Raw genomic sequence first — 70784 nt, 5'->3', positions numbered from 1 at the left:
GCTTTTGGCATGTTGAGATAGCTGTGCTTTTTGATGAAATCAGTGACTTTCTCCAATACTGCATTGCACTGATGTGTTTCCAGTTTGTGGAGTATGATGTCAAACACTTTATTCAAGGCTTCACAGGTTAAATACCTGGGAACCCTGCCAGTCAATCAGAATCAAAGAAGCCTCTTGGATAAGATTTGAAACATCCAGTTGCCCTACATTTTCTTCACAAACAGATGTATACTGTCTTCTGCAGCTCTGAAGGAGCTTTTTCAAGTCTGGGGAAAACCCTGGTGTTGTCAGATTTATATTGAGTTTCAGGTCATTGTTTAGCTGGAAATTATAACTTGTGATAGCTTAATTTGTAAAAATCAGTGGAATGCCCCTTTTATACACTAATGTGGCAATTATTGAGAGCAGTGTTACTGGGGTTTATATTGTCAAAATGAAAACAATACAATGGAACCAATTTTTACCATGTAATTTAAAAATGTACTACCAGTCTTGACAGATATGTGTAAATGAGGATCATAATATTATAATATTTTATCTTCTTTATGTAAAGATTGACAGTTTGACTAAGATAGTCAAGCAGTGCTCTCCCTCAACCTCCAGCTTATGCTGTGCAGCCCTGTAAAGTAATACAGTGTTCCTACTCACTGTTATGGGCTTTTAGTAATTTTCCGGGGGAGGAAACAAAAGCAATCACCAGCACTTGTGGGACTGTAGTGGAGACCTGGTGACTAATATAGCAGCTAATCTAGCTTCCTTGTAGACTGATGTGCTTTCTCTGGCTATTTTTAGCACAGACCAATGATTCATTTGTTGAAAAGAACTGTATTTCTCTGGCCTCACTCCTTCTTCACTTCTACTTCAGATTAATCACAGATGAGTGAGCCTAAAAGTTTCTTTAATTTAGAGGCGTTCTTACCTGTGTTCGTCATCTATCTCACGACCCTTCGCAACGACCAAATTGCAGCTCCACTGACCCTGCAAGGATTTCTCCACACCACAGACACAGAGTTTATTAATCTCACACTCGTGTCAGCCTGCTGGCAGTGATTTAATGAGCCAATTAATGTTAAACAGAGGAGTCACACAGATTAGGAGCAATTCATATGAAAAATTGTTCCTTAATTGTGGTGAACATGTAGATGTGTTCTACGCGCTCCTCTTTCTCACTGGAATTAATAGGGAGCAGTTACTTTAGATGAAGACCACACAGTATCCCAGTGATAAAAAGAACATTTATTGACTTGATGTAGTGACTACGTTCAAGGTTCAGCTTTACTGTCATTATACAATACAGGATTGGAAAATTAAATGAAATTATAGCCCTGTCCATGCTACATACAGAGGAAATTTATATAAAAGGACAACATTTTTTATTTTAAAATAAAATGTAAAATTGGCAATAAAACAGAATAAAGTGTTATTAATTATGTTATTATGGAGCTATTATGTTGTCGAACATACTGGCTATATACTGTTCACGTGTCCTTGGGACCAGTATGCTCGACAACATAGTTCGACTTACAGGTGGATTGGGGGGTCTGACCACCCTTAATTAAGGCTTGGACCCCCCAGAAAAGGCAAAAACAACAGTTCAGGGGGGTCGTTCTTACCTGTAATTATAAATATTACAATACATTTACCATATTCATGCCTCATATTCAAGAAACTTGAAATACGATTTCTGACACCCCTAAAATGGACCATACCGTTTCCTAACATTGAAGGTAGGTGAACGTCTTGTCTGCCCACATCACTCACAGCGGCAGCTGCTCCAGTCCAGCACACCACACGCTGGTGGAGACACTGTAAGTTAATGTCAGTAGTTAGCAATCTAGCTTATTTAATACATTTAACTTTCCTACCTTCAGCGTTTTGTAATTACCATTTCTTTTACTTAATATGTGCTATGTGATGTTATCTAGCTGATAGCATCATATCATATCATTTCATTACCACTATCCATATTTTAAAGGGACTATATGTAAGTTTTTCAATGAAATTAATCAAATTTTCATTGCCTGATTATCAGTGGCCTCAAAACTCACTTAGAAATGAAGCACACACCTGTTTTCTCTCTTTCTTGCATCAGCCAATATTCTGCTTTTAATGTGGGGTCTCTGGGTCGGATTCAGCCCTGTGCACGCTCCTGAGCCTCTCTTGTACTACAGCGACAACACGACAGCATGTCCACTAACACCATAAAACAACTGGCTCACAGCAAAACACAGGCTCCACGTAAGGATCCAAAACAACAATCAGGGTTTATGTGCTGAAGCCCATCAGACCAAACAGGTTCAGATGATATCGAGTAAGAAGTAAGTGAGTGAGTTAGTAAAGCTGGACAAACACATAGAAAGTCACATTAGCTCACCGTCTAACGCCGAGCAGTTGCTAATGTTATCCGGTGCAAAGTTATATAACGTTAGCTTTCCACATTACTTCACCAACTAACGCTGACACGACCTGCCGCTGTTTTCTTGGTAACATTCAGTTTATGTTTATTTTGCCAGCTTCTCAACCTCTCAGTCGCTGTAACTAACGTGACCCACATGACATAAAACAGTGCAACAAAACGGTCACAACAACCCAGAGGAAGGAAGAGCCGTCCACTAACAGTTATTTACTGCGGTCTAACTGTTATAAAGTGTGACACAATCTCGTTATGATATCCATTCCAGCTCACTAACCATTTCATTATCATCCAATACATGTAGCTGTGCTGACATTGCTGAGCCTCCGGTGACAGATTCACAGATAGTAAAGATGGTAAACGTTACTGAAAAGCAGCAGGTGAGCTAACGATGTAGCACGTCGGCTAAATGCAGTAAATGTAACGTGATCATGTAACCAGCATGGATTAGTTCAACCTACAGTTGCTAAAACTATTACTGTAACATTGCAGTGGGAGTTTACCTGAGTTTCTAGCACTGTTCTCTCTGTCTCTCTATAGCTGCTGCCAAATATGCGGCTGGCTGCGCTGAATGAAAGGTACGGCGCCGGTGTTGATCTGCCTCTGAGACGGGAACGTTGAAGAAACAGAGCCTGAACCTATGGCCTGAACATGTCTAGATAAAAGCCACAGCCCGCCTGCTGGTGTTCCTGCGTTTATTGTGGTATTTCTGTATGAAACTGGTTTCGGATTATGCTCACTCATGAGTTCAAGCGAGCACGCGTACGAGCACACACCTGGTTGCAATCTTAGAACCGCTCCGCTAGTGGCCGCTGGAAACTACATAATGCCCTTTTAATTGTTAGCTAACACTGGTGCTTAGGCATGAGCAGTGAATTATTATTATTGTAGAGATACAGTTTGACATAAATATGGAGTTCTTTATTTCATTTTAAGTCTTCTGTGAGTCTTTTTACAATAAGCAGCCATTTGTTTTCACTCTGGAATTCCGGAGTTTTACCTGCCCAGATAAATGTTAAAATCCAGGTTTGTTATTTCAAATGTATTCAGTTTCAGTGTTATTTATGTAGCGCCAATTCAAGAAAGTCATCTCATTCCCCTTTTTATATAGAGCAGGGAAGAGATACAGCAATTCCCAATTCCCCAACAATGTGTGACTACTGCTTTATTGAACCCAGATTATATTGCATTCACAGTCAACATGAGCAAGAGGAAAGAAGATATTTCCTAAAAAAAATAGTAAGTTGAAACATTGTATAATTCGCACCCTGGTGCTATATTTGACTTGAACACTGATCCACACCTGGAGGGAAAACACATCTTGTTGCTGATGGGCCCAAGGGTTGATGAAAGGGAAGCGGCTGGACTACAAATGAGCTGTTTTCAGGCAGTTCAGAACAGAGTTTTCTGTGGGAGATGAACTCTCTTTGGGCTGGACTTTGGGCTTTTTCACTTTGCAAACCTATTACATGCACAAAAAAGAGATATAACTTAATAAAGGAGACGGAAAAAGACAAAAAGCATAATACCACCTCTTAACATTTGTGTTTTAAAATATATATATATATATATATAAATATATGCAAATCTGTATAACCTTAAACCTATTTTAGTTGCCATACCACAATCTTTCTCCAGCCTTAACCAAACCAAACCACAGTTGCTATGTACCAACCCTGTATCCCAGACAGGGCATTTACTGTATATACAGGGCTCGACAATAACGATGGCCCGGGGCCAGTAAGAAGTAACGTTGGGACAGCAAAACATAAGTATTTAAAAATAAATTAATTAGAAACTCAACATTTATAGTTATGTGATGAGTGGTTGTCAAATGTTATTTCTCTAATCTCAGCGGCAACCTCTGGGTCTGAAAAGTGAAACCATGCAGACGGAGCTTAAAACTGCATTCTCTCTAACGGACAGCAGGGGGCGACTCTTCTGATTGCAAAAACAAGTCCGGCTCCATTAGAAATAATGGTAAAAAAGACCTACTTCTCAGCTGATTTATTACCTCAGTAAACACTTTCCTAATTGAGTTTATGGTCTCAATCTCTAGTTTCAAGTCTTCTTCAATACAACACGGTGTTCATTTAGAAAATTATGGTCCCATTTAGAGGAAAATAGACCATAAAGCAGAGTACGCTTCAGGGCGGGATTATCTGTCATTGACAAGTTGTTACCATGGCGACTTGTCAATCAGGCTAAAGAGACTTGTTCCTATAGCACTGTGTAGGTATAACCAGTGGTATAACCAGTGCCATTGAAAAAGCTTATTAGGAGTTGGCTGTTCACTTTCTCTGGTGAGTAAATTTAGTTTTAAGACTGACAGGGCTGACTAAATTGTCAGCCCTGTTAAAATGACAGTTAACGTGAATTACAGATGTACCTTGCTAAGCAAGCTAGCTAGCTCCATAAACGGCCGTTGGCTCCACCGTCTCGCCCAAATATGGTCACTTCTGGGCACTTCCTGGTTGCAAAAAATTAACATGGCGCATAACTCAAACGCCAAACTCAAGACTTCAAAACGGCAGTCCACAAACCAACAGGTGACGTCACGATGACTACATTGGTTTCCTAGAGCTGAAATAAAATACCCTTTAGTTGGAATGTCAAATTTCAAATATTGTTACTACTACTGCAAAAGTTAGTAGTGTGGCTAATCTACATTGGCTACAAAACCAACCAGACCCCATGAGCTCATGGGAGAATTCTATTACAGACTGAGAAACCAACCAATATTACTCTCCAATGCCTTTCTGATGCCTTACAATTCATCATCATTGAATCATGACTCGCTCAAGGTGTACACTCTATTAGTGTAATGGAATCCACATGTTCAATTTGAAATGGAATCAACAGGTGTCTCCGTTATATCTCTCCGTGACCTAGCATACTGCTGAGCAATCACAGCCTGTGGACATGCAGACAAGATTTCCCTTCTATTATCTTATCTCCTCTTAGCCTTTAAATCTGTCCAGTAAGACAAAGCACACTTCTCTTGGCCCGACAACAATCATTTTATAATATATTTTTTTCATCAGGAATGTCTGTAATGTGTCTATTAGACCATCTCAGCTGACAAGTCAGCCAGACTGACAAAGGTATGGTAACACAGACGCTCACGTTTGGCTTCCTGGTCTTATAAGTCATGTAAAACAAAAACAGAATGCTACTGACAGTGTTTATATTTTGGTATTTTTATTAAAATATTTTGTACTGTGCAAATAACACTCCTAGAAACCTGTGTTGCATTACACTTTGTTCCAAAATTGTACTTACTGCTGCTTTAATAAATGTATCCTTATTAGCTTCATAGTTATGTCTAAACATTATCATTGTTTTTTGGCTTGTTCTTTTATTGTTGGCGCAGCTATAGGCTAGCCTTTTCTCCCTGGTTCCACTCTGTGCTAAGCTAGGCTATGTCTGCTATTTCTTTAGGCTACATTGTAGCCTGATACTCAGACCAAAATGCAATTTTTCTATCAGTTTATCATTTCTGTCTGTTTGTTCTGTTTTGTCTTCACCAACTAGTAGTGGGTGATGTATCCGCCCAACCAACTTGAATCACTGAAACAAATGTGGGCAGTGACTGAGATGTCTGGAACCAGGCCAGGACATACAGAAAAAACATTAATATTGATCTTCTCATTGGCTGTGGCTTTAATTGCAAACTGTGTTTTCTCAATGTGGGTCCTTTAATTGTGGCATGTTAGAAACAACTATTGAAAAGAATATATTAAAATATTGAAAAGTTAGAGATATTTACAAGTTACATTCTATTCTAGACACATAACTTTTCTTTACTTTGCCTTCTCACAGTATGTGTTACTTGCGACCTGTATTTTCACTGATCTGGGAAACAAATGCGATACATGTGCAGTGCTCAGAGCATTACAGGGCCATGATGGGACCCAAGCCATCCTACTGTTCTGCGAGTCTGTGCGATTACACACTGGTCGACATAATAGAGGCCCATTATTTGAGGGCCAGAGAGGAATGACAGGGGTGGCGAAGTCAACCAGCAGATTAATGAGATTGCCATCCAGTTGGAGGACCAAGACAAAACATTTAGCAGAGAGCGACCTGTAAAAAGAGATGTCAGTAGACTGGAGGGAGACCTCAGAACAATATGTCAACACACTTAAACACAACATGATAGTACTTTTATCACATAGATAGAGGCAATATTGGGCACACATTTTTAGAAAACATCCCAAAAGTTTTTAAATTGATATAAAGCTATTTGCTTTCATTCTTATGTAAAGATCAACTTGCTGACATCTGAAATCATGCTTCAGATAAGTAGATAAGATCTATCACATAATCTGATCAGCTGTGGTAATGCATTCTAAGGGGCAAATTGATTTGACAAGTTTTCCAAGTGGGTGCGTTCAAGTGCCTGTGGGAAGCTCTGCTGTCTGAGATTTGAGAAATAATTTCTGAAAGGCACTGGAATCAAACCAGCAAGATAGGCAAGCAAGCATGGATCGCATGAAAAGATAATAAAGTAAAATAAAAATAATATTAAGGATTAACAGGCTTGTAGATGTAAATGGGCTATAGTGCTAAAAGATTTTATGATCCTCCCTGAGTGAAGGTGGGGAGCATGATGAAGGTCCAGTCACACATCATTTATAACTACAAAATTAATTAACTGCAATGGAATGCCAGAGATAAAGTAAATCGATGTTGAGCTTTGTGAGATTGAAGCCTTCGTTAACTTCGGAAGGTGAATTTTGAAGGTTGAACAATTGCAAACCATCTTGATATTGCTGATCTTTGAGGGAATGGAGTCAAAAATGGAGGAAGTTCTGTCATCTCCGTTTACTCCAATGGACCAGTTTTTCAATGGCGGATCATGGAGTGTCTAAATAGTTCCCGTAAGTCAGCAGCAAACGCTAGCAGCGGAGCGGAGCTGCAGTAGACAATGCTATTTGGGACTCACGTTTAAAAGGTAACACATGTAAAGAATGAGATTATATATTATTGAATCAAGTTAACGTGTATTAAATAATGTTAGTGGATTCATCCACTAAATTAGAAGATTTAGCGACATTAACAGTTAACAAATTAACAAACAAATTAGGATACTGGCAATGGACAAGGTTAGCAACACACAATATAAACAGAGGCAGCCTATTCATTTATTTTTACAATACGTTCCCATAAGGCCATTTCATCCAAACTTGTTGGATTTGAATAACATACTTCAAAACGTATTTTTGGGGGGTGGTATTTAATTTTATTTAAAATGTTAGTGATGCTTGTATGAATAAAAGACTTCAAAATGTAATTTATTTTTTGGAGGGGTAGGGGATTTTATTTTATTTAGACATGTTAATGGGGCTTATAGAATATCCATTTTGGAGTAAAGGGAACCAAATAGAGATTGAAACAAGTAGTTTATAAGGAAATTTAAATAGAAAGTGAAATAGGTTTCAATTTAGAGAAATAAATGGAGATTTACCCCTACCACGAAAAGTAGTATACTAACATATTATAAAAGCAATCTTCATAGTAAGCATGTATTATATTAGAGCAGTAGGTTCTGCATGGTGGAGGAACAGTGATGCTAAAGGTCAGGAGGGCTGAGTGGACCATGGTGAGATAGAAAACAACACAGGATTGTAAATGCCTATTATAATATACCATTTGTTATTAAATTATACGTAAAATGTTATATTATTTTCTTTCCATTCTTTCAGTATCTGCATCCCGTCTTTCTTCCCTTAGCCTCTACATTCCTTCTTTCCTCAATACTTGACACTGATGCAAGTAGAAGACATCCATCCATCGTCAAGTGCTTATCCTGCGTACAGAGAGGGGGCTGGAGCCAATCCCAGCTGACATCGGGCGAAAGGTGGCTAAACATAGACAAACAACCAGTCACACTCACACCTAAGGACAATTTAGGTCACCAATAAGCCGTATGGTGTGAGCGGGCCGGAGCACCCGGCGGGAACCCACACAGAAAAGGGGAGAACATGCAATACAGAAACAGACAGAAAGGCCGGGGAAACCAGGGTTTGAACCGGCGACCTTCATGCTGTGAGGCCACAGCGCTATCCACCACTTCAGAATAAGAAATAATACTGTTTCAGAGTTAATACTTATTATACCTGTCTCACTTTTAAAAGTATAGCTTCGATCAGCAGCTAGGACTTTAATACATCATAGTGGTTGAATGGACCATATTGGTGAACACTCAATATTTACTGGATATGTTTACACTAATTACATAATTACTATGTACAAATTCATAACACATCATCATCAAAGTTCCTGTGTTTGAGAAAATAAAAACAATCACTAACTAACAAACTATCTAGTAACTGATGCCAACATCAGCAGCAAAAGCTGTGACCTGGATGACTGAGGATCTTTACAGATGTGTTTGTCTAACCTTTTCTCTCTCTTCTCCCTCTCTCAGTGATTCAGTGAAGCCTGAATATTATCTGCAGTGATGTTTTAATAAACCAAGCATTTAGCCAGTAATGTGTTCTTTTTTTGTCGAAAAAGTACCTCACATAGTTATTGTTGATAGCCTCTTTAGGGCTCGTGTCCACCAATGCATTTTTTGCCAGCTGAAAACGCCACCTGCTCTTCTGAAAACGCCCAGTAGGGAGCGCTGGCGGGCGTTTTTGAGGCGCAGCATTTTTCCTCCGGCTTTGGTTGCTATGATATAAAATCCGTAGTTGCAAGTAGTTCTACCTAAGTTTACTGGATGTAAAAATGTCAAAACAGAGTACAGTACTTGCTCTGGCCCATGCTCTGTATGAAGAGAAGTCTGAAGCAGGTAGAGAGAGAGGACGGACTGGCAATATGTGGGTTTAAGATTTTGTAGGCTAGGAAACATCTCGGCGAGTGCCACCGTTTAGTCCAAGAGGACGAAGCCCGGTTCCAGAATAGTAACCGTTGCTACGGTGTGGTATTTGTCCCGGCCCTCCTCTACTGTGATTGGACGTCTGTGTAAAAAGTGACAGTGACGAGTGCAGCGTTTTTTCCCAAAGTTGAACATTTTTCAGCTGTCTGCGACCGAAAAAAAAATCAGCGCCTCGTCACGCTGCTGCCGTTTTTACCAGCTTGGAAAAACGCTGCGCTCCCATTGCAATGAATTGAAAATAGACGCTGTCGTCAAAAAAAACGCTTTAGTGGACACGGGCCTTTAAGCGCAATTTATACTTCCGTCAAATCGACAGCATAGCCTCTGTGTAGCCCCCTACCCTACACCGTCAACTACGGTGTAGCCTGACGTGCACCTCCTCAAAAATGTAACTACACGTCGAGTTGACGCGGACCTTAAGCTCCCGTGAGTGGTCGGCTGGGTAGCCTCGCAATGCCTCCGAGCCTACAGGAAGTGCCCATGCTTTGAAGTAACTTTTACTAGCGGCCAAAACTGCGGCTGTAATGGTGGAAAATATATTTGACCGTCACTACCCGAGCGAAATGACTCGTTTCACTATCAGAATGTGATCCATTCGGTCAATAACATTTGAAAAGGCTATACCGGCCGCACGTTTACAATTTTACCCCCATTCACGTTAGTGGAGGCCTAAACCGGAAGTTAGCCTGCTCGGCCGGCAAAAGTCAACACAGTGGACGCTGTAGCGCTACTGCTGACTAGCGTTTGGGGGTGTAATTGCAGATTGACGGACACACTGACGCACAAGTATAAATGCATGGCTACCCTACGCAGGAGTATAAATCAAGCTTAGTAATTGTAAGGTTGCTCCTGTTGACCTGAGTGAACCATTTTTTCGTCCTCTCCATGTCAGCTGGGAAACCATACATTTGTACTCCTTTTTCTGACCGACTGCAGCATCTCCACAAAGCACAATAAACCGTGCTGTAGACTATTGTAAGAGAGTACACAGGCACAAACCACTTAACATGCTGCTACATGACAATCATTGATAGTCACCTACCTGTTCTATCTGAAGTCATAAAGATCACATTAGTCACTAAAATCAATTAACCCTGTTATCATGGGATTACTAAAAGGAATGTTAGAAAGTTAAATCTGATCTGAATTTTGAAACGTTGTGTTTTCAATGTAAGGTTAGCCAAAAAATGTCAACAAGGTAGGTGATTGTAACTATTACTATCAAACATGTTTGTACAAATATTTCAAATCAATTGTATATTACCAAAAATCGCTTAATTTTGCCGTTTCTCTCGCACATTTTATTTTTTTGTCTTATTTTTTTTATTATTATTTATTTAATTATGTATTGATTTGTCACCGGGCCAGACAGGGGGGCAGACACGGGGATGGGGGGGCACAAACAGACAGCACAGAGAAAGGACAAGACCTGTAAGAGAAGGGGGATGGAAGGTGGGGACAACAGGAAAAAGTAGTGGGAAACACCAATTACAGAAAGCAACGAAACCTGCAATAGAACAGAGAGGGGGGCTTGGGGAGGAGAAAAACAACAACAAACAAAAACAAACAATAAAAATAATAATAATAGTAAAAGACAACCAGCCGAACAGCAGCAATAAACAGCTGACATAGTAAGAGAACAATGAAAACAAGAAACAGTCACGCACACAAAATAAGCAACACAGCACAGCCACGAGAGGTGGAATAATAACAATTAATTTAAATAAGTAACTGAAAGAAAAGCATCAGGAATAATTCTACCAGGGACAACCTAAATTTATTTGTGTCTTTGTGTGTCAGTGTGCGTGTGGGTGAATGTGTCTGTATGTGTGTGTGTACATGTGTGTGCGCATAAGCCTGTTAAAGAATGTAGTTGTTAGTGAGAGTGGGATGCCACGACTGTGCCACACCTACCCCAGCAACAGGCAGGCAAGAACCCCAGAAGCCAATAGGGGTGGGAGAAAGAAAAAAAATTAAAAATCAATCAAAAAAACAAAGACTCCCAGATGCACCGCGATGCAAACGTGGAAGACCCCGACCCAAATGCCAGTTGACAATGTAATGCCGACAGAACGCAAGAAGCGTAACCCGCGGAAGAGCAGTGCTCGGACCGATCGCGGCGCGCACACAACATAGACCAGTGCTACCGCCGCGCAGCGAACAACCAAAACGCCCAAATGCCACGCAATCATCAACACCAATGCACAAGTGACGAGCCCAATGCGCACACTGCGCGAGCATGGCGACACCCAATGACCAGCAGCCCCCGCGAATCCCGCGTGCGAGGTCGGGCAAACGAGAGAGAGCAAGCGGAATAACACGACAGCGAAAGCCAGCGGAGAGAAACACCAGCAGCAAGTCCCAGCATGGCAGCAAACGCACCGCACAGGTCACCGTGCACCCGGCAATAAAAGTCCGCCGTCCCCCAATCCGCGGGAAAAAAGGCGCCAGACGACATCCCCCATGTCCAGCACGCCCCCCGGCCACCGTGCAACACCAGCCAAACTAGCAATAAGGCAAAATCAACCCTCAGCTGCATGCACCACCAACCCACACACCGGTCAAGTGCCGAGAACTCCAGGCACAAGCCCAGAACAAACCGGAGCACAGCCCTGCCCCGCACCCACACTGCACATCCCGAAAACTAACTATATACCTCAGTATCCAGAGGGGTCCAACAACTGGCCGACAGAGAAATGGGGAAGCATGGATCCGAGGCCAACGAAGCAAAACAGGAACACAAACTGGTCCCTCCAAGTCAACGAGGAAATGCCTCCCCCGGACTCCAATGCACAAACTAAACGCCCAGCAGCCATTCAGAGACCCTGCCCAGGGAAAAAGCACAATGCATCAAGATGCATCGACATTCGCCTACAATCCCACCGCAGTCCTCCAAATCGCAACCGGATCAAGACCCCCACCCCAGAAGCCAGGGCACCCCGCGACCCCCCAAAGCGCAAATGACCCCAGACCGCATGTCCCGGGGGAAGCTGTACCCCGCCCCAAGGAAGAACAGCAGAAAGCCATGCCGGGAAGCTCCCTGCAGCCAGGGAGCAATAACGCAGGAGAACCAGGCCAACGGTCTCCCAGCCCAGCCAGAGGCATCCCTCCCCAGAGTGCAAGCAGTGCCAGAAGCCCCCGAGGCCGATCTCATCCCTGGACGGGGGCCCAGCCCCCCCAGTCAAGCACCCCCAAGGAGGAGCACCAAAACCTACCATGCGCCCCAGAGACTCCTGAATGCCCCCACTGTGAGAGAGCTGGCAGGGGGAAGCAGTGGGAGCCCCACCCCTGCTGAAGAGGGCCCAGGCAAGGAGAGGAGACAATGGGCCCCCAGGCCCAGGGACACACCACCCGCCCAGAAATGAGCAAAAGCCACAAGCCCGAGTCCCCAGACCCCTAGGTCGAGAGCGGGCCCCCATGCCAGGGGAGCCCTGATCAGGCAAGGCCGTCACCAACCCCACAGCACCCCCGACGCCCGCGGCTCCAGGGGCAGGACACGAGGCCAATGAGAATCTCCCCCACTCCTTCAACCCCTCTGCCTGCCTCTGTAAATGTATTGTTTTGTGTTGGATGCATGTCATGGATTGTGAAGTGTTGTATGGTGGAGTAAAGATAAGGTGTGTGGTAACTAAGGTGCAGTTAAAATTGGAGGGTAGTTGTGACACAGGCACCCCACAACTGTCAGGTAGTGGAGCCTCCCATCGTGCCCCTCCCACCCCTCAAACCATCTGTGTCTAATGTGTAATTAAAATTGAGGGGCAGCCAGTGGGGGAGGAAGAAGTGCGAGGCTACAATAAAGCAGCCCCACCCCCCAAACGCCCTGCAGCCTGCCCGCCCCCCAGAGTCCTAAGGGTGTATGTTGTGAGACATAACCAAAGGGGGAAAGGTGAAGGAGGTCAGGCTAGAATGGTCCTCCTCACTGGGACCAGATTCCTGACTGCTCCATCATTTATTCAGTCCCGTCCCCCACCCCCCTAAGCAGGAGGACGCCAGGTCCCTCCAGCCCAGGGCTTATAGCAAGAGCCCATTTTAAATTGCCCGCCTAGGACTTCCGGGAACTATCAGCGGTCTACATGAACCGTGACAATCAAGCATTTTGGACCCTCGCTGACGTGACTCTCTCTCTAAAGGGCTCTGGGTTATACTATCCATTTGTGTGCTGTGGAGGACCGAGTCTGCCACAATCAAAAATGAATACAGAAATTTAAAAAATGCTCAATAATAAATAGTGTTGTTTTCAAATAGAGTTGCGAAACACCTAAGTTCACTGATCACCTCACTGAATGAAGCCATCTCTGTTGTGACAGTAGGAGCAAGGCTTGTTGCAGTCTGACTGATCAACCAATAGGCAAGAAGTTCAGCCTGTTGAGACACAACACACCTCATTTGCATAATGAGGCAGAAATGCATATAGAAATATAAATAGAAACAAATACCTTTTGGGAAATAAAAAGACACAAAATAAAAGAGACATATCAATTTATGTCTCGTTGTATAATTTAATTATCCCCTATATTTATTTGTTAAATGTATTTTTGGTGCATTTAATGCATTTAAGGTTTAATTATTTTTTGAGCATTTTTTAATTTCTGTATTCATTTTTGATTGTGTCCAAACTGTAACTCGACCACTCAAACATTTCTGCCTCAGAGAAATATTTGTATCAATCTACCATTTTCTCTAGATTTGTCCTTCAGCTGAAAACAAGTGGAAACAGTCATGGAGTCTATATTGGTGTGCTCATCCATCATTGATTCAAAAAAAGGCACACTATTTGTGTGCAAATGACCCCTCAATCGGCTCTGAATTGGGCAGTTAATGGTGTTCTTTGGGCAATCTGTCACTCTGTGACCTTGATAAGGCTTTCTCATTCTCTGACATGTCTGTCCTGCACTGTCACATCCGTGTGGCTCGTCTTTCACAGAGAAGCGATCCTATGTTGAATAATAGATAGAATAGAATAGATAACTGTAAGAAGCTCACTCATAGATTCAGTGTTTCCCATTAATTAATGACACCATGGCGGCCCGCCATAGTTTCAAAATGAACCGAAAAATATTTTTACATCTCATAATATATTACAGACCTCTAACGTTGTGTTTTGTGGGCGCTGCTGTAAGTTTGCACGCTCTGGCCTCCGACTCGAGACAACCACTTTTCTTTTGAGGTAACTACGGTAACGTTAACGGCCTGTTTCTGTCACTTGTTTGTGAGAAGGCGATTAAGCTAGCTGTGTCTACATTCGGTGTGCACACTTATTACAGCCTTTATGGTAAATCCACTGTAACGGACCAGTGCAAGCTGACAGGCAGGTTAGAGACTTTATCCTGTCAGTTTCTCTCTTTACAAAGACACAAAGTGTTGCAGTATGAGAGTCCTACCTGAAGAGAGGCTGTGAAGTCTTACAACATTATTTATCCAGTTCGGACTCTGGTTGGACTTAATGAATTTAGCGCAATGACACATAGATACTAAATTAGGTTTCTATACAGCATGGAAATAAGAATCATTGGATTATATCTTAGACTGTATATAAAAAGGATTATATTATATAAAACATATTACATGTGTCCAATAAAAGTAAAAAAAACAACAATAAAATGTTAGGGAAATTACTTATTCTGTCTTCTATTCTTTGATTCAGGGTTTTTTTGGAAAATATTAAATGAATTTGTTGACTTTTGTTGGCGTTTTATCACCATTTATAGCTATACAATAGCTTTATGATCAAATAGCTTATTAGAGCACAACATTGTTTACAAGCATACCAAGTTCTTCATAGATAGCCTCTTAATTTAGCACCAAATTACAGCATTTAACTTCAAAATGTAAAAAATGTTCTTACAGGGGGGCATGCCTCCACACCCCCCGGTGAGAGGGTTCAAGGCCCACCCACCATAGTCTCTTAAAATCCTGTGGGAAACACTGTATATTCATACCCATTCACACATACTCCCCACCACTTCAACACTCAAAGTATAAGAGCATACAAAAGCAAACTGCCAGCAGCAGGTGTGAGTGGAAATCTGAGGTGTTAACTGTAATATTTGTATCCCTGTTATGTCATTGGTAGTGGATAAAATATTAGAAGCACCTTTCAGTATAATCCAACACTACAAACTACAACTTTAAAAATGACGCTAGAGTTGAACCAATGCCTCAATGGCACAGTGGATGCCACATGCCTTTGGTGTGAGAGACCCGGGTGTCCCTGAGCAAGACACTTAACCCCTAGTTGCTCCAGAGGCGTGCAACCTCTGACATGTATAGCAATGGTAAGTTGCTTTGGATAAAAGCGTCAGCTAAATGAATAAATGTAAATATACAGGATTTATATTTTTCTGAGCTGTAAGTGTATACGTTTTTTCTATTCTATTTCTAAGTTATTTTCTCACAACAACCATATGTAACCACCAGGGAACCACAAGTAACTGAACTGAAATCTAGTGTCACATCATCATTAAGAAGATTATCATAGTTTACTGAGTAGAGTACTGTTTAGTTTTGGCATTCATCAAAGTGAAAAAGTATTATTCTTAAAAACACCAAAGACCGCCCTAGCACAGAAACATACTGACTGGCCAACCTTTGGGAGTGAAATTGGCTTGGACCCTCACTTCCTCCCCTCACTGCCTCCCTAAACTCCTAAGCAGAGTGACTCCTCATCTGCCTGCTGTGCAGACTGACAGCAGTGATGGTCATTATGTAGCTGCAAGAGATGCTGAACTCTGCTCCTGCTTCTTCCATTATTTACCAAAAATTTAAAATGATCTGCTTTGGAGGCAGTACGGTGACGCAGTGGTTAGTGCTGTCGCCTCACTACAAAAGAGTTCCGGGTTCTGACCTTTCTGTGTGGAGTTTGCAAGTCCTCCCCCGGTTATTTTAAATTGGGGTCTAACTCGCCCGTAGGTGTGAACGTGACTGACTGGCCAGGGTCCCACGCACCTCTAAGGATAAGCCGTCATGAATGGACACATGGATCTGCTTTAGTAGGGAATCTAAAAAATATACAATCAATAATGTCAATAGACTGAAAACCTATTGCTGAAAAAATGCAGTCCGTCAAAAGTATCATTTCATGAAAGGATTATACCATGACTTTCTTGGTTCCAGGAAGTAACAAAGATTGGCCAAAGCTGTAAACTCCAGGCTTGAGAAAGTGTCTTCATAAATGTAAAGGTTAATGAAATCAGTTTAGATTTTCATCTAAACCTCTATTTACCCTTTGGGAAATAAAGATTATCCATAGCTGAGACCCTTGCCATGTTTGACCTTAACTAAGTCTGAAAACAAGCCAGTAGGTAGCACTAGCAGGAGTCAAACTTTTAACCTTGGCAGTGTTAGTGCCTTACTCCACTTACTCTACTCTAAGCTACACTTACCAAAAACCACCCACTCATTTGGTGTCATATTTTAAAAGATTTTTTTATGGAATTCAAATGAAAGTCGTCCCACGTCACAGCAGAAGTGTCTAAATAATGAGAGCGAGCTTTTGTTTGGAGTTACGTCATACACTCTTGAAGCTTTGTAAGGAAATAGTCATAAATAGTGCTGGCATACTTGGCTGCGTAGCCACGACTAAAAGAGGCAACCCACGCCAAGACATGAGGAACATCACTGAAAAGGGAATAATTCAAAAGATGCCAGTTATAGTTCATCAAGGGCTGTATGAAAGGAAGCCAGTGGCATTGGAGCTACATTGGACAAAGAGGCTTTGTACCCACTCACAATTTAACTTTTTCAGATTGAAACCATCACTTCACCTTTAAACGTCTGCTTTATGCTTACACTACTCGAAGACTCTCTCTTTCCTGCTCAGTCAACATCAACCAAAACACATCCCCCTACTCCATGGCCAACTGCAGACGCAATGTACATAAACCCATTAGGTTCTTCTCGTCTTCTATTCATTTTGTTTACTGTGGCTACTTCATGTTAAGCTTCATGTTCAGCTGTACCTAAGCAACCAGCCACACAAGCTGTTTCTCATTTCTGTAAGAAAAAAAACCTCACTCATTATCATATGCCTGTCCAAAATACAACAAGACACACTGTTAGGACTCAGAGAGGTCTAGGAGTAAGGGGAGCGACATAAAGCCGATGGGGCAGTGGATATGACATATACCTTCGGTGTGAGAGACCTGGGTTCAATTCCCCATTGTGACACATCCACCAATGTGTCCCTGAACAAGACACTTAACCCCTAGTTGCTCCAGAGGCGTGTGATTCCTCTAATATAGCAATAGTAAGTCGCTTTGGATAAAAGCGTCAGCTAAATGAATAAATGTAAAAGTTTATAAACAAATCAACTGAGGCAAGCAAAAAAAGGCAAGCCGAAATGGCTGCAGATGATGTGTAACGATTAAACACATACTCTACCTCTATAGAGCAAACTAGTTTAGAAGAACAAAGAAGCACATTATGGACTACTCAGGTTAAATCACCGCCCCGGCTGTCTGTTCCAGACAACTCATTATTTCTGTGCCTGGAGAAAACGGACTCTGGATTGGCGGACTAGGCTTGGGATGGACGAGAGGAGGAGGACGAGACCTGATTGGAGGCAGAGGTGGAGATGACAGTCTAATCCACAGCGAGGCAAACCAAGAATATATTACTTTATATACACAATAGATATCTGGCTAACGGCAAGGGCCATAACAACAGTAAACTCATATTTGTCATGTTTATATTTAGATTTTGTCAAAACAACTTCCACTGGAGAGTTATCTTTAATTCATCACGTAACCAGCAATGAGAGCAGTAATGAGGGTCATGTGAGGTCAAAGTGCTACAAAAAATGTTGTTTCTATTAAACACACTGTAGAACTGGCGGGCACGTCAGACTCTGGACATAATTGTCTTACACAGTCATTGACCCGTTGTTAATAGAAAAGTATTGATTATTGCAGGTCTAAGATTGGTAGCTCAACAAATGCTTGATACTGTATGCTGACATTTTTATACTTTTGTACTCTTTTGTTTTACTGATAGCCATTATTTTTTCCTGACAGCAGTGCCACACAATTCTGCCATACCGACAAACTGCATTATTTCATGTCTGAAAAAGAAGAGATGCACTATACACGTTACTATTATTTGAAGGATTTATCATTATTTCAGTTCTTTTATTAAGTGCTGTTATTGTCAGAAACTGTCCGTTTTACATTAATGTTTTTCTCTTCCTCTTATTTCTGGCCCTATGATCAATTTCATGCTTCGTTAGACTGTCACCTCCTTTGGGCTGCTGCATCACTACAATGCTTAATAGGACTATTTAAAAAAGAAGGTTTCATTTGTCTTGCATCTATAAGAACGTGCAATGACACAAAGGTTTGTTTGTCATTCCAACACAGAGATGCTCACAAGTCTCTGAGCAAGAGTCCAAGTCAAGTCTCAAGTCACTCGTGGTTGTAATGAATGTTGTATCACCTGCTGCGTTCAATGCAGCTGCTTATAAAACTGCATGGCTATAAGGAATTCTGTAACTGTAACCTGTTTTTCACTTACAGAGCACAACCATGTAATGTACAATGCAATTAATGACAGCTTAATGACGGAGTTAACCTTCGTAGGTCGTAGCTGAAGCAAGAAGAAAGCTCACGTTAGATGGCCAATGCTGAACTAAACATGTTCACTAACCTCAGGTTACTGACCTATTTTGTGTTCAGTGCTTCTTTGTTTGGGTTTTGTTGTGCGAAGTTTTAAAGCCAAAGTTTGCCGCCGTTTGTTGTTCTCTACCTGTGGCCACACGTAGCTGATACTACGTGTTACGTAGGCAGGTTATACAGTAGGTAACGGAGGGAGGGAATAACAGCAAGCTCATCAGAACTTTCCGAAAAAAAAAACATTGTTCACGAGTCCCGCACCTCGAGTCCGGGTCAAGTCAGAAGTCTTTTGAGGACGAGTCTCATGTTGAGTCCGAAGTCACTGTGTGTGCGACTTAAGTCGGACTCGAGTCTGAGTCTCGAGTCCCCATCTCTGGTCCAACACTATTGTCCAAACTGAAATATCTCAACCAATAAAGTGCAATGATTTTATCTAGATATTTCAGGGCCCCAGAAGATAACGGCTAACTATTTTGAGATCAAAGTTCCACTTGTCTGAGATTTGAGTGCATGAATGGAGTACCTCCTAAACATATGTGAGTTGATGCTTGAACAAAACTAGTTAATACGACATGCTTTCAAACCATGTTGGAAATTATCTCCAGCTGATCCAGAATGCTGCGGCACATGTAGCCTACTGACAAGAACCAGGAAAAAAGATCATATTTCTCCTGTCTTAGTTTCTCTGCACTGGCTCCCTGTAAAATCCAGAATAGAATTTAAAATCATTCTGCTCACCTACAAAAACCCTCAATGGTCAGGGACCATATTATCTTTAAAAGCTGATGGTCCCTTATTACCCCACCAGAGCACTGCCCTCCCAGAGTGCCGAGTTACTTGTGGTTCCTAGAGTCTCCAGAAGTAGAATGGGAGCCAGAGCGTTCATCAAGCTCCTCTAGAACCAGGTTCTAGTGTGGGTTCAGGAGCCAGACACCATCTGCACATTTAATACCGCTCTCCTCTTTGATAAAGCTTATAGTTAGGGCTGGCTCAGGTGAGTCCTGAACCATCCCTAGACTGCTGGGGGACTTCCCGTTGTGAAGCCCTCTCTCTTCCTCTCCCTCTCCATCTGTATGCATGCTTTTCCTATTAATGCATTATTAACTCAACTTCTTTCCTCTCCTGTAGTTTTGTGCTTTCTCTTCTCTCCTACTGTTGCTTTCTGCAGGTGTTTCTGACTCTGGAGCTGTGGTGTCTGGAAAGCAAACTACTGTTCCTGCTCCACAATGCTAAAATTATTATTATTAGTCCCATTATAATTAATATCATGATTATTGCTTATTAATACTACTGCTACTTTTGTTGATAGTTTTGTTGTTAACATTGTCATTGCTGTTATTTTACATCTCTGTGTGGAACTTGCATTGTACTACTGTGTGTTCTCTCTCCTCCACTGGATCCTAAATGGAACCAGCTTTTGGAACCCACTCCTAATGGCATTACCAGTTGGGATAATTTGGGTCAGGTCTTAAAGACCTGGGTACATTCTGCTTCCTTTGGTCTCTGTTACCATTTACAATGGGAAGCACCAACAACCAGCACTTGAGCTAACATTGCAATTGAAAGACCTTGATAAGAAGTTAAGTTGTGCATAAGCTGTGTGCAAAATGTTCCTCAATAACAATAAGAGGGGCATGACAAAGTCTTTGGACTAAAGTGATATCATCCCCAGAGCTGACATAAACGTGATCCATCGTCTCTTTTTTCCTCCCAGCTGGGTCACCTTTGTTTGGGTGAAAGTGATGAGTCACCGCCCGTTCTCAATAGTCCTCTGATGATGTTATCTAACTCACCTTTACTGCCGTTCTTCTGGCCACTTGCAGTAGTTGAGAAAACACATTACTATAAGAGAAAGACACACTGAAAACTGCACCTCTCTCTTCCGGAGTGTGGATCTAATTGCAATGGTGGCGTTCGTGCCTCTCTGTCAACATCTCCAAGATTAGAGCTGATGGGTCAGCAGGGGTGAGCCGATAAACTTAGATTGCATTTTACTTCTGCTTGTGTGATCATTAGAGGGAAAAAACACAGCTTCCTCGGATTTCCTGATTTGTGACATACCAGGCGGTGAGCCGTTCATCAATGACACAGCTCGATGACTGTGGACAGATCTCAAAACAGTGGATGCTCAAGGAGATGCGGCGTCTGTCAAAATAATGCTAATCTGCACACACTACAAAAAAAAAAAAACATTTTCTTTTCTTTTCTGGAGAAATACTTGTTGACAACCTTTCTGAATGCTGACATCATGCAGCAACTCAGCCCCTGTCCAAAGATACAAGTCTTTAAACCCTGGTCCTGTTTGATCCAATGAAAATAAGAAAAAGCGTGTTGTATCCAGGCAACAAGTTCGTTGCCAGGTGACAGATACAGAGGTCCTGAGACCAGAGACTGCATGCAACAATTCCACATGAATAAGACAAGGCAGAGCATCGGTCACCTCCTGTAACTCACACATTTCTTTGATAATCCTGCTTTGATCGCCTTTACCATTAAAGCAAACAACACATGTCTGTTTGCCATCATATGAACAGGGAACTCCCGTCTTCTTCAGCGCTAACGAATGCAATAAACCCTGCACATGAGCGGAAGAAGGTGACAGTAAAACTCAATTGCATGGAAACTGATCCCCGCACCTTGTGCTAACCTTAATAAGCTTGCCTAATTGCTGCATGGAATCACGATGTACACACTGACGGCTTATCAGAGAAGACATATCCGCCAGCAAATACGAAAACAGCCATAAGTGGTGGGATTATCAAACGTGTTTCTGCCACAGCGCTGGGCCTTTCATGTGGCAGCCATGAGCAGAGATAATGATCATTTCCAAGGCGCTTCAGCTGACAAATCTACCGCCACCATTAAAGGCTTTCATTCTCCCCCGGAGCTGTGTGGGGCGACTGTATACTTTTACTTTGATTTAGATACAGCTGCTTTGGGGGGGGGGATTTTATTTACTGAGGTCAGTTCAAGTAAGAATGGATGAATGGATGGTAAACTGTATGCCAGTTTGCTGTTCCTGATGTACATGGGACATTAAAGTTGCACTAATCAATATGTTTTATGTTGACAAAGGATTTCTTCAGTATGGGTAAATAGAAAGGTGTATCTCGTAATGACGGAACACCTGTCTCTGCAGTTCCCCTGTTTTAGCTCAGTCTTTTGGTTTTTAATAATGTTGCTCAATGTATTCTGTAAAGAGGCGACTGCTGGGTAACACATTAGCTTTAACAACCGTAGAAGTTCATGTGTTTTCAGCTTGTTCCTCTGCCCACAAGTGGCCAGAAATCAGTTGATGCAGCTTTAAATAACGGCAGTTAATTTATTATTCAGAAACAATTTATTTTACGGGTCTATAAATTCCTAACAATTTACTACAATGTTTGATAATAATGACCCGTATAGTTTCCCACACAGTAAGATAGACAATGTTCAATAGGTGCCCTTCCAATTATTTAATTCCAACTATAACCCACTGTAGTTTTAAGTTGGTTTAGAGCAAATGAAACACTGAACACTGGACATATGTTTCAGAATGTCCTCAAGGACAAAACGTTCATCCCATATCTCCATCCCTCAGCCACTGTTCATCCTCTCGCCATCACCATAATCAGACCTTGGCTGCCACCCACTTGTTGTGTGTGGTAAATACAAGAACAAATCCATCCATAAAAGATGGGATTATTAGTGTATGTCGACTAGTGTGACTGTGGTCCAAAAACTCCATTAGGAATTGATAAGATTTAATAAACGCAGGTGTGTTTGAGCAGTGAATGAGGATTGGTTCAAAACAGGGATGATATCTGTTCAAGGGTTGATTTAAATATATAAATCCTTACTTACCTCAGGCAGTATCTCTGTATAACTTTCATATTATCATTATATGGGTTGTTTTTGGTTTCATTTTCCAATTTTTGCATCTACTCTAATGCAATGACGTTGGATGGAATGTTATTTCTGGTGCTCACTGCACTGAAAAATTAAATAAATTCAACTGTAACTTCTCTTTCCAGACTACACGTCCCAGTTACACAGTTACACACTCAACAGTGTTCACAGGGCCTGTCTTTGGTGTGCGGATTATACAGAGTAACCGAGACACCGTGTCTTCCATCTCCTGCATTACCAGAACACTATCTGCTACCACCGATGCTATATTACGCTGCTATCTATTTTTAGATAAGTCAGAATGGATAGCATTCTTTCAAATGCAATATAACTGCACGTGCTGCTGTCTATACACTTTATTCCATTACCTCATCCCAATCTGTGCATGCATTTTAACTACTGTTTTTGTATTTCTTATTCAAGTTTATTAATTGGATGTTATTTTGTATTACAGTACACTTTTGTATATATTGTTTGTCACCTTACATAATGTATGGGAAACCTTTATCTTACTCTCTCTCTGTGTCTAGATAGATAGACATACAAATACATAAAGGGTCCTTGTGGGTCATTTTGTCCTTGTGGGAAATAGTGTGTGTCTGCCATGTAGTGGACAAACATCTGTACTACAACAGCTGTCCAAACTACTGTACCTATGTATTGAGGTTTTCTGCTTTTCTGGCAAAACAAATCTGATTCTCTGTGATTCTCAACCATCCTGGCCTGCTGAAAATACCTGGATATCAAGGACTGAATCTTTTTTTTTTTTAATGCATTCAATTAGCCTTACATGTTAGTAGTATTGAAAAAGTCCAGTTAAAAACCAACTACATTCTTAAGTAAATTACCTGAGTCACTTTTATTTATATTCCAGATACCGTCATACAGATGCATTTAATAAATCAAGACCTCATTATCTCAGACTGAAAATTATAACAAAGAAAGTTACCATAACTGAAAATCAATGAGTGTTCACTTTTACACCAATATGCTGCAAAATCTTACGTAATTCACACTTTTGGAATTTGAGAAACATTTGTAGCACAAATCAAGCTAACTTGCAGTTAATTCTTACTGTGTTTACATGTGCTGAAATCTACAAATACATGCTGTGCCAAACAAAACCCACATTTTTGTTAACATAAGTGCTCCTTTTATTGCTAAAGGTCAAAACAAAAAAAAAAAAAAAGGAGAAAAAAAAAACACTCAGGTGTGATTTTGCACTCAGTAGAGACAGTAGTCTACTTTTACAGTGCTTTAAGTGTTTCGTTTTCATTTGAATCTAAAATGTCATCACAGCGCGCAGCTCTTAGAAGACCTCCAGGTCAGCGGAGTTGTAGACCACCGGTGTCTCCTCAATGCCCACAGCAGATTCCTCCTGACCCTCCTCTTCCTCTTCCTCTTCCGGAGCCTCCTCCAATGACTCCAAGGCCTCATTGGTGTCACTGGCGAAAGTCTCCCTGGAGACGTCGTCGTGCTCCTGCAGGTTCAGTGTGCCAATGGCCTGCTTCATCTTCTTGGCCACCATGTGTCGCCTCCTCTTCTGGGCCGCCTTCTTGCTCTTGTACTCTTTGTGGTGTTCCTCGAAGAACACCTGCCGGATCTGGGCCTTGGTGATGCTCGGAGTGTTCTTCAGCAGGTTGAGGTACACCCCACCAGGCGTCCGTCGCCTGCTGCCGTCCAGGGTGTACACACCGCCGGCTTCCTCCAGTGTGGCAGTCTCTCCGAGCAGTTCTATGGCCTTTTTCCTCCCAATGGCTTGAACAACGCGCTCTATCAGGTCTTTTTTAGGCTCTTGCAGCCTGTATGCTATCTCATCCGCCACCTTTTCCTCTGGGTCGTCTTCTGTGATCTCATACCGGCCCTTGATGTCCATTTCAGCCCTTGGGCCCAGTCTCTCTTTAGCTGACCTCTTCCTCTTTGCATCACCTCCTGCCCTCTGCTCTGAGTCCCTGTCCCTCATGTACTTCTCCAGCTGGTCGTCCAGCATGCTCACTTCTCCTTCATCCTTTGACTGCTTCTCCAGCTCCCTCTCCTTCTCCATTATCTTACGGGCCAGGACAAAGTTATAAGTCTCCACATTTCTGCTGGACATGCTCACTTCACCTTCCATGCCAAATACGCCCAGCTCTGCAGCTATGGCATCCTGGCACTGCTCCTGGACCACAGAGCCCCAAATGTTGTTCACCTTGCGGCCTCCCGGCGCGCCGGGGGCGGACATGCGGGTCGGCCCTGCCCGTGTAGCGCAGGCAGGCGGCTGGGGAGCGTTCATTACTTTTTGGCGCTTACGGCGCCAAACAGCCGCCTCCTCGTCCGACGAGTCCGGGTCACTGTCGCTGGACTCCACCGTCCTACCAGCGTTGCGGTAGGCGGCGGTAGAGGGCTGTGCAGCGGCTCTGTTGTGGAAGGACTGGCCGCTAAAAGCTGGATGAGCCTGGGGTCGAGCTTGTACTGCTGCTGCGGTTCCCATCTCAGTCTCCGAGCTGGAGCTGGAGATCTCTCCATCTTCCAGATCACCGTCCATTAGATCTCCGCTATCCGCCATTTCTTGTCTGGAAGCCACACCAAAGACAATGGCTGTTGACTGCTGTTTCAATGCATCAGCTAAACTTAAGGCCACTATTAGCGACAATAGCTACGTTAATGCTAACTTAAACCCACAGCTAGAATAGCGGCAGAAGTTAACGCGATAATATCAGACCGGGCAGAGAATCAGACAACTCTGCGTTAAAAGACAAATGCTTTCAAATACCTGAATCATCAGCTGACCCTGTTCTGCGTGAAACTGTATTTTAGCCTTGCTTGGCTCTGCCACTCACGGTGTAATGTGATGATGAGCTTGGCAATCAAGAAGCAAACTTAAGACCCTCTGAAGAAAATTCGCGCTAGGCTAAAGCCACACTTCCGCCTTCCAACTGTCACGCTTTCAAAATAAACGTGACCAAGGAAGAAAAAAAAAAAAAGAGGAACAGGCATTGAAATCACCGTCTTCATACTGAGCAAACCTAACCTAATAGCAAATTAATACAAATTAAAATCAAAACAGATCTAAATACATCTTAGACTTAGACTGCTAATTAACTATTAATTTAATCTCATTATAGAAATGAATAACATTTGACTGCACACTTGCTCTTTTGTTTTAAATATAAAACAATAATAATATTAACAATAACATTAATAATAATATCAATAAATCAAATTAAATATTTTTTTATTGTCGCTGGATTTTGTAAGACCATGTAGTAATTTCTCAATACCACAGTATTAGTAGAAGGTTAAAGGCTTTTTTATATCGTCATATTTGAAGTTAATGGAAACATATTGTATAGCAGCGTTTTTATGACCATACACAGTTGTGAAAATAGAAGGAAATGATCAAAGTGCGCTGAATAATATATACTTAGTTTCCATTAATTCATCCAATAACTTTTGCCATTATAACTTTTATTCATATTTTGACTTTTAAAGGACTAATTTTATATATAATGCTTTTTTAATAGTTTCAAAAAAACATTCAGGTTTTTATTCTTATAAATAAAATCATGTAATCCCCGGCGGATGTTGCATACTGATTGCGTCAATGAAAATGGCCATAGCGTTTTGTGACAGACAAACAATATGGCGGCGTCCATGCAGCGCTTAACATCTGCCGGGAGATATCTCCTACAAAGACATTTACTGAAAACAAATTCTTTAAGCAGGGTAAGAAAAATGTGTTTACAGTCATGCTTTGGTGTAACACTTTTACAGCGTTACAGTCTAACGGAGGAAAAGCTCTCGGCGTGGCCTGTCAGACTCAATGTTTGCTAACAGTTATAGTCAAAGTTAGCTAATCGTTAGCTGCGACATGCTCGGCTATTTCAAGCTTAATTCTTAAAGAAACATTTGACGTTTGGCCTGTGTAATACAATAAAACAATTGACGATATAGTTAAATTTATTACCGCTGACAGGTATCTGGTAACAGTTGACGTCACTGTGTTAGGTTTGTAGTGTCATCATGACTGGCTGTTGCTTCATGTCCGTCCTCCTCCTGCAGCTCGCACCTGGACCACGCAGACTCTTGGCTACTCAGGCTGCTCACCAGGTGGCTCTAAATGTCCCTGAAACCAAGGTGACCACTTTAGAAAACGGACTCCGGGTGTCGTCTGAGGACTCCGGGCTCACCACCTGCACAGTAAGTTAAAAGTTCAACCAGTTAAAATAGAAAAGTCAGCTGCTTTGTTTCACTGTGTGCAGCACACTGAACAGTTCATTTCAGTAACAAAATGATAAGTGTTGTAGTATCACAAGCAGGAGATCAGTGATGTGTGAGGTGAATTTGGAGACAGTACAACTTATAACAGTGAAGTTATTGAATTTTATTGAATATTAAAATTCTCCAAAATTATGCAAAACAATATTTCTCCAAACTAAGTGTTGTAGTATCATCAACATGAGATCACTGATGCCTGGGGTGATATTGGAGACACTACAGCTTATAACAGTGTAGTTATTGAATATTAAAAATAGGCCTACCTAATATTAGGTATGCAAAAGCCTTTTTTCCCGAAACTAAGTGTTGTAGTATAACCAGCAGTATATCATGAATGTGTAAGGTGATTTGGGGGCACTTCATTGTATAAGTGGGAAGTTATTGAATATTTCTGCAGTATGTGTTTTCGGCGTTGCAATTTGTAGATGGTCCCTGCGCACTCGTCTCACAGCCGGCTGCACGTAGAGACCTTTTAATATAAAGTTTATGGTAGAGACCAATGTTATTTGTGCCGCTCGTAGGACGACTCATTTAGGTGAACATGTACTTGTAGCTTGTTGTCTACTTAACTATGATAGTAAAGAGGCGTTGTTTGTGTTTTAAACACATTTTGCTTACAAGTTATTGATCCCGGTAGTTCGAATCTGTGAATATTTCCAACTTTATCGAACTCACTGAACATGCAGGGAAGAAATTAAAGCAAAAAAAAAAAATCAACGGAGCAAGCAGCAAAGCGTGGATCTACAGAGGTGGGGATGTGCATTGAGATCCTTTCTAAATGGAGAGAGCAGATTTCAAGGGTTCATCCCAATGCCCAATAAAGAGTTTAGCTCTGTCAGTACAAAAGTTGTGGTACAGTAGCTTCAGAGTGTATGATTGGATATTAATCAGTGAATGTTCATTGCTCACTGCTTCCAGGTGGGCCTCTGGATAGACGCAGGCAGTCGCTATGAGAATGAGAGAAATAATGGCACAGCACATTTCCTGGAACATATGGCATTTAAGGTAAGGTGATAGTGCAGCATTTTTTTATACTATACTTGTGCTAGCTGGAGTAAGTGGTGTGTATTGCAATAATTCTTATTTGGACATATGCAACAAATATAAAGACGGTTTAATGTAGGCAAGCTAGAAAAATAGACAGTGGAATATATATAAATAAATAATATGCTATATGTCTTATCTTCAGTAATGCAAAACATATCCCAGGGTTGTTCACCTGTGTGTGTGACAGGGCACCAGGAAGCGCTCCCAGCTAGATCTGGAGTTGGAGATTGAGAACATGGGGGCTCACCTGAACGCCTACACGTCCCGAGAGCAAACTGTGTATTACGCCAAAGCTTTCTCCAAAGATCTTCCACGAGGTACAGTACAGCGGGGCAGAAGAGCTGAATGTTGCAGTGAGGTTACACTGGTATGTTGCCATGAGGATGATGAAGTTGGTGATAAAGAAAGGAAGATACATTGGATTGCTTTGCAGGGAATTGCATATCAGATTATGTAATCAGAGTAAGAGCTTTTTTCTGGAGTCAACATATACAGATTTTCATCGATGCGCACCCTGACTTATAGTTAATTAGCTTCCCACATGCATTACACTTAGCTTTGCGGTCTCACAAATGCTCAAAAGCCGCACTTTTGAGTGACTCACTCACTCACAGTGAGTGTTTGAGGTCCAACTTTGCCACTGGTTGTAATGACGTTAGCCATGCATGCTCTAAACAAATCACGCTGTTGTGTTGGAACATGACATACAGTAGACAGGTCCTAGCAGAAAGCCACATCCCTGCAGATATGTAGCCTTTCTTCGCACTAATAAAGGGATATCTTTTTTAGGAGCCAATAAGCAGAACCGTGATTCAAATTTTAGGCGTTTCTTCCTAATGTACAATCATACACTGAGCAATCAATAATAGATGAGGCAGAGAGACCAATTTCTACTGAGAGTTCCCTAAAATGACCAGATTGCAATGCAGCCGCAAGAAATGTTATGCCGTCAGTAAGGAGGACGTCTGCAAGATATCTTTGACTGTTTATGAGTTGGTAAAGCAGAAGGAAATGAAGTAAATAAAAGTAAATTATAGCACATCAGAAAAGAGCACATTGAAATGACGCACAGAATATCAGACTGATTTATGATATGAGTAGTTCCAGTTAACAAAATAAAATTTTCACCGTTTTCTTTCTCCCAAGCTGTGGAGATCCTGGCTGACATCATTCAGAACAGCACGCTGGGTGAGGCAGAGATCGAGAGGGAGCGAGGGGTGATCCTCAGAGAGATGCAGGAAGTAGAGACCAATCTGCAGGAAGTGGTCTTTGATTACCTGCATGCTACAGCGTACCAGTCCACAGCGCTGGGCCGGACCATCCTGGGCCCCACCGAGAACATCAAGTGAGGCCAAACATTAATTTTAAATGCTAAGGACACTTGCTGGTGACATTTGAATCCCTGTAGGTGACACAAACGGGTAGCTGTCTGGCAAACACCTGATCACAATGTGGTCGATGTTCTGGTCTCACATGGCTCTGCTGTATCAGACTTGCTTTAGAAATGTTGCCTTGTACACCTTACCTTCAGGCTGTCAGTAAGTTGTATTTCATTGCAGGACGATCAACAGAGGAGACCTGGTGGAGTACATCACTACTCACTACAAAGGCCCCAGAATCGTGCTGGCTGCTGCTGGAGGTCAGAGCTGTTTGTCTCCTCACTTGTTTGGTTTATGTAGGTTGATATGTTTAACAATAAGAAGTAGGCTAATGGAGAATTTTCTTTTTTAATAGACTGATTAAAGTAAGCGGACGTTCCTGTTGATTCTGCATGAACCAAAGTGTTTTTATGAATCCACACCAGTATAATATGACTTTGAGGTTGTTCTGACATTCTGTGATGTGGTTTTATTTAGTTATTTATTTATTTATTTATATTAGGAGTTTCACATGATGAGCTTATCGATTTGGCCAAGTATCATTTTGGAAAACTCCCTGGCAGATATCAAGGTGACGCCCCGGCACTTCCTCCATGCCACTTCACAGGCAGCGAGGTAATGGAGAAGTCTTAAGCCATCTCTCATTCTTATTGTGTTTTAGTTCCCTTGTTTGTTTTACATACTTAATTTTGTTATGTAAATCATCCTTATTATTATTTGGTGGGGGGGATGACAGAAAATGAAGCCGCAGGGTTGCTGCCATCTGTGGATCTGAAATTCTTAATAAAATGTAATGTTTATTATCATTGTCACATATCAAAATACAAAAAAGAACCTTAATAGAAGCTGTTAACGTCAAAGAAAATGTATCTTAAAATAGGAGGAAAAATGAAAGTGAATGTGTTCCGCTGTCGCTTCAGATCCGTGTGCGTGACGACAAGATGCCTCTGGCTCATATTGCCATCGCAGTGGAAGCAGTTGGATGGTCGCACCCCGACACCATCCCCCTCATGGTGGCAAACACGCTTATTGGAAACTGGGACCGCTCGTTTGGTGGCGTGGTGAGTCCTGACGAAACCTCAAAGTCAAGTTGAGTGGAAGCAAAGTGACTCAACTCCAATGTTAATCAGTCCAGCTGCTCTGCACTTTATTTGATATGTTGTTGCATTTTCTTGGTAGATTTATCATTTTGATCCATAGCCTGTCTGTATTATGGTGTGGAATCCTTTCAAGTTGGTTTCTTCTGGTTTAGCTCATGAACTATTTCACACTCCTGCTGTTTGGTTTCTGTCACGCTTCACTGTGAAACCTGCCACACAAAAGCAAACACAAAACTTCTAACAGTGTATTTGTTAACAGACAGAAAGAGTCTGTGTGTGGTAATGAAGTGCCACACGCAGCACAGGGTCATGCTTTCATCTTGTAACCAGTCCTGTATCCTTGGTGAACCAGAACCTGTCTAGTAAACTGGCTCAGATGGCCTCTCAGGGGAACCTGTGCCACAGCTTCCAGTCCTTCAACACCTGCTACACAGACACAGGCCTGTGGGGGCTCTACATGGTGTGTGAGCCCGGCACCATCAAAGACATGATGCACTTCACTCAGATGGAATGGTGAGTACACTCAGGACACATCAGTCGTACTGTAGAAATGGTACGTTTAACCATACATGTTTGCTCCCGGACAGGATGTCTCTTTGCACGAGTGTGACAGAGAGTGAGGTGGTACGGGCCAAAAATCTGCTCAAGACCAACATGCTCCTGCATCTCGATGGTAAGTCTGCGTAACATCAGGCCGCACTGATGATGTAGTGCTTTTTACTGACGCCGGCCTGTTTGCTTTGGCTAGGATCCACCCCTATCTGCGAGGACATCGGCAGACAGATGCTGTGCTACAGTCGCAGGATCCCTCTGCATGAGCTGGAGGCCAGAATTGATGTGAGTGAACACGGTCAGATCACGTCCGTCGATAATGTACATTTAATTTAAAGGCTTTCAGTTGACTGCGACATGTTAAGTTTTCCAAATGATACATCATCAAAGCCTTATATTAAACTCCTGATCTGGTCCTCAGACAGAGGAAGTCCAGACAATTGCTAAATATTAATGAATTAATGCGGATACGTTTGCCAAAACATCTCAGGCCTTAAAAACGCAATGACATGGAACTTGAACTTTTGGGAAATGTTCTGTATTGATAACCTTCTTCCTAAATTACAACACACAACTCCTCCAATAAGACAATCAGTAATGAGAAAGTAAGCACCCTTCCTGATAAATTCACCCTGCTTTTCTCTCCATAGCTGATATGTCATGGGTTGGCTGTGTAAAACGTCTTGCACCGGTTTACGCTCCGTGCCAACATTCTGATTCAATGAGAAATGTTATAGTAGGAAATTTTATTGGGCATTTGCTCCACTTGATAAACTTTCAAAAGATTTTTAAGGCTAGTGGGAGCTGAATAAAGGGTATGAAGGATAAATACACTGAAGGAATTGTTTTTTGTTGTTCCCCTGTGCAGGCTATCGATGCTGACACCATTAAGGACGTGTGTACCAAATACATCTACAACAAGGCTCCTGCCATCGCAGCAGTTGGTACGTTGATGTTTGTTGCAGATTGATTTAGAGTAACGGGTATTATTAAGACTTGCCAAAAACTGTATGTAGTGGCTGACTATCCCTGGGAGTTGAATTTGACACAGAAGTTTAGGTCAGTCATTTTCTATGGGTGGAGGAAATGTCCTTGTGTCTGATGCCCTGCTTCAGTCCAACCTTTAGGCTAGGAAACTAAATATCCCATGAAGCAGCAGCCACTTATTTGTTCAGGAGGACACTAATATTTCATAGGTTAATTCAAATAATCATGATAATGTTCAAATATGTATGGTCCCTACTCTTTGCAGTTGCTTTAAATGGATGGAAGTAAAATTAAACGTGGGTTTCAGTTTAGTATCTCCGGCCACAAGTTCTGTTGGTTATTGTACTCAAAGTAACTGCTGAGATGTGGGAATGTGGCAAGAAACATGATCAGACAGGTTTTACCAGATTATCTAAACCGTGATATTGCTATTAATCCCTCTTTTCACAGGAAAGCCACACAGCTAGAGCAGGTACACATATCACAGTGTTCCCAACACTTTATGGGACCTATAAAAATAAATGCCATGTTCTAATAAACTGCAGTTTACCTTTAAAAGTAGTGCATACTGTTTCAGTTACATTAAATCCATTTTTCCCCCCATTTCAGGTCCAATTGAACAGCTGCCAGACTACAACCAGATCCGCAGTGGAATGTTCTGGATGAGAACCTGAGCAGACCTACTCTCTGGCCAGATTACATATCAACTGTACAGCATATAAACAAACACAGTATTTAAGTCTTGTCTGTAGTATCTTTAATTTTTATTATAAAATAAAGACCAACACAATAATGTTAAAATAACACAGATACTAAGCTTTATGGTTCTTGTCATTTTTTACTCTTGGTTGCGACTTGTTCCTGTGCAGCCTTCTTGGCTTTCACCATCTCCACCAGTTCCTGTCAGAGAAACAGGGAAACCGTTAGAATACCTGTAGTGTTCTGGATGATATTTAGTCTATCCTGATGAATAGAAATGGGCTAGACTAATTATTAGAAACATCTCAGTACAACATCACAACAAACTACAGCCTCCTTTATTAGAATGCAATAGTTTAGTTAGGTGTACCTACTAAACTGGCAGCTGTGGGTAAATACTGCTTATTCACAACATGCCCAGAATCCAGCCTCGACCAGCACTTACCTTGTACCTCTTCATACAGTCTTTCTTGCTTCGTCCTGGGACGGCAGCGGCAATCTTTTCCCACCGCTCTGGTGTGCTGACTGGGTAGGTCTTCAGGGCTTGTTCCAGAAGTTTCTGTTCCTCTGTGGTCCAGGCGGCAGCGTTGCCATCAGTACCGGAGGCTGAGGGACAAGGCACAGCGAGTCAATGTGACCTGTAACGCTGACCTACCTACACCGGAACTGTTGTGTATACCAGTTACACAGACACACTCACCATCAAATCTCTCTGACGGCACAGCGTTGTCTATGGTGGGCGCCACTGAGCCGTGCTCCTTCCTGAACTTCTCAAAGGCTTTTTTGTTGATCTCATCTTTTTGCAGTGGATCTGTGGAGATGGCAGCAAGAAAGATACAATATTTGTCATGTAATTACAATTTTGAACTTGCAGTGTTCTGCATTCCATACATGCAAGCTGGATACAAACAGCGCAGCTACAGTTTTTAATTCGCATTATTAAGCAGAAGTATGTTCATTTGAACCATGACTGTAATTTAATACAAAACTAAACTGAAAGGAAGCAGCCACGCTAAATTGTGCGGCCCTGAAGGTAGTGTGCGGCAGGTCGTGTTAATCATTTTCGTCGTATGTGAGCTTGCCTAGCCGTTGTAGATTCTTGGCTTTGTTGATGACGTCTTTGGCTGTCCTCTTCATGCCACTGGTGGAGTGCAAGTTCATATAGTTGGCAATAACTTCCCATCTGGAAAGAAGAACATTTTTACTTTCTTTTAATAAGTAACTTCCAAACGCAGGGATGCTATATTTTTAGATTTACACTGTGTATATATATAGATAAATATATATGTATAAACATGTCAACAATTTGGCTGTATTTGAATTAGGAGGTTGATATTTTGTAACTTTTCTGTAAGTAACATGAACAAATTAGACAAACTGCGCGTGTTGAGCAGAGCTAAAGACAAATTTGTCAAAGAAAAGCTTTGGAGAGCCAAAAAAAGGCAACAATGTAAGTATGAATGAAAGAAATTCTGTTGGCCATCGGCAGTTTTTCAGCTACCAATAAGATTATGACTGAACACACTTTGTAAGGAACGTTTTGGTTGTGTTGGTAATTTTTTGCAATTAATTTCCCCTGAAAAATGTTTTTAAAAAAAAGAAAAGGATGTGATTTTTGCCAGGGTCTGCACCAAATTCATTTATAATGGTATGTTGTGACACATTGAGCATCAAAAAAGTGCAGCTCCTGCGATGTGAACACTGGACTTAGACATTTTCCAAAACGCAGGCGACCTACAATCAACAACTGTGCCTGACACATCCTGTGTAGACAGAGAACTGGAGCTGTGTGGACACGGTGCGGGTGTCTACCTGGCGTTGGTTCCAGCAGGGAACAGGTTTACTGCTTTGATGAGGAGCTGGAGGTCGTCCTCGTTCCAGCCCTTCCCCCCTGCCCCTCCTCCTCCGCTGGCCTGGTCAGTGCTGCGAGCTGCCTGCCTCGCTTGGACCTCCGCCTCCCTCTCTCTCTGCAGCTGGGCGTTCACATCCTGCACCTGAGCGGAGCCATACCAACAACGTGTTTGTACACTTGTGAGGAAAAGTGGTACGTGTGGGGTCCCGTGTGGTGGATCTCCTATCAGCTATCAAATCAATGTGAAATGCCTAAAAAAAAAAAAATTATATATATATTGAAAGTGCACTTTCACCTGCTTCTCCACGGCTGCCTTACTGTCCTCTTTTGAGCCTGAGGCCAGGATTTCATTCAGAGACTGCAGACTGGAAACAAAAAAAACAGTGTTACACATCTCCTCGGGGCAAAGGTTTCCTCAAAGTATTGTAAGGCTAGGATGATCTTAGTTTATATAATGACAATGGGACTAGGGTCATCTTAGGTTTAAGATGCCCTTTGGGGATCAGGTGTGACAGCATTAAATTCACCCATGTCAAGACCTTGTACTTGACTGTACCTTGTCAGCTCCAGCCGGTCACAGAGCTTCTCCACTTCCTCCATCATTTTCACGCTGTCAGCTTCAGTGTCAGCAAAGTAATTCCAGTTCTGCAGAGTGAGGAAAGATGTGGGGACAGAAAACAATGTTAACTAAAGCACTATGACTAATGCAAGTCTCAAGTGTCTCTACAACTCTTGGGAAATACTTGAGGTTTGAGTGCTTCCAAGTGAAAGAACCTTGCAGGTAGTCCTGAGTTTCTGCCTCTCCTTCTTGATGGCCTTCTTCTGGATCTCTTTCTCCTTCTTGGCCTGCTGAGCTGCCTGCTTGGCTTCCTCTTCCTCCTTCTCCTTTACCAAACGGGCCGCCTCCAGCTCCGCCTGCCGGGCCTGTTAAAACACACAGAGTAGTCACTGATGAACGTTTGAAAAGCAAGTCAGCAAAACCTAAACCTAAACCCTGACCTGTCTGAAGCTCGACATCCGCTGGTGAGCGGTAAATGGTAGGTCTGTTAAAGACCACTTTTTATTTTAACAACGCATCACACACTCTGACATGTTCGATGATCACAATAACTACCATATGACATCAACACATTAAGAGCCTTTGAATTAGGAGAGATTTAGAAATGGATTCCAACAGACTCAAGCTGGACGAAGTGCATTGTCAAAAACATTTCTGGCTCACCTGCAAAGGACTGAAACTAAACTCACTGCCTGAGAGCAAGTCCTACCAGAGTCAATATTCATAAAGAAATACATCTCACAACAGCTTTTATTCTGTTTCCACATCAGACTGAAAGGTGAGGATGATGCTTATTGATTTACGCAGTGCAGACAAAGTTAAGGAACATGCAACACTGGCAGGTGTTACACATTTAGAATGAATGCAGACGAGACTTACTCGCTCCTTCTCCTCTTGCTCTCTCTTCTTGGCGTCAGCTTTAGCCTTCTTCTCAGACTCCTTCCTTGCTTTTTCTTCTTCTTTGAATTTCTTTATTCTAGGGTCACAGCTGTAGGCAGTATCTGCAGAGAAGCAAAACAACTCATCAGTCTCATTTGCAACAGGGGTTTCCTGGGAGTCCTGGACCCTGCACCTTTTTACAGACCGGTTTCCATCCACAGAGCAGATTCTTACAAAATATTTAATACCCTAATGTAGCTGTAGGATATTTTACTTTTCCCATCAAAATCTGTTTCATTCATCTTGCAGTGTGTGCTGGCTCTGGGACTGTACCAACTAGTGTTCGTATTCTGTTCATCTCCTCCTTCTTCCTCTGAGCTCTGGAAGCTCGATTCTGCTTTTCAATCCATCTCCTCTCATCTCGACTGCAAGAAAAACGTTCAAACAATGTCAGTCAGGTGCTGAAGTTAAAACACAGGACCTGAAACGTGTTTCAGTAAATTGGACTGCTGACACACACACACACACACACACACACACACACACAGCTTACCACTCAGCTTTTTCCTTTTCCTCTTCATCCAAGTATGAGAATTCCCGCCATGAATCAAAGTTGTACCTTCAACAGAAATCGTACATACAAGTTAAAAAAAACTATTTTCCAGCTTGCCAACATTTCTTTAATCAAATCAACATTTCTTGCTAGGAAGCAACAAGAACAAAAAGTCTTCCACTTACCAAAAAGAGTAAAAATGATCCACTTCTTCAAAAGAGGACTCCATGGTACCAAGTTTGGGCACGTGCTTCTTGGACGACCATCTCGCATTTCTCTCAAAAACGGGAGCATACACCTCAAAAAAGTTCTCTTTGCCTTCGCTCTTTGATGGCACAGCGTTGTCAAAGGTGGGATCTACACTGTCGAAGGCTCTCCTCTTCACGGGGTCCGACAGGATTTCTATAGCTGAGGTTCAAACAATGACAGTGAGTTCATAACCCTCCAGGAATAATCCTAGTGCTGATAACAATCAGCAGCAGTGTCACGTACCTTTAGTTATACAGGTGAAGTAGTCGTTGTCTCCCTCTACAATCTGCTCCCCTGCAGCTTTCCTTTTGTCAGGATGGTGCTTCAACACAATCAGCTTGTCTGTTGAGAAACAGCAGAGGATGTGACCGAAAGAAGTTCTTTCACCCAACTGAAGAGATGATTCTTAAGAGAGGAAGAAGAATACTCACGGGCAGCTTTGATCTGCTTCTGTGTAGCTTTGTACCTCAGGTGTGCGAGCCCGAGGACAGCATAGTGATCTTGATTCTGACGTAACGAGAAAGAGTCGGTGTGTGGCATTAATTGATTATATTTTGAGAAATTAATTCTACTAAATTAGAGGTGTTACTGCAAGTCAACTCAAATTTATTTATAAGGCGTTTCTGTCATTACAACTCCTTAAATTTGTGTGGTTTAAAAGTATCCACCAGAGTTTCTCAGAGCCCAGGGTGTCACCGTCATGCCTTGTTTGGTCCAACCATCAGTCCAAAGACATTCCGTTAATAAGTCTAAGAAAACCCGTAAATCCTCACATCTGAGGAGCTGGAACCACTTCCTCTTAGAACACCTCCAACTCCTAACCTCTAACATGCACTTCTTGTGCTCTTCTTCTTCTATCCCCTTACAATTATCTCGTATTAATTGCAGTTTTTTGTTAACTCTTACTTCTTTCCCTAGGTATTTACCCCACTGATGTGATATGTGCTATTAGCTCTTAATAATATGTATTATCAGTTGTAGATCTCGTGCTGTGTTTTATGCTCTGTTAATGATTGTATGTTGTTCCTCAAATGTAAGTCGCCTTGGATAAAAGCATCTGCCAAATGAGCAAATGTGAAAGTAAATGTTTGCCTCTTTATTTATTTTTTTATTTTTTTAAATGACAAAATTACTCAATTATCAAAATCGTTTGTCAATCAACTGATTAACCATTTCAGCGTCACATGAGGGCATCAGATCCATACAAAAACCTTTTTAACAGTTTAAGAACAAAACAAGCAGCACCCCATTTGTACTAGTATCAGAAATGAGTAGGGAGCTGACTCTTTCGGTTGTCAATATCATTTTATAACAACTCTTAATAGACCGTGAGCTTTTATTTGATTCATCACAAATATTGCATGAGTAGGGCTTTTTCACCCACCACTTGGCTGCTTAATATCAAGCCAGATTAAACTTACTTTTGCCAGTGCTGAGACAAATAATAAATGAATCCATTAGTCGCCGGAATTAAAAATAATTAACAGTTTTGTTATTTGTTTAATAGGTTATAGGGCTGCACAATTAATTTAATCGCAATGTCGTCAGGTGCAATTACATAACCGCAAAAAGTGTGCGATTTTATAAAACAGAAAAGGTGTGTAACACTCTCTGTGTGCGCTGCAGTCTGCTCATTGTCTCCGCCCACACTGGGCTCTCGCATGTGTCCCTAAAAACAGATAAGCCTACGTGAAATGACAAAATTTATTAATAAGCAGTGTGCCCGTATCTAGATGTGTTAAATAACTCAGGACATATCACCGTTTGTATTAGACCACAGCATTCTTAGGTGAGCAAAAGTAATGGAACAAATAATCTTACAGTAAATAACATTTAATATTTGGTGGCAGAACCCTTGCTTGCAATAACTGCCTCAAGCCTGCGACCCATTGATCACCAAACTGTTGCGTTCTTCATTTGTGATGCTATTCCAGGCTTTTACTGCAGCTTCTTTCACTTCTTGTTTGTTTCGGGGTGTTTCTCCCTCCAGTCTCCTCTTAAGGTGGTGAAATGCAGCTCTATTGGGTTAAGGTCAGCTGATTGACTTGGCCAGTCTAAAACCTTCCACTTTTCCCCTGATGAAGTCCTTTGTTTTGTTGGCAGTGTGCTTTGGCTCATTGTCCTGCTGCATGATAAACTTCCTCCCCATTAGTTTCAATGCATTCCATAAATTGGCAGACAAAATGTTTCTGTCCACTTCTGAATTCATTCTGCTGTGACCATCATCACTTATATCATCAATAAATATTAATGAGCCTGTTCCAGAAGCAGCCATGCAGCCCAAGCCATGACATCACCTCCACCAGGCTTCACAGATGAGCTTGTTTGCTTCGGATCATAAGCAGTTCCTTTCTTTCTCCACACTTTGGCCTTTCCGTCACTTTGCTAGAGATTAATCTTGGTCTCATCAGTCCATAAGATTGTGTTCCAGAACTTTTGCAGCTCATCTCTGTACTTTGCAAATTTCATTCTGGCTTTCTGATTCTTCCTGCTGATGAGTGGTTTGCATCTTGTGGTGTGGCCTCTATATTTCTGCTCTCTGAGTCTTCCAGCAGTGGATTGTGATCCCTTCACCCTGCACTGTGGAGGTCGTTGCTGATGTCACTTCCTGATATTTTGGGGCTTTTCTTCACAGCTCTCATGATATTTCTGCCACAACTACTGTTGTTTTCCTTGGCCGACCTGTTGGACGTCTGTTGCTCAGTACACCAGTAGTTTCTTTCTTTTTAAGGACATTCCAAATTGTTGTGCTCGCTCTGCCCAATGTTTGTCCAATGGCTCTGGTCGATTTTTCTTCTTTTCTCAGCTTGACAGTGGCTTGCTTTTCTCCCATAGACAGCTCTCTGGTCTTCATGTTGGTTTATCCTCTAACAGGAAATGCAGTCTTTATAGGTTTGAACCAGGGATGAAAACTTAGACTAGTCATGCAGAGATATTTAATGTTTGGACAATCAACCTAAAAGGCAACACCTGGGCAACAAGAAACATCGTCAGTTAGTGAGCAATAGTTTTGCTCACTTGAAAAATGGGTGGGTTCAAACAAAGGGTGGTTTGTCCTGAGTTGTTTAACACATCTAGATGTGAATACCACGAAATAAAAGCTCAAATTCTGAACTCTTGTCTGCTTATCATGAATACTTATCTTTTGATCTTAAACCCAAATATCTTCAGTGAACAACAAAAACAAAGGAATTTGCTTTACTGTTCCAATACTTTTGGAGCGGACTGTCCACTCATGTACAGTTCCTCCTCCTGGTTGTGGAGAGAGACTCTGCTGTAGACAGATGTACATTGAGCCTGTGTGCCCATATTTTCTGCTTCTAGCCGCCTCCTTTGTAGAGCAACACGCTCCCCTTGTTCTGTTTTACTAGCTATTGTTCTAAATATTGTTTAACTTTGTTCAACTTGAGAAATATATATTTCTAAATGTCAGTATTTCGCATATTCCTTGATAATTAAGCAAAGTAGACTCACAGTACCATTTGTTCCATTATAATCAAATCAAAAGTCACAATATTGTCCACAATAATAGCAATGTGACCTTTTCTCCAAATTGTGCAGCCCTAATAGTTTAACTAATTTTTTGAGCCATAAAGACAATCCTCTGAATCAAACTTCTCAATTGTGAGAATTTATTGCTTTTTTATTTTGTCGTTAATTGGATATGTTTGGGGCGGCGCGGTGATACAGTGGTTAGCACTGTCACAGCAAGAAGGCCGTGGGTTCAAACCCCAGTTGCCCTGGCCTTTCTGTGTACAATTTGCATTTTCTCCCCGTGTCCGCGTGGGTTCCAAAGACATGCAGGCTAGGTTAATTGGTGTCTCTAAAATTGTTCAAAGATGTGAGTGTGAGTGGTTGTTTGTCTATGTGTGGCCCTGCAATGGACTGGAGACCTGTCCAGGATGTACCCCGCCTTTCGCCCGATGTCAGCTGGGATTGGCTCCAGCCCCCAGTGGCCCTGTATGCAGGATAAGCGGTTGATGGATGGATATGTTTGGTTTTGGTTATTGTTCAGACAAAACAAGCAGTTTGAAGCTTCCACCTGTGATGGACAATTTCCTCTATTTTCCGACATTTTATAGACTAAATAATGAAAGAAAGAGAAATACAACCAGAACATCAGCTCTGAAAAGGTGGCAGAAGCTTCTCTCTCTTTGTGCCCGACATAATATTCCGATTTAAAACCGATACCTTCCAGTCTTTGGGGTCAAGTGTTCGGAGCATCGGGTACTCCTCCAGCTGAAACTCCTCATCCTCCGACTCCTCTGAGGACTCCTCTTCCTCCTCCAGCTCCTGGAAGGAGGCAGATGCACTCCTGTTCCTCCTCTTCCAAAAGGCCTCGAACCATCGACCCACCGGCTCCACCTGGACCTGCACAGAGGCTGAGAGCGGTCGGCAGAGAGGTGAGAAAACCTGCCGTTTCTCATCAAGTTTGGGCAACAATGTGAAGCCAGACAGGATAATATAATAACGTCATTAATATTTGACAATTTTGAACAAAAACTCATATATATACACACACACACACACACACACACACACACAGTATTGATATTATTTTAGGCATTTAACTACTGCAGTGTCTGTTTATTTATTGCCCATCATGCTGATACTAATATATCTCTGATAAGTGATCCACCATGCAGATATATCAGCCGGGCTCTGTGCAAAACATGAAGAAATTAAAAGGGAATGAGGCTTTTTTTGTACATGGAATATGTTTGTATTTTCTATGTGATTTGCTGAGGTTTGCCACTATCAGCTGTGGCAGACCAAAAAAGGGGCACAACGGCATATAATAATGCTAAAAGTGCTTTGCAACACACTTTGAGGTTTGCGTTGAGGGGTGCTATATTAACATGTTTTTGGGTTTTTTCTTGACTTTAAAACACCATAAATAAATGCCACTGGGCTACAGTAATATGTATTTGGGTTCTATATTGCCAGTCCTCTGCTAACTGCACCTAAACGACCTGGATGAAAGGCCACCCATTCAGGTAACAGGGGGTGCAGGTTTCCCTGTAGTTTGTGGTGAAGGTTTAAGGCTTTGCTTTAAAAAGAAAATAAACATACAGTTATTTTTGTGAAAATGGTGACACATCAGAGATCAGCCTGAAAATACAACAGGTGCTCAGACACTGAGTTACAACCCGGTAATGAATGTCTGACATGCGGGAAACGTCATGAAATGTCAAATAAGTCAAAGTGCGTTAAATATCAAGAGCTGCCAAGTAGCAAGTGTTCATCTAACTTTATGCCAAGAGCTCTAATAAATCACTGCAGCAAGTGCAATCATGAGTGGGCAGCAGCTCGGGTCCATTATGCAACACAGTAAAAGCCAGTTGGAATGAACTGAGAAACAACGTGAATTATTAAGAATTTAGTGACTCTTTCGACACCTGGATTAGCTGATAATCTTAGCTTAGTCGCTTTTGTCTGCTTTTTAGCTGCATGCTAAGAAAGTATAGCAACAGCCCATAAATGTAACATTGGTAGCTTAGCTTCACCTGGCCTCTTTCAGTGCTTACCGGCAGCGGCTGTATAGAAAACCGTTTCATCACCGTCCAGCGCTTCCAACAGCATCTTAGAAAGACGGGCTACACGAACATTCAGGCGCTGAAATTATCAAGTGAAAGCTTTCTAAAGTGCTGAAGTTTGTGGCCCGCTCAGTTACACACCACATGGGCCTCCATTTACAAGTGCCAATCCAAAAACGAGCTCCGCTGTCACGCCGTTAACCACTCCGTGTAATGTTAATGGTCCCTAACTGTTGTTCCGCAGTTCCGCAAGAAGCGTTTTATTAAGCATTGCGTTTTCGCTGATAATATTAGCATTAATTTCACATGCAACATTTAACTAATATCTGTGATGGAAAATTATCATTCTAAGAGTAGCCTATATTTAATGTGACAAAAATTATTTTTTTCATTTGCGGTACATCCTCAATAAACGTCCGACCTGTATTTCCGGTGACTAGCTCACAGCGGCGGAAACGCAAAGCTGCTGTGTAATGGTACAGCTTAGTTACCGAAGCTGCTCAGTGTACTTGTGAGAAACAGTTTATTACCTGATTAAATATGCCGGACTATTTGGGAGACGACCAAAGGAAGACTAAGGAAGAGGAAAAGGATGACGCCCCGATCAGAGGTATATCTAAAACTGAAATTCTAAAAAAAGACAGTCATGGTTCTGGCTGAAAAAGAAACGTCGACATTAGCTTCCTAGCTAACGTTAGCTCTGCTCGTTAAACAAGCTGCTACGCTTTACCATTCGCTATGATAACTGTTATGTGTTGGTAAATACAGCTTTTTAGGTCTTTGCAATGAAGGGAATAACTTTGAAATGTGTGAGTTAACCACGATGAGTTAAACAACGTCGCTCAGTTTGACAACAATGCTAGCGGCCCGCTGACACTGTGAGACTGCGCATTCATTCATGTTTTCATCCACACAGCTTTGGATGAAGGGGACATCGCCCTGCTGAAAACATATGTAAGTATGGCCTTAGCCAAGCTTGCACCTGTTGAGACCTAACTGGGAAAGCGTTGAAAATGGTATGGTTTGCATTATTATTAATAATAATTTCAAGTTGTTCTAATGTGGGTGCTTGCTCCTTATCGTCAGGGTCAAAGCACCTACTCCAGACAGATCAAACAAGTGGAAGATGACATCCAGCAGCTGCTCAAAAAGATCAATGAGCTGACAGGTGGGTGATGAAACCATAAATACGCAGGGTCGTGTGTTTGAAAATTAAAATGTTATAAGGCGGGTTGTGTTTGAGGCTGTATGTGTGTTTTTGGCTTTGACAGGCATTAAGGAGTCTGACACAGGCCTGGCTCCACCAGCACTGTGGGATCTGGCTGCTGACAAACAGACTCTGCAGAGTGAACAGCCGCTGCAGGTAGCAAGGTAAAGCAAAGTGGAGTCAATATTAATATTGTGGCCAAAACGAAGATGATGTGGTATTTATTGATGGGCCGAGTAATAAGGCTTTTTGAGATAATCGGCATTAGAGACCTGCATTTATGAGGCCGATATACAGTGAGGGAAATAAGTATTTGAACACCCTGCTATTTTGCAAGTTCTCCCACTTAGAAATCATGGAGGGGTCTGAAATTGTCATCATAGGTGCATGTCCACTGTGAGAGACATAATCTAAAAAAAAAAATCCAGAAATTACAATGTATGATTTATAACTATTTATTTGTATGATACAGCTGCAAATAAGTATTTGAACACCTGTGAAAATCAATGTTAATTTGGTACAGTAGCCTTTGTTTGCAATTACAGAGGTCAAACGTTTGCATACACTGCAGGAGGGATTTTGGCCCACTCCTCCACACAGATCTTCTCTAGATCAGTCAGGTTTCTGGGCTGTCGCTGAGAAACAGAGTTTGAGCTCCCTGAAAAGATTCTCTATTGGGTTTAGGTCTGGAGACTGGCTAGGCCACGCCAGAACCTTGATATGCTTCTTACAGAGCCACTCCTTGGTTATCCTGGCTGTGTGCTTCGGGTCATTGTCATGTTGGAAGACCCGGCCTCGACCCATCTTCAATGCTCTAACTGAGGGAAGGAGGTTGTTCCCCAAAATCTCGCAATAAATGGCCCCGGTCATCCTCTCCTTAATACAGTGCAGTCGCCCTGTCCCATGTGCAGAAAAACACCCCCAAAGCATGATGCTACCACCCCCATGCTTCACAGTAGGGATGATGTTCTTGGGATGGTGCTCATCATTCTTCTTCCTCCAAACATGGTTAGTGGAATTATGACCAAAAAGTTCTATTTTGGTCTCATCTGACCACATGACTTTCTCCCATGACTCCTCTGGATCATCCAAATGGTCATTGGCAAACTGAAGACGGGCCTTGACATGTGCTGGTTTAAGCAGGGGAACCTTCCGTGCCATGCGTGATTTCAAACCATGACGTCTTAGTGTATTACCAACAGTAACCTTGGAAACGGTGGTCCCAGCTCTTTCAGGTCATTGACCAGCTCCTCCCGTGTAGTTGTGGGCTGATTTCTCACCTTTCTTAGGATCATTGAGACCCCACGAGGTGAGATCTTGCATGGAGCCCCAGTCCGAGGGAGATTGACAGTCATGTTTAGCTTCTTCCATTTTCTAATGATTGCTCCAACAGTGGACCTTTTTTCACCAAGCTGCTTGGCAATTTCCCCGTAGCCCTTTCCAGCCTTGTGGAGGTGTACAATTTTGTCTCTAGTGTCTTTGGACAGCTCTTTGGTCTTGGCCATGTTAGTAGTTGGATTCTTACTGATTGTATGGGGTGGACAGGTGTCTTTATGCAGCTAACGACCTCAAACAGGTGCATCTAATTTAGGATAATAAATGGAGTGGAGGTGGACATTTTGAAGGCAGACTAACAGGTCTTTGAGAGTCAGAATTCTAGCTGATAGACAGGTGTTCAAATACTTATTTGCAGCTGTATCATACAAATAAAGTTAAAAAATCATACATTGTGATTTCTGGATTTTTGTTTTTAGATTATGTCTCTCACAGTGGACATGCACCTACGATGACAATTTCAGACCCCTCCATGATTTCTAAGTGGGAGAACTTGCAAAATAGCAGGGTGTTCAAATACTTATTTTCCTCACTGTATCATCCTAAATGGCAGCAGATCTAATATAAAACCATAACTGTGCAAATATATTTTGTTACACTGTAGAGAATAATGCAGTTGAATGACATCACTTTTGACAAAGTGTACCCCACTCTCTCTTAAACACCAGTCACGTTCTGAAATCTACAGGATAATCCAGTTTATTTTTCTATTTCATTAATGATTAAAAACTCCTGTCCATCTAAAACAACACGTTACTGGCTAAGATAAATGTGTATTAGATTGTACTCTGCATGGAATAATGGAATTTTACATGACTTTTCCATCGTCCATTGGCCACCATGCTCTCTAAATATCTGCAGCGGCCATTGAAAACCCATATCGGTCGACCACAACTGGGTACCCTTTTAGACATGTATTTGCTTTTTATTCTGTGAAGAAAGTCACTGTATCTCCTGGCTTTAGCAAGTGCTTAATCATCTCTCCTACTGCATTCATCTTAAAACATTGTGACTGTATTAATCATCCTCATCAGAATACTAGTATAAAATGTATTCTGCCACACAAACCACCTTAAATATTCTGCTCTGATGGCTCATCAACAGTTTTTTAACCACGTTCCCTTCCAATACAGAAGACATCTTTGTTTTCATATTTGACCTTGTACAGTATATCCGTTTGGTAGTCCCAAATGTTTCTGTGTGTTCATCAAACAGATGCACAAAGATCATCAACGCAGACTCTGAGGACCCCAAATACATTATCAACGTCAAACAGTTTGCCAAGTTTGTGGTGGACCTGAGCGACCAGGTGGCCCCAACAGACATCGAGGAGGGCATGAGAGTCGGGTGAGGCCGAAGTTTTATTTAAATGTCTCCAATTTGATGTAAAAGTCACATGACGAGTGAAACAATTTGCTAAATATAGTGTCACTTCTGTCCTTCCAGTGTGGACAGAAACAAGTATCAGATCCATATTCCTCTGCCTCCTAAGATTGATCCAACTGTCACCATGATGCAGGTATGAATCCGCTAATTATGAGAACACACTACTAAATTACATATAACACAAACTGCTGTGATGGGTTCCACAATAAGCTGCAACTGTTTGTTCTCATGCTGTAGGTGGAGGAGAAGCCCGACGTGACCTACAGTGATGTTGGTGGATGTAAGGAGCAGATTGAGAAGCTGAGGGAAGTGGTCGAGACCCCGCTCCTCCATGTGAGTGTCACAACATTTACAGATTGAAATGAACTGTCCAGTCATGTTCTGTAAATAATCATTACCTTAGTTAAGTTTCCACTTTATTATAGTGTAATATAACAGTGAAAGAGACATGTCTCTGGCTTGACTGATCATCCGGTTTTTCCTTTTTGCCCAACTCACCAGCCTGAGAGGTTTGTCAATCTGGGTATTGAGCCTCCAAAAGGTGTGCTGCTGTTCGGGCCGCCCGGCACAGGAAAGACCCTGTGCGCCCGTGCCGTGGCTAACAGGACCGACGCCTGCTTCATCAGAGTCATCGGCTCCGAGCTGGTCCAGAAGTATGTGGGAGAGGTGAGTACAAACGTACAAGGCAAAGAATAGCAGTGGTGTAGAAACTGAATCCCACTAAACACTCATTTTGGACCATCTCTGTTTGCAGGGAGCCAGGATGGTGCGTGAACTGTTTGAGATGGCCAGGACTAAGAAGGCTTGTCTGATCTTCTTTGATGAAATTGACGCCATTGGAGGTGAGAATTGCACCCACTTTCTTTCATGTGTTCTACCTATCGTGGAATTCTGCTTGTTACTTTTTGAAAGCAGTGTAAAGAAAGTAAACTGAATATCTTTAAAATGTATATGCAGACTGCAGTCTTCCACAATAACCTTTTGTTGTTGAACCTGCCAGGTGCTCGTTTTGACGACGGTGCTGGTGGAGACAATGAGGTCCAGAGGACTATGCTGGAGCTCATCAACCAGCTGGACGGCTTCGACCCTCGAGGCAACATCAAAGTGCTGATGGCCACCAACAGACCGGACACCCTGGACCCGGCCCTGATGAGACCTGGACGTCTGGATAGGAAGATTGAGTTCAGCCTGCCTGACCTGGAGGTGAGTTAAATGTTCGCGCTGACGTGTTAACATAAATTGACCTTAAAACTGTCGATGTGGTTAGTACGGGTGTCACCATTTGATTTAAAGGTTCATCTAGTGGTGAGGGTAGTGAATAACTCACTCACCGCTCAGCCCTCCCTACGGTGGCTGACAAGCTCGGCCTTTTTGTTGAATTTATTCAACTTTCTCGTCTCACTTCAAATAAGCGAGATGACTACTACTACTTCCTACTTATTCAAATGCGCGCTGTGGAGCTTCGTACTTGTGTAGCGCCTTTCTAGTCTTTTTTTGACCACTCAAAGCGCTTTTACACTACAATGTGTTTTAGTTACACATTTATACAGGATTTACTAGCGAATTAAAGGACACTTCGACATGCAGCCTGGAGGAGCCTGGGATTGAACCGCTAACCTTCCGATTAATGGGCAACCCGCTCTACCTCCTGAGCCACCCTTCCATTTTGGGCTACTGTAGAAGCATCGCGGTGCAGCATGGCGATTGTCCTATCTACATACACCCGCCGTTATGTAGCTAGAAATGGCTCATTCTAATGTAACAAAAACTTAGCGGTTCATTATGTGAGGTCTTTATACACTACTGAAAACATGGTTGTGTATATTATATTGCATTTCAATCAATAGATCCTCCTTAAAAAAAAGTCTGCCAGAACAAATAAAACATGAGCTTGCAGATTTGTCTGGTTCCCAGGCTGCTGGATTGTTAGACTAATCTTGATTTGTAAAGATAAACAGATCATTGGTTTTGTTTCCTGACAGTTGTCATTTACATTTTCAAATTCTTCCTTAAAAACATAGTCTCCATGGTATCAAGTGTGATATAACTGCCATATTTTGGGGTATAATGTTCCACATTATGGCCGTATGTTAAAATCATTTATTTCAAATGTAATGACAAAAACTTATTTCACCAGTAAAGTGGTAACAAACTGTAAACCAAACACAAACCAAACAATAAGAAGAGTCACCAGATGGCAGAAGGGAACTTTACAACAGCTTGACTTTCCAAAAAGCCACCAGCCCCCCTTTAAGGAATGAGGCCTTGTGGGTAACCTGAACCCTGATATGTGCCGTAGCGGGTTTGTTGTGGAAAGTGCATCTCTCCCGGGGCCAGCTTGTTGCTGCAGTCACAGAAACGTGCTTTAAGGAGTATTTTAGTTACTGAAAGGCCGTATGTTGTGTTCACAGTCACAGAGCGTTACTACGGCGTCCTCCTGCATTCTTTACTGCAGAGTTGTGTGAAACGCTACTTACCACAGAGTCAGAAGCTCCTTTCAATTATTGATTTTGAATTGAAATCGTGACACACTCTGGTCAAAATGTTATACTGTGTGTGTTTGTCTCCAACTGTTTTTCTTTAATGAACCCCTAGCCTCACTCATGTTTGTGTTCTCAGGGTCGCACACACATCTTCAAGATCCACGCTCGTTCTATGAGTGTGGAGAGAGATATTCGCTTTGAGCTGCTGGCTCGCCTCTGTCCCAACAGCACCGGTAAGACATTCAGCCCATCTTTCCCCTTAATCTCTTAGCTAATTCATTTTTAAGAAAAAACAGCTTTCATATTTCCTGTTCTGAAATTCCATGCTCACCTTAACACTGATCAAGCTTTTGAGAAGTTTATGATTCTCAATGCTTCTTGTGTTGCTTATGTGGGACATTGACAGCTAGTCATTCCAGATAAGTTACAAGTAATTTGTTCACTAGTGTAGTATTGATGTGTGACCACAATGGTGCACTGTAACAACACCTTGTCACGGAAAGGATAAAACTTTTCTTTTATGGGTTGACAGAATTCTCCTTATTTTTAAGCTAAATAAACCATTTTTAACCCAGTGTGTCGGCACCGAGCTGAATACAGACCTTTCATTAGGTCGTGAAAAGTTCATGTCTGGGAGATGCTTTGTTTTATTTTCCACAGGACAGAGATGATGATGACTCAGGGGAAATCTTAGGGTTGTTTCACCTCATCTAGCTGATTACATCTCAGCTATTTATAAAGACAACACCATCTCTATAATTGGCTAGGAAACCCTGCACAGTAGCTGTTCTAATGCAGTTGAATTGGTTGTACTGAAGTCTGTCCTCACCATAGAAGCATGCCCAAAACCTAGAAATCTGACACAGAAACTAGAGGCTGTTGCTACATCAGTGACTTCTACACAGTATTTCCTGTTCGTTCTGTAAGCAGAATTTTAATGTTGTCCGTTTCCTGCCAGGCGCTGAGATCCGCAGTGTGTGCACAGAGGCGGGCATGTTCGCCATCAGAGCTCGCAGGAAGATCGCCACCGAGAAAGACTTCCTGGAGGCCGTTAACAAAGTCATTAAGTCCTACGCCAAGTTCAGTGCCACCCCCAGATACATGACCTACAACTGAGTGTGTGTGTGTGTCAGTTTCCACTTTCGCTTTTTACTGTCAAAAGATGCCGAGAGTCAAAAAATATTGTCCTTTCTGTTGTCAGTCTTGTTTGCTTGAAAATAAAGTTTATTCCAGATTTGAGTCTCTTTTGTTAAAAGTTGCAAAATAACCACATATTAACTTTAAGGCATCCTGTGTTATTAAATAAGGGCACAACATCTTTCTTTCAATAGGAATACACTTACGCTAAACACTAACAGCAGTGCAAATGTACTGTAACAAACATAACACTACCATTTGACCAATGATGGTTCTTTAGCTGGTTTAAATACACAATTACACAGAACTGAAATGTAATCAAATTCCATCAGTACACAACTTTAGTCTCAGTAACCATAAACATTTGATATCTGCATGATAATGAGAGGCAGCTTGTCTGTTTCCACCACAAACTGGACTCATTCTACAGAGGTCACTTGGACCAGAGAAGCAGCAGCATACTTTAAAATTTACTTCTCATAGCAGAGAAGTAAGAACCTAAAACAGAACTACAAAAATACTTTAAAAGTGCAACTCTAAACAACCGCTCTCCAGAGAGGATGCAGAGGATTAAGGCTGTAGGAAATCAGCTGGAAACTCAATTCTGAATTTCTGATTGGATAAAAGCCTCATTAGACTGCCTTGTGTCTCGCTGCCCTGATCACTTTAAAGTGAACAAGGTTGTCAGATTCTTGAGTCCTTAATGAGGGAAAGACATCCACCTGGGCTACAAGCACTCTCCTATTCAATAGTTCATCTGTAGTGTGATGCTGGAACGTCGGTGGAGCCTTGCATCGCTCCTACAGTTGGGTGCGGGAGCTCCCATACCGGCTGTCCAAGTCAGGACCCCCCCGCTGCAGTGATTTGTCCTCGGTTACAGGCGTTCTGTGTTCTCAGGTCCTTTCATTTGGTTTGAACAGCTTATGGATGCTGGGAATTTGAGTGTTGGCAGTGCAGTACAGCATCATGAACGGTCGGGAACACCATCTCCGGGGTCATGACCCCGGTGAAAAACTGTAAAGTGTCCAGCTCGGACAACAGGCTTCCTTGTAGAGCAGAACAAAGATACAAGATCAGTCAGAGCAGACGGCAGCGCTGTTCTCATGCTACAGTATTATGGTGAAGCTAGGAACCTGATCACAGCCCACCAGAAGACTATCCTAGCTAATTTGTATAAAGACATTCATGAATTTATATTTAATTGCACAATAAGGATAGATTGATACAATGCATTACAAATGAATAAAACCAGACAAAATAACATCAAAATGTAAAGCAATCACAATCAATTGCAGCTTACACTCATTCATATAAATAGGATGGTTAAAAAATCCTTTTTTTTAGCCCCGTGTAAGAAACTGGAGAATTTAGTATATTTGGACAATATTAGAGATCAAGTTTTCTTAATCGGTCTGCAAGACAATCTTGATACTACTGATATAAAACTATCACCATTACTTCATGTCATTATACTATAAACATGGTGTGCAAGTCAAGATATAATCATCCAGGCTAGTCGGTATCTTAAAAAGGCAACTGCAGGGACTTCAGATTCAATAAATTACAGTACCGGTTACTGTGTTTCCGTTGACTGCAGTAATGCTTTATACAACAGAGAAAAATCAGCATGATTACTTACTGCTGCAGCCGGCTATGACCACTTGAACATCCACTGCTGCATACTCCTTAATAACCTGCGGAGACAGACGCTGACTTACTCACTGAGGTAAAGTCCTGAACGTCAGGGTTCCTCCTGCAACATGCACTTTCCTGAATTGAAATTTTTCGTTGCAGTGAACCTGATATTGTAAAAAAGGAAGAACCTGTTTGATGGCTTTGGCTCCCACAGAATCAATGAAGCTGGCAGGCGTCCAGTCCAGGATGATGGAGTGAACCGCGCTTAGAGGTTCAAGGAAGACGGGCTCCTCTAAGTCCGACTCGCTGTGTCTGTCCTGGCTGTTCTTCTGCTCCTCTGCCACGTGGTTATCGGACAAAACCTCGTGGGTCACTCCATCATCCTTATACTGGAACCAGTCAAAGAAACAAGGTTGTCATTTTTTAAGTATGTGTAAGCTCTTCCTATATTTGTAAGAACTATGGTTTTCATAGACTAGATCAAATAAATGCACTTTACCGCCAGGCTCTTTACAGGATTTCTCCGTACAGAATCTACGAAATTCAATCACTACGACAAAGCTGACATATAAATGCACAATAAGCAACTAAGGAGAGGAGGACTCACCTTGGCATAAACCTTCAGTGGAAAGTAGTGGTTGCCATTTGCTTTCGCCATCTGTTTTTTTCTAGCTTTCCGGACAGCTTGTAAGTGCTCAGGGTTGACTCCCGTCTGTGAAGACATCATCAGTGGTAGCAAACATGAGGTACCACTTTCAGAAAGGTGCGTCTTGTTAAAGAATTCTGACTGATTGCTGCAAAGTAAATCTAATGATAACTTGTACATAGAGAACAGCAAGGGAGTAAAGCAGTTATGTTTTATTCTAACTCCTGCATGTCCTTCATGGCAATGACCAGCTGCTAATGTTTTTCCTGTTTGTCCAGGACAACAGCTGTTGGATCTCACTGACTCCTGGAGAGCTCAGAGGAGTCGGCAGCAAAGCTACCAAATCCACCACCACAGTCCCTAAAACCAGCGTGGCATCTTTAAATATCCTAATTGTTTTGTTAAATGGGTGATTGCCAACAAAGCTCGTGGTATTACTCTGTCTTTTAAATGTTGACAAGACAGGAAAAGTTTCGACTGTAGCCTGGTTGAAGGAGGGTGAACGCAGTCACTTGGTGGAGCTTTTTTCTCATTCTCCCAGGCAGCAGTGGAAGGCCTGAGTATTCATTCATTTTCAAAAAGAATGCTGATTATTATTAATGATTATCACTAAATAAGATATCGGCACCCTGAAGCCACAGGTTGTCGTCTTCCTCTTTTCACCACTCCTTTTGTTGCCGTCACAATAAAACTGTTAGCTTACATCCAAATTGTTTTCACATTCATATAATTACATGTCTCTGGCTAACAGTGATGAAAACCCACATTAGAGCCAACGATGTTTGTCAGTTTTAGATTTCATTAAACCTTTCACAGTCTGTTTATAACCAAATCAATTCCATGGATAAAAGTGTTTCTACTATTTCTCTCCTCCACAGATTAGGTTTCTACACAGTGCTTTCTAAACAAACACACATAGTAGCTGGGATTACCTTCTTCTTGAGGGTGTTCACATACAGATCACTGTTAGCAAAGTAGATTGAAGAGTTGGAGTGGAAAATCTTAATCCCCTCATATTCAGCCACCTGGGAACAAACCACAAATCACAGGCGTTCAGAGTTCACGCCATCAGGCTCTGTGTGAATTTTTGCGCCTGGGTTCAATTCTGTGTTTTCCTCCTCCTCTAACAGACTCACCTCTTCATACTCATCCACATCACAGTAGAGCCCGGTGCCTGGAACGTGGCCCAGGACGGCACTTTTAGGGCTGGAAGACAAGGAGACAGGTCAGAAACACTCGACCGTTTAACTTTTACACAATTATTCTGTTCACACGCTTGGAGCGCCAGCAAAACCTGCCCACACAAATGTATTCACATGCTATGATATATAGTCTTTATTCAGTGATTACAGTAAATAATGGTGAGGAGTTAACAAAACAAAGACAAGCAGCAGCCCTTTATCAGTACCTCTGTGTTCTGTAGATGACTGTTAGTATGGCGAATGCGACGGCCACCAGGAGGCCGTAATCCAGACCCAACAGCACAGACGCTAAAAAGGCTACCAGCCAGATGGCCTGGGAGAGAAAAGGGAAGAAACAGAAATAAACTGACATGAGGTATTCCAGCAGATGGTAAATACAAGCACCTACATCCTCTTTTCCTCATCTGAGAGGGAAGAAACTGGTTGTGTTTGTTATTTTGTCACACATTCACAATATCACAGACGTGTGATCTCTCAGTCATTGACTTCAGTAATAGAAGAGATGAATCACATTTAACTGACAATGATCTATTTTTTTTTTAAATCACACACTTAGCACTTTTAAAAGTACAGTTGTTCCTTCTAAAAATTGTTGAGTCACATGTAAAAAGAATGCAGTTTATCCTGTTTGTGCAGTATACGCTGTCACAGTCATTGACTGCTTACACCCTACAATTACCTCTCCCAATCCCGTAAAAACACAGATGGACGTCAGCCCACACACACAGTAAGGAAATTAGGCCCGGATCAGCTAATACTGTTTATCTGCCTCCAATTTGTGTTAATCTGATTTAAAGTGACAGACTCCTAAACGAAAATGAAAATGTGCTCTCAATTAATACATTCAAAACTTTAACTGCTCAGTTGATTTAGCACCAACATTTCTCTCCTGGAACAGTATCCTTTTATTGCTATGGCAGCAATGCACATTAATGTGTACATAAGCACCTTGTAAAATTTACTGGGACTGGTTAACTCACCAAAATTCCCCTTAACTACTCTACACAGTGTAACATTATTAAGAGTGGAGTCAGTAATGTCTTGTGTTCCCATGTTCTGACTAAAGACACAGTGTGTCTTGCTCATGGTGTCAGTCTGTGTTGAGAGAAGAGCTCCCTACCAGTTGAAATCAGGCCTATTCAGAAACCGCAAGGGAATAAAAAATGCAGAACAAGACCCTGGTCGATTGTTTAGTCTTCAGGTTGTCCCTGGGACGCTACGACGGAGTTTGATATGACAGACTGACCAGTTCGAGCTTGCTGGTCCTCCACAGAGTAGGAATGTCTCTGAACTGTTTGAACATCCCCAACAGGTTCACCATGATGATGGCAGCCAGCGCTGTCTGGGAAACAGAACAGAAGATAGAGCCACATGAGCAGAAAACAATACAGAGACACGTTACACAAAGCTCCTGGTAGTCTTTTGATCTCATCAGGAGATCAAAAGATAGAGCGGGTCGCACACTAATCAGAAGGTCAGTTCGTTCCCCGGCTCTTCCAGTCAGCACGTGTTCTTGGGCAAGATACTGAACACCAAATTGCTCCTGAAGGCTGCGCCATCAGTGTGTGAGTGTTTGTGAAGGGGACATGCAGTGTAAAGCGCTTTGAGTGGTTCTTATACGCGAAGCATTAACTCGTTTTTGAGACTTGAATTCTTTATCAGTGGAGCGGTCAGCCGCTGTTTGTTCAACAGACTGAAGAGAAAATAAAAATGTCTGCGGCTCGGTGTGTGACGCCGGGCTGTCAGACAGGAAGCTGGTAGCTCTGCGTCATCAGCTCCGACAGCCTCACCCACCTGAGGGAGCGTCTGGAAAACGAAACCAATGGCCACCACCACCAGCAGCACCACGAGAGACGCCAGCAGCCCTGCAATCTAAACACATACAGCGAGGACTGTGTCAACATCAACTCTCATTTCATTTATGGTTTCACAACACCAATTTAGTCCAGCGAGATAGTACAATCGCTCCTGTAGTGGAGCTGGTGCGTTACCTGCGTTTTCCCACCAGTGCTCTCCTGCACCAGGCTCCTCGACATGGAGCAAGTGATGGTGAAGGTTTGGAAGAAAGAGCTTATGAAGTTACACAGACCCAGGGCAATCAGCTCCTGAAAGCACAACAGCACAGGCTGGAGTTACAGTGACTTCTCACACACAGCATTTTCCATACTATACCAGATATTATAACGTACAGCATAGTGACTGAAATTACAATATTTACTGTTTCACACCAAGCCCTACTTATGGATCCATGTGACTGTGTTTGCATGCTCCAGTATTCTTATCACTGGGCAGCGTGAACCAAAACAAACCAAATACAAAAAAACAACACGGCCCTTTGTTTCCACTGTGGCTCAGACCAAACAACTCGGTACGTTTACGTGCACTCTGGTCTGTGATCAGATTTCTCATCTACGTTCAACCTCATTTTAGAGGCGTTTCTTGTTATTACTTTATTAGTGAGTAGTTTCTGGTGTGTGTGTGTGTGTGTGTGTGTGTGTGTTGACTGGCATCACTGTGAGGGACAGGCAGAGCACAGACTTTTTCACATAGCACAAATGCATTTAAGTCAGATTTTGGTTAAAATTATTTTAAATACAAAGAATGTATCACTCCGTATACTGATATGACGTCTTTGTCCTGCGCACGATCACATATAAAAAGCCGATTAGAAACCTGGTTACCCATAATACATGGAAAAATCAGCTTTCCCCAGGACAAAGCTGGGGAAAACAGGTTCTCTAATCCCCTACCTCAATTACAGAAAAGAACCCAGTTTCTCTTTTACATGACATTTAAGAAATCTGCTTATTAGAGGAGGTGCATTGCAACCTAGTTACTTAAATGCATGTAAACGCACTGATTGTCAGGTTTGCAGCTCCTCAGAGTCACGCTCACCTGGTTGCCGTCCACGCTGTAGCCGTGCTTCAGGGCAAAGGTCTTGGCAAGCGAGATGCCAATTGAGAACCCTACAATTGCTATAGCGATGGAGTCTGTGATCAAACTGGGTAACAGAGAGAACTCCGGAACGACAGGAGGGAGAAGCCTGAGAACACAAAAGAAAACACTTTTAGTACGGCCACGCCGCTGTGTAAATATTTTTCTGCTGTAATGTTATGATGGTTCCTTCACGGCCTGATGTGGCGAAGAAGAAATGAATACAATTCAGATATGAAACACAACACAGAACTCCATTGTAAAATCCCATGACTGAAATACACCTCTCTCAATCCTGCGTCAGAAAATCCACCAGACAAAATGACGATCCAATAACCTACCCTGTTGGTATTGTCCCGACTATGTCCACCTTATAGTCCTCTGATAAGGCCAGGCCATACGAGAGGCTGGTTGACACGATGACCACGATAATCTCTCCAGGAATGGGAATGGGCAGTTTCTTCTTAAAGCGCTCGTTGAGGTCTTTGATCACGTACAGGAAGACGAGGCACACAAGTCCCATGATGAGTGTGGTGACATTGGTGCTTTTGATGTCACAGAGTACCGCAATGACGCTCTGGGGCAAGAGCAATAAGAAATTGATGTTTTACATTTACCAAACATACAACAAAACCAGACTTCATAGGCTCCTCTTTAACTCTTTCCCACCAAAAACCCTCCAGAAGCTATTAAAGCTCACACGAATAGCAGAGAGGGGCCCGCTGAAGCGCTGTGTTTTCACACCCAGCAGGTACTTTAGCTGAGAGACGACGACGTGCACTGATGCTGCTGTAGTGAAGCCTCGCACCAGGGGCTCTGTGAGGTAGATCGCCACAAAGCCAAACCTGAGAAGACCAAGGACAATCTGTAAGAAAGGAAAAAAGATATTAAGAAAGCAATAAAAGAGGTAAGGGGATAAGAACACGCTACACAGTTTTGTTTGAATAAAAACTAAAGAGGTGGATACATCAACAGGGATTCAGAGAGCCTGCTGCTTTGGGTAAACAGTGATTTTTGAGCGTGAGAAGATTTGAGCGAGCGGCATCACTTTACTGTGATGTTTTGACACTGGAGGAGGCTGAAGGCAGATAGACTAAAGCAACAGCAGCTTTCAGTGGCTGACCTGGATGATTCCCACCAGGGTCGTGAGCACAACGGCCACCTGCACTCTCTTGGCATCACGAGCCTCCACGTTCAGGACGTCAGAACCGTTGGTTCCGTTGGCAGGAGGGAAGTAAAACATGTTGTCGGGGGCCTCCCTCACTGCAACACCCCCGATCATCAGACTTATCACCGCAAAGGTGCCTGCAGATCACACACACAAACAGAACAGCTGGTCAGACGGCTGGATTATATAATGGCTGAATCATGGAAGTACTTTCCAGGTTGGTTTTGCACAGGACTATGATGTCCACTAGCGTTGACAACGAATAGTTGAAGAATCGATGTGAAAACATGCACCTTAAACTGTGTCTGTGGGTCTGTGAATACACCCTACCTTTTACAGTGAAGCCAGCTGCTTCCTGTTGTTCATTTCAGTTCAGTGCACTCTGAGAGTAAGCGGTGAATGAAAAAAACCAGACACTACGATTCACCATAGCAACAGCTAAGTCCAGTGGACGTATGACTATAGTCATGAATGGAATGACTTTGGGTGGACACTGTTAATATTTTGCACTGTTTAATCCAGAAGGTGACGGTAATGCTATAAAACACCAAAGAAGAATAAGAATTTAAAAAAGGCAACGTTAAGTTTTCTAGCTAGCTGTCAGTTTCACCACTTACCAGACTTACATTTCCTTGATGAGATGATAAAGTGGTGGAATCTGGCTCTGTATCAGGCTGTAGCCTACATTATATTTTAAATATATTTGTTCAGCTTTAATCTGACGGGGACAAAATACTGATAATATATCAACTGAAGATGAAAAATACCTATACCTCAAAAGACACAGAGAAATGATTGTAAGCTCACTTGAAAAGGGTGTTGAGGTTATAATACAGAAGATTTTATATTTTGAACTTTTGGGTCTTGGCTCAACAGCATTTGGTGGTTTATTTCAGCTACATCAGCAAATGTGGTAAATTTAATCAATGTCAGTGAAGTGCTGTTTACGTTCTGACCATACACAGCCTGTTTAAAAAGCTCACTTTCTAACTACATTCTACGGCTGCACCATGATCCTGCTCCCTCAGAAATAGTTGCATTTCAACAGTGCAACCAATCACATCATGAGTGATAGAGATAATTATTCATTGATCCTCCGTGCCTTAAGTTTATACAGCTTTTTACAAACTGAGATTACACATTATGTGCACTAAACATCTGAGTGGAACTGCTCTAACAAACGTACAGGTATCTCGTGTGCATAGAGTCACTGTAATTAAAAAAAGAACATGCAGAGGTTTTATTGTGACTTGATGCCGTGTAATATTTGAACGTGAAGTGAAAAAACGCTGCTCAAAGAAATAACTGACAGCACATAAAAGCGTTAACTTTAGATAGTCCTGAGTAACAAACTTATATCCAACTGGGATTTAGATTCTGACATACTTTCTAATGAGGAATAAGAGTTTCCCCTCACTTCAGGGTTAACAAACTAATCTAGACTGAGTTTTTTTTTTTACTAAAGCCGCTTTCTGAAACAGGGCCCAGATCTTAAAAGGGTTGAGTAGGTTTGGTTTATCAAATCCATTTGTCAGGTGGACTTAAAATGTTACAGCTGACATTTGAGATTACTTGGAGCCCTTTCTTGGAAATCAAGTAGTCAGATGGGTGAGAAGGGGGGTGTCACACAATTTTCTTGCTGTTGTAACTTGTGAATCTTTAGATATAGTTAATTGAGCAGACCCCCTGGGACAGAAACGACAGTTTGAGCTCATCATACTGTTGTTGGCACAAACTGTGGAAAGAGATCTAGCTGTCTGAAAAGGCCACTAAAGACCACCGTTCATTAAGACCAGGATAAACATTAACACATTTAACAACATGGGGTGGGATTAGAACACCACATGAAATAAATTTCCTCAACATACTGTGCCAAAGCCAAAGGTTGACGGTACTACAAGATGCCATACTGACATTGGCAACAGTCTTTTTCCCACCATCAGTGCTAAACATACAACACACAGCCACGGGAGACAACAAGCAGCAGAAGGGAGCAAAAATGAAAGCACAGTACTAACACAAGGCATTTCAATGAAACATCCATATTAAAAGAAATTGCAGCACAGTCAAACTCTGTGTTTCAGTAACAGATTTACCTTCAAACTGTGACTGATGTATTATAGGGCTGAACGATTAATTGCATTTGCGATCTTATTGCGATATGATACAATGAGATTTTCTAATCGCAAAGGCTGCGATTACACTCACTGGTCACATCACACCCAAGAGGAAAGCAGTCTGCAGAGGAAGCATCAACTTCACACGTTACGCTGTACCTTGATTTCTTGTTGTACAACGGCCTTAAGCTTGACAGAAGCTGACACTACAGAAACTTTAGTGATGTATTGAGCGCTTACTGTATAACACACTGCGGTGAACTTCTTGTGGTCTGTAGGCCGACCTGATATTATATCATTATTTAATGCCACGACTTGACTCAAATTATCTTTCTCATTTTATTATAATTTGATATTTCTTCTCCACCATTGCTCATAATAATAATTAAAGCATCACCTAATTTCATCATAACACAGGCCTGGCCCACAAGAAAGAACAGTGTATGTTTAATCTATCGAATATTGTGTAGGTCATACTATACACTGATTTACTGCTTGTCCCTTTTGAATAATACAGAAGGTAAATAGCTTAAATTAGTGCAATTAATTGCATATTAAATCGCAATATTGGTTAAAAAAAATTGCAATTAGATTATTTTCCTAAATCGTTCAGCCCTACTATATAATATGTGTAAAGAGGCCTGGTGCCGCCAATATTCTTTCCCAAGCTTTGACCTTATAACAAAAGTACAGCTAGATTTTGGGGTTTCATGCCAATAAGGTACACAAACGTAGGTCAAGCTAGGGTTTCCACTGGAACATCAATGACAAATGTCTAATCTTAATCAGTTGCCCAGACACACAGTCTCTTTTCTTATCAGTGTTGGCCTTCACTGCAGGAAAACGCAGCAGAGCAACGCCAAACCAAACACAACAGTCCTCTGTCAAACATCATCATGTCTGAAACATGGACGGATTTCACCTTAGCCCCACTTAAGTCCAGACTTAGTGCTGTACAGTATCAAGTATCATACACTAAGTGTGTGTGTATTCCTCCGAGTGAAAATGCCATCTTGCCCAGCGCCTGAACATCAGGCCAGTTATTCCCCCTCGCTCTCTGCCAGAAGTAAAGGGATCAACTTGCTATCAGGCGAGATTTTTGGCAGAGGCTATTTTACAGCGAAGTCAACAGCTTCCTGTTGTTGATGTTAGATCAGCTCATGTGTTCTAAAAGGTCTAGCAGCTTCAGAGTCTTTTGTGCCCATTTGTCAGATGGACTCTTATCTTAGGAAAGAAAATAGCCGGATAGATGAGATGTTTTCACTCGTATTATCACATCTGAGTGAAAACATTTCCTCCACATGACATCTCAAAGACAACTAATATTTCACCTCATCCTATGGATCAGCCTGTAACTTGTTAATCTTCAGATAGTTCAGAGCAGTGGCCCTGTGTGTCTGGGACGGAGGCAGATTTAGCTGATCATACTGTTCTTGGCGCTGACTGCGGAGAGCAATCTGGCTGCGTGAAAAGGTCACTGACTGACTACCGCTTAACCTTATATCGACCACTGATTTAGAACATGATAAATTCCAGCAAACACAGAATCATTTTCCTAGAAATATTATGCCACAAAGGTCTGTTAATCTTTATCATTTTCTAGATTGATGGCACATTTACTGTTAAAACAGGACGAAAACAGGGGTTAAGACAATGACAGGAACTTTCCTTTCCTGGAAATATTGAGCCTAAGGTTGGCCAGGTGCCAAAGCTTGGGTCATCCCAATATTTAATTTGTGGAATTTTCGCTAAACCCCACCGCCAAGCAGCGATAGTCCAATCATATCTTAGGAACCAACTATGCACTGAAGCTTTACTAGTGGAACAACATCAGTAACATGAGCCTGCAGCAATAAATCAGTTCCAATTCCACTGAGGCATTTTTCAGCCGGTGCATACAACTGATTATAAATTCTCCTCTGTACAGCCTTACTAAAATTAACCTGTCACAGCTCTGAACTTTAAATTAATAAAAGTCGGGGGGTGTTTTGACTTACAGTAGTAATAAGCTGTCATTAATTGCATTGTACATTACATGGTTGTGCTCTGTAAGTACAAAACAGGTTACAGTTACAGAATTCCTTATAGCCATGCGGTTTTATAAGCAGCTGGATTGAACGCAGCAGGTGATACAAAATTCATTATAGTGACTTGAGTCTTGACTTGAACTCCAGCTCAAAGACTTGTGAGCATCTCTGGCACACACACATAAACACACAATGCTACGCAATGCAGTGGCTGCTGACGCTCTCATCTGGAAAGTGAGTTACAACAATAAGTGATTTTGTTCTTGTACGCACTGTCTGAAAGTCCTCCACAGTCTGCGTTAGCATAATATAACCAGTCCCCTCAGCCTCACACACCTCACTGAAGGTAAAAATCCTAAGTGAATGCAAAGGTCACCGGTGGAGGATTTACGAGCATTTTAGCACAGCCAGACCCAGTGTGCACCTGTGCGTACTGTTGCAATAAACCAGTGATTGATTAAGGATGCAACCTTTTTTTTTAACTATGCAGAGGTACAATGACACTAAGCATAACCCATAATGATCCATAATATTATCTAGTGCTTTTATGTACTATTCACTAACTGCTAGCTGTTCCACACCCCTCACACCCCCTGACACTCAGCCAATCAACATGTGTCAGCTGAGTGTTGCCTCTCTGGGTATGGAGGTCCAGAGTTCTGAATTTTAAAATCTCAGCCGGAGAGAGCGTTTTCAACCAACTCATGAAGCTAACATAAGCTGACAAGCAACTGATGAAATCTGCCAGCGAGAGTTGTCATTTCAGCCACAAGAAATGAGAAATGAGAAGCTGCTTTTGTCTACGTCAGTCTAAAAACAAGGACCCATTGTTTCTACACAACACACATTTTCCTTAAGGAGGATTACTAAGAATTCCACGTACTAAATCTGCTACCATTATCATTGTAAACTGCATATGTGCCGTGCAGGAACAGAGAGCTTGACAGGCGTAGCAACAGTAACTAAGAGAGCAGGCCTTTGGGAAAGGTTAAATGCAAAACGCATTAACGAAACCTTTTGTCATATTTGACATACATTTGGCATGTTATCTTACAGAACAATACACACAGGGAGATAAGCTGGCACCAGATCTGGCTTGTAGGAGGAGATTTATGGCCAGAAACGTTTTAATCAATTTCTCACCTACGGATATGTGTCTGGATGTGCCAAAGAAGGTGTACAGCAGGACAGGGTAGAACGAGGAGTACAGACCATAAACTGGAGGCACAGCAGCCAGCATAGCATAGGCTAGACCTGTGGAGCAGAGCAGAGGGAGAATGTAAATAAACCCAACAGTCCCAGAAGCCAGGGGATTGAAACACAACCTCTGAGCTACAGAGATAGCAAAACAAAGACAGCGTGAAGCTGAAAGCAGCCCCTCAGGAGTTGGCAGCTGGCCCTTTACACTATTGTAGCTCTACAGATGACTAACCCTCAATTTTAACTTGAGGCTACTACAAAACCTTGGAATACATCCCACTGCTGCTGGCTTCATCAATCTATAAACGGTAGTGTTTTTAAGGTTGCAAACATACAGATGGGTGACAAATAAAGTGTCTCTGTAAGAAGTTTTTTTTCATCACAATCCTCTAAAATAGATTTACTCCTCCCTGTCATAGAGCACTCTGTAGCACTCCAATGCAGAGATGAACACTATTCTTCCAAAAATAAATGTCTGAAATGTCTGAAAGGGACTGTAGACTGTGGTGCCACTGGGGCTGCAGGGCACTGACCTTGAGGTAGCTGCACAACTCCTGTGCTGAGACCTGAGATCACGTCTGAAAACAGGTACTGCTTGACTGGATAGGATGGCAGCCATGTTAGAATTGGCAGGAAGCTAAAAACTGCCGCCTTGGCCCTCTTTGATGAACACCTATGAAAGAAAACAAGTAGATTAACTTCTCAGTTTGTACTAAATTAAATAAAAAAATTGACTTTTCATGCACCATCACAGAAAATGCATCTTTTTAACTACTGAAAAGCTTTTCCTGGAATCCATGTTTCATCAGCGATAGTTCCTTATCAAAGGGCATTTTTGGTCAGCTAAAATGTGACACAACATAATCCTCTTCCTTACTAACGGAAAATAATCTTGCTTCACTCACCTGACTCCTGATGACCTGTATACCCACAAAGTTAGCACATCTTATTGGGTGAACACTTACAAGACAATCACCCTGAGCGTGATGGGAGGATTACGCTTAACAAGGAACTAAATGTCAGAAAGAGAACTATAAAATGGACCAATGATGTCAGCACAGGACAATATTCGTGTTGTTTTTACTGCCGTTTACTGATTTAATGATCGTAAAGAGAGGTTTAAACTAGTAATATACTGCTCTTGAATTGTTAGTCACTCATTGACAGATTGTGTCAGATAAATGCTAAAGACTGCATATATTTAAAGATATAGATTTTTCTATAGTCTAATTCTTGGGTTAACACAGCCACATCTTTAGTGCTAACTGCAAAAATTGTAAAACCTGGTAGACAGCTCATGTTGTTAAGGGAAAAGTCACAACCAGTGCGGAGGTTGTCTGCCACCGATATTATCTACCTCTTTTGTGTTTTTGTACACTGCGAGGGAAAATTTATTCTATCAAAAAGTCCTGATACTCTTCTTCTACTCCCATCAAGATTACACGACACACCCTAGAATAAAACCACAAAATCTGCTCTTTAACCTTGTCAGGCATTGTGTCATTTCACATCCAAACACTGAGTCAGACACTGAGTCAGTGTTTCACTGTTCAAATATGCATAAAAGACCAGAGGCACACACTCTTGATGCTCATTAATTTTGTTAATCGTATAGTGTCAGATTAGCCCGTGATAGTGGTGAATTTCTTTGATGGTGCGGAAATGATCACTTAAATAAATCAGTTTATCAAGTCAGCTGAAAATGAACGAACAAAATGAATCAAGTGGATACCTGACACTTGGATTATATTACAATAGCCTATTGTTCAAAAGTTGTAGATTCAGCTGTTGCACCATACTTTGCACGCTGTACGGCTGCATATTTTTATTATCAATTAATTCGTCAAGTGTCTCTTCAAATAGCTCGATTTGTCTGACCAACAGTTCAAAGATATTCGATTTTCGGTGAAATTAAGCTAAGAAAAAAATAATCTTTGACATTTTTGCTTCACAGACTTAAATTATGAATCCATTATCAGAATTGTTGGTGCATGTTTGTTGATCAACTAACAAATGCACGTTTTACATAATGAAAGGTGTACTTAATTAGGAATAAGGAATGAAGGAATATTTCCTTTTTGACATGTTTGATATACCTACACTCACTAGGGGTGGGAATCACAAGAGGCCCCACGATACGATATTATTGCAATTTTAATAATATTGCGATATATTGCAATTTATTACCTTTTTTTCCAACTTCAAATTATGTCCCCAAAGCAACTGATTTTATTATTATAGTACCATAAAGTAAAATTCTTGTGTACAATTTATATAATAAAAGATTCGATACTTGGCCTCCGTGTATCGATACAATTATTTGCACAAATCCAGAGGTAAATTCCTCAGTGTAAACTTACCGGAACTGGTGTGCCAGCCTCTGTCGGAGGGTGGTGGTGTTTTCTTTGCGGTTGAGAAGCTGCGACCGGATGAAAGCTTCATCATAGACCGGACGTTCGATCCTGTACATCAGCTGTGAGTCCACATCCTCCCGAGCTACAGCTTCTTCTTGCTCCATGACAGAGGCAGGAGGTCTGATCGCGTTGAGTCACAGTGAATATCTCTCCAGCGCAGTTTATATCGCCCTCCCTTTCTTCTCCATCACTGTTCTGGCCAGTATTTCTTCATTCCTTTAAAAGCTTCAACTTGTCTGTCTGCACGTCCTCCTTCCGTTCAAGAGGCAAAGAAGACCAGATAATATTATTCCAAAACTACCGGTTTGCCTTTTGGTTCCCAACTTAAATGATAACAGGAGTGGGAACGATTATATCCAACCAGGCCTTTGTGTTTGTGCATTTTTGTGGTGATAAGAGACTGCAGTTGGATTTGCACGGCTGCCACATATTTGAGTAAATGTTTTAACAGAGTTTTGGCAAATATTTGGCCATTTTATGCATGTACATGGGTTGTATTAATTGTGATCTATTGTTGGGACAAAGCTTGCTGTACAAATTCCTATGGTGTAAAAGGTTAACATGCCGGGCTTCATAGCGGAGAACACTGGCCTTTGTTGGTGGACAACATTTCTCTCAAAAGTCCTTGCAACCACATATTTTCATTTCATTTCAACATCACTGGAGCCAAGAACATTTTTATGAGGGTAGCCTAAAGAAATATCGACATGTCCTATTTGTTTTGTACCGTATTCTGTTTGTAAAAGAGTACAGTTTGTCAAGTTTGCCTACTGCATGATGTCAATGAAGGAGGTGATATACTGTAGGCCTATAAGTTGAATGGGGAAAAAAATCATTATAATGATGATAGTCACTGTGATGCTATAAAGTATAAAGTGTCTATGTATGACTTTGTAGAGAATGTATAGTACCCTTATATCTTGTGATTAAGAAAAGCCATTTAAATTTACAAGATATACGTGTGACGCTAACAACATTTAAAAGGCAATGTTTAGCTTTTTAGGTAAGATTTGATGTAATCCTATGCGTTTTGTGCGATATTTAATTATGAAGATAACCTAAAGACACATCAACCTGTCTTATTTGTTTTCTGTATGTAAAAGAGTACAGCGTCAGTGTCTAGCGCATGATGCAGTCTCCAAAGTCAGACAACCAGCATGCCAACGAAGGAGGTGATATATAAGTTGAATGGAAAAGAAAAGCTGTTGCTCAATATGAAAGTTTAGAATACGCATTTCTGGATCCATTTGTAATATGTGCAAGATAAATGTGTGACGCTAACAACTCTCAAAAGGCAATGCTTTGCTTTTTAGGTAAGATCTGATGTAATCCTGTTTGTTGTGTGATATGTAATTGTGTTAATTTTCATGTTTAAAGCAGTCTCTTTGTAATGTCCAATAAAATAACTGACCTGGAATTTTATTGAATGATAATAAACGCAGACATTTGTTAAGTGTTGCCTGTTACAATAACGTTATACACAATCTGCCCCAGGCGCACATCACAAAGCATATTGTGCTATTTTTTGTTGTCATTCATGCTTATAAAATGCTTTATATACGACGGTCCATACTGTCACTTGGTAACATAATGTGTATTGGTAATGTAGACCCGACTTATCACTTTTCCCTGTTAAATCAACTCTGACGCACAAACAGTTGAGAGCGTTGAGCTCCTTTTCCGTTTCATCCCCTTTACGACACGTTAGCTAGCTAACACGATATTGATAGAGGTCGAACAGCGACCTAAAACATTTTTAATGTGAGAACAAAATTAATTAACAGTAATGTTCGCGTTAATAACCGGTGCCCAGCTGTACGTTACTATCCTCGCTGTGACAGGAGAGGGGTTTTTGTGCCTCTCCACAGTTCAGCGTTTAAGCTAACATAAAGATGCTAGTAAAGAGCAGGCTCTTACCTCCGTGCTCCTCCAGCTCCTGTGGGGATGCTGCCGGATAAAAGGACAGGATCAATGTATCAACTGGCCTCTTTATTAGTTGAAGTTTAACAAGGGTAACGTCCTTCGAGGACACAGACAGCAGCAACCTCTTATGACTCACCAGAGATAGTAAATGTCGAAAGGATGTATTACTCCATGGTGAAATTCCGTTTCACCTTCCGGTTTGCAATGAAGGGTGTTGATCTCCACGCATGCGCTCTCCTCTTGCACCAGACCAGTTTGTAGTCCTAAACGAGGATTTGAACCATCGTTTTCCTTGCCGGGTTTCCAATGTTTTTTTCTCCACATTAGTTTCAGTTTTATATATTTCTTTCTATATTATTATTTAAGAATGAATTTGCTGAATAACCACTGGAGAATTACAATCACAAACAGCTATGAGACACACAGACGGAAACCTCATTCATGATCATCACTCTCATCACTCTTCAACCAAGTCCAGTTGCCCTTCATTTTAACCTTCGTTGGATCACTCTCAGGGTTTTTTTTACGTTCTGACATTGTTTGGGTTAACCATGAATATAAAAGTGTTTCTGTTGTTTGAAAACTGCATCTAAATGATTTTGTTCATTGCATACGATGAAGAGAGAGAGATGGTGTCTGTATCTTGTCCAAAGTGACTCTCAACACATAAGACATACAAAACACTAGAGGCATGGTCTTTTTATAAATACCAAGGTCATAAGTCCCTCTGATAGACCTATTTTTAAAATTATATGGATTTTCACATGTTATTTGTACCGGTTGACTGCTTAATTACTGTACTTTTTCTTCTCTGTTGCCTTGAATAAAATTCTGGCAATAGCAACTCCAAATAGGCAAAGTCTTTTCTTGTAATGACTGATGCATTGAGCAGTCATTAGATATCAGTACCCAGTCCTAGTCTTGTTTTATTTCATTTTTATTGGCCTAAAAGTTGTCAGATTTAAATATTGACATCCATGTGTATGAATGTATGTGTATGTTTTTTATAGCATGTTACTCCCATTGATGCAAACCATATTACCAGGTAATATGTCCTATAGGACACCATAGTAGTTGTGTAGGAGAAAATATTAGATTGAACTTAAAACTTGGATTGGAATTAGGGCAGAAAAGCATGGTCGGTCATCACTGCTTTTCACATAAGTCAATTCAATTAAATTTTACTTATATAGTGCCAATTCTTAACAGACGTTATCTCACTTAGGCTCCCGTACATACTGTGTCTATGCCTATCCTGTAATCCATCTATGTCTAGAACAGAATAATTGAATTGGATGCACTATTATAGGCAATGACAAATAAAGATCAGACCAAAGGTGCCGCATCAAACTGGCTACTTGTGGCCAGGCCTAGTGATGCAAATGGAAGTGGTCTGGATGACACATAGTTTTGTCACAGGCATGCTGTGCAAATACTGTTAGTGGTAGTTAGTTAGGAAGACCTACAGGTCTACAATAAAAAAAAAAAGTGTGATTGGATTACATGAAACCTTTATGATCAAATTTTATTTAGAGGGATTCTGTTATCAAAAATTATTATGTTTTTGTACCAAAAAAGTGTGAGTGAGTGAAAGTGAGTGCCAACAGAGTGAGATCTCTTTCTCTCTTGTGGATCTCTTATTTTTTGGGGGCAGGGAGCTAGATGTTGAAAGCAGAACTGCTAGTATCATGACCTGACTTACAGTCATGGGGCTCCTTCCTGTGTTGTTTTTTTTCTAACATGGTCCAAATTGAATGAATATTGTTTTGACAATTTGAATAAATAAGACATAATGGATCAGTAGAAAGTAGACAAACAGCATGAGCCCATCTTCCTAAAGTTCTCTCTTTTTTTTGCCTAATTCAAGAGTATGGTAATTATATTAACTCTTCAAAACTAAAATTTTAGATATCTATAGATGTATTTTGACTAGTAAGATTTAAACTACTTTTGCCATTCGTGTATATGGGGTATGTCATTACAGACATCGACAATTCAGTAGCAAAAATCTGCAATAATTTGAATGTAAAACTAGTAGAAATTCCAGTTTTAGATTTCTACACTTCTGATTGGTCATAACTCCAGTTTAAGATATTTCAATTCCCCTCTCTTCAACACATCTACACAGCCCTTTTGACACATTTTAAATTAAAGATTTAACTGTTCAGAATGACACTGCAGATACCTTACTGGAAATGTCAAAAAGTGTTGGCAGGGCTGTTGTCACCGAAAAAGTTTACTGTCCAAGGGCAGTCCTCCTCATGGGTATTGCACAATCCACTCTTGCCACATAGTCTATCTATCTTGTTATTTTCTGCTTTATAAAAGCACTAAGGGGGAGGAGCCCAGCCATGCAGAATGTTATAGACAAGACAAGCGTCTGTGAATTTGATAAGATTGTCCCAGTTCAGTAAATTATAATTTCCCAGACAGTATCAATGGTGATGGGTATATGACTTACTGTCAAGCACCTTGAGAACCTGGTGGTATACTGACTGTAGGTTTGAGCGTTGTACAGGAGGCTTTTGCCCAGCTGTCAAACAGTATGACAAGTATGGCATGATCATGCTATTGAAATATATTGTTGCTGCCTTAGTAGTTGGACAATTTCTGATATTGTGATCATTTGACAAGTTTAACTTTATTGTGTTTGTTCCCATTTACTGTATTTTTTATGTAAGATAAGAATCACTTGTTATAGCTAGCTAGATATTTGAAATCAGATACCACCGTCAGCTTTACCCCTGCAATATAAATAGTGGGTGTGAGATTATCTGTTGACATCTTAGTGAAGAACATGCAAATTGTTATTAAGTTAAGTTATTAAGCCACAGTGTGACATCAGCCTGTGAGCTTACATGCAGCTTCCTGTTTTGTTTTAGCATGTAGGCCTATATAAATGACAGTATCATCTGCATACATTTGAATCTCAGAATTATTGCATATTGTGGGAATATGATTTATGCAAAGGCTAAACAACAGGGGTCCCTGAGGTAGATTGATATCATAACTAAGGGTTGATGAAAACTAATCATTTATATTGAACCTCTGTGCTCTGCCTTCCAGATAGGATTGCATCCTAAAATTAGGGGAGAAATTGAACATTGAGAACTTTGTAAGTAGAACACCATGATCCAAAGCTGTCATGATCCATGATCTTTAGATCTAAGAATATGGCCCTAACAACTCTCCCCTTATCTAGTTTAGATTTCACATTCTCCAAGAAATAGACGGTTAGCAGTTTCCGATGAATGGTTAGATTTAAAACCAACATATATAAATATATATATATTTATGATGTTATCTGTAGTTATGGCAGAAGCTAAAGAAAGTGGGTATAGGAGGCGTGAGCGGCTTGCTATTCAAACATAACATTACTATGTCACTGAAACTGTATAGCAAGCTGTTTTACAGACTTGTGAGAGCAGCGTGAGGCCAAATTTCCAGTTTTTAATGCTCCAACCTTTGCATGACAGTTGCTCTCAGTGAGAAATACAGATTATTGCATTATTGGACTATTGCAACAGC

General features: G+C 41.6%; 5 protein-coding genes across 7 annotated transcripts; 2 read left to right on the top strand and 3 right to left on the bottom strand.

Annotated features, from left to right (window-relative positions):
• Positions 1 to 23627: 23627 nt before the first annotated feature.
• phax (phosphorylated adaptor for RNA export) lies at positions 23628 to 26844 on the bottom strand. 3 transcript variants are annotated; one of them, XM_038738536.1, is made up of 2 exons: positions 26739 to 26844; positions 23628 to 25344 (listed from the first exon to the last, which is right to left on the bottom strand). In XM_038738536.1, the coding sequence occupies exon 2, from the start codon at positions 25335 to 25337 to the stop codon at positions 24102 to 24104; it is 1236 nt and encodes a 411-aa protein (XP_038594464.1). In that variant the 5' UTR covers positions 25338 to 25344; positions 26739 to 26844; the 3' UTR covers positions 23628 to 24101. The 3 variants fall into 3 exon arrangements, with proteins under 3 accessions (XP_038594464.1, XP_038594463.1, XP_038594462.1); XM_038738535.1 differs by lacking the exon at positions 26739 to 26844 and adding an exon at positions 25612 to 25714; XM_038738534.1 differs by lacking the exon at positions 26739 to 26844 and adding an exon at positions 25545 to 25703.
• pmpcb (peptidase, mitochondrial processing subunit beta) lies at positions 26353 to 32930 on the top strand. The gene is made up of 13 exons (XM_038738532.1): positions 26353 to 26497; positions 26834 to 26971; positions 27968 to 28054; positions 28284 to 28413; positions 29243 to 29441; positions 29656 to 29735; positions 29978 to 30090; positions 30396 to 30536; positions 30928 to 31088; positions 31163 to 31248; positions 31324 to 31412; positions 31996 to 32071; positions 32724 to 32930. Exons 1-13 carry the CDS (start codon positions 26414 to 26416, stop codon positions 32786 to 32788), a joined length of 1449 nt encoding a protein of 482 aa, XP_038594460.1. The 5' UTR covers positions 26353 to 26413; the 3' UTR covers positions 32789 to 32930.
• dnajc2 (DnaJ (Hsp40) homolog, subfamily C, member 2) lies at positions 32849 to 42642 on the bottom strand. Its single transcript, XM_038738531.1, has 16 exons — positions 42434 to 42642; positions 41097 to 41287; positions 37337 to 37412; positions 37149 to 37247; positions 36842 to 37064; positions 36657 to 36722; positions 36437 to 36528; positions 36104 to 36225; positions 35440 to 35589; positions 35222 to 35310; positions 34961 to 35030; positions 34626 to 34807; positions 33896 to 33996; positions 33514 to 33624; positions 33259 to 33419; positions 32849 to 33014 (listed from the first exon to the last, which is right to left on the bottom strand). Exons 1-16 carry the CDS (start codon positions 42486 to 42488, stop codon positions 32946 to 32948), a joined length of 1857 nt encoding a protein of 618 aa, XP_038594459.1. The 5' UTR covers positions 42489 to 42642; the 3' UTR covers positions 32849 to 32945.
• A 240-nt stretch (positions 42643 to 42882) lies between these two features.
• psmc2 (proteasome 26S subunit, ATPase 2) lies at positions 42883 to 50087 on the top strand. Its single transcript, XM_038738533.1, has 12 exons — positions 42883 to 43052; positions 43359 to 43396; positions 43529 to 43610; positions 43714 to 43813; positions 46200 to 46331; positions 46431 to 46503; positions 46608 to 46703; positions 46872 to 47036; positions 47125 to 47212; positions 47371 to 47573; positions 48990 to 49086; positions 49812 to 50087. Exons 1-12 carry the CDS (start codon positions 42983 to 42985, stop codon positions 49967 to 49969), a joined length of 1302 nt encoding a protein of 433 aa, XP_038594461.1. The 5' UTR covers positions 42883 to 42982; the 3' UTR covers positions 49970 to 50087.
• Positions 50057 to 67406, bottom strand: slc26a5 (solute carrier family 26 member 5). The gene is made up of 18 exons (XM_038738530.1): positions 67251 to 67406; positions 65280 to 65585; positions 63453 to 63592; positions 62863 to 62973; positions 57531 to 57712; positions 57108 to 57272; positions 56749 to 56984; positions 56369 to 56516; positions 55465 to 55578; positions 55268 to 55345; positions 54720 to 54815; positions 53680 to 53786; positions 53408 to 53477; positions 53204 to 53296; positions 52233 to 52337; positions 51814 to 52014; positions 51630 to 51684; positions 50057 to 51036 (listed from the first exon to the last, which is right to left on the bottom strand). The coding sequence occupies exons 2-18, from the start codon at positions 65435 to 65437 to the stop codon at positions 50912 to 50914; spliced, it is 2184 nt and encodes a 727-aa protein (XP_038594458.1). The 5' UTR covers positions 65438 to 65585; positions 67251 to 67406; the 3' UTR covers positions 50057 to 50911.
• Positions 67407 to 70784: the final 3378 nt, after the last annotated feature.

Source organism: Micropterus salmoides, unplaced genomic scaffold (genome assembly GCF_014851395.1).
Source record: "Micropterus salmoides isolate LMB-PRFRI ecotype aquatic unplaced genomic scaffold, ASM1485139v1 Ms_hic_scaffold_23, whole genome shotgun sequence".
NCBI lineage: Eukaryota > Metazoa > Chordata > Actinopteri > Centrarchiformes > Centrarchidae > Micropterus > Micropterus salmoides.
The sequence above is the reverse complement of the archived record's forward strand: the minus strand, read 5'-3'. Positions and strand labels throughout refer to the sequence as shown.

Coding starts and splice junctions, on each gene's coding strand:
- phax (XM_038738536.1), bottom strand. CDS start 25,337: ATGGCGGATAGCGGAGATCTAATGGACGGTGATCTGGAAGATGGAGAG.
- pmpcb (XM_038738532.1), top strand. CDS start 26,414: ATGGCGGCGTCCATGCAGCGCTTAACATCTGCCGGGAGATATCTCCTA. Junction 26,972..27,967: donor CCGGGCTCACCACCTGCACA/GTAAGTTAAAAG, acceptor CACTGCTTCCAG/GTGGGCCTCTGGATAGACGC. Junction 29,736..29,977: donor CGTGCTGGCTGCTGCTGGAG/GTCAGAGCTGTT, acceptor TATTTATATTAG/GAGTTTCACATGATGAGCTT.
- dnajc2 (XM_038738531.1), bottom strand. CDS start 42,488: ATGCTGTTGGAAGCGCTGGACGGTGATGAAACGGTTTTCTATACAGCC. Junction 35,031..35,221: donor GACCGGCTGGAGCTGACAAG/GTACAGTCAAGT, acceptor TTTTGTTTCCAG/TCTGCAGTCTCTGAATGAAA. Junction 33,420..33,513: donor GCCGTCAGAGAGATTTGATG/GTGAGTGTGTCT, acceptor CTTGTCCCTCAG/CCTCCGGTACTGATGGCAAC.
- psmc2 (XM_038738533.1), top strand. CDS start 42,983: ATGCCGGACTATTTGGGAGACGACCAAAGGAAGACTAAGGAAGAGGAA. Junction 43,053..43,358: donor GGATGACGCCCCGATCAGAG/GTATATCTAAAA, acceptor TCATCCACACAG/CTTTGGATGAAGGGGACATC. Junction 47,037..47,124: donor TCCAGAAGTATGTGGGAGAG/GTGAGTACAAAC, acceptor CTCTGTTTGCAG/GGAGCCAGGATGGTGCGTGA.
- slc26a5 (XM_038738530.1), bottom strand. CDS start 65,437: ATGGAGCAAGAAGAAGCTGTAGCTCGGGAGGATGTGGACTCACAGCTG. Junction 56,985..57,107: donor GGCCCCTCTCTGCTATTCGT/GTGAGCTTTAAT, acceptor CTCTTGCCCCAG/AGCGTCATTGCGGTACTCTG. Junction 52,015..52,232: donor CACTGAAGGTTTATGCCAAG/GTGAGTCCTCCT, acceptor GACTGGTTCCAG/TATAAGGATGATGGAGTGAC.